This window comes from Vigna unguiculata, chromosome 4 (genome assembly GCF_037176805.1).
Source record: "Vigna unguiculata cultivar grain cowpea cultivar isolate G323 ecotype 2 chromosome 4, ASM3717680v1, whole genome shotgun sequence".
Lineage (NCBI taxonomy): Eukaryota > Viridiplantae > Streptophyta > Magnoliopsida > Fabales > Fabaceae > Vigna > Vigna unguiculata.
The window spans coordinates 7,293,814-7,360,766 of NC_140795.1; the positions used below are offsets into that span (position 1 = coordinate 7,293,814).

Below are 66,953 nucleotides of genomic sequence, written 5' to 3' on the forward strand. Positions count from 1 at the left end.
GCTCGCATAGTTTGTTCTAGTTTTTAAAGATTAATTTTTCATTACCTATTAGGATTTCATTTGTATTTTTTTGGTTTTCATATTGTTTTTCTAGGTTTTATTGGAGCTTCATTTTATAAATAGGGTAGCTTACAATGCGTCTTACCCTTAGACTAAGATTGATCAGTTGATGAAGACCTCCAATTGCACCTTTAAAAAAAAACTGTGGTCTTTTGTAATCTTCAAACCATTAGTAAGACCAAGGAGAAATATGTAGGAATCCAGGCTTGTGTGAGCCCAACGAACTCATTTTCAAGAAGGAGGTCGATGATGTGGAGGGTAGATCTTTCTTTTTTTTATTATATGGTTTCCATAAAGCAAGGTTTGTAGTTACCGCTAGATTCTTTTGAAAATAATATGTAAAGGTCATGAACATCACACCTCCCAAACTATAACCCTATAGTTAGGTTTTTGTTCAGGCGTTCCATATATTATTCACTCACTTTGGGGTATAGTATTGACTTCCAAAATGTTTTTCTATTTCTTTGAGTTCAAAATTTCTTCTACGCAATCATGGGCATCCATAAATAGTACCGATGGATGAGGTCTTTTGTGCTTTAAAGTTCGTTTCCTAAAGATTTGAGGCCCCTCTTCTAATCCTTTTTTGTTTCAGGGTTTTTCTCTTTACTAGATTCAAAACCCTCACGTCCAAAGTGCTCAAAAAGTAGAAGAGTTGGAACTGGTTAAGTGCAACAATTGTGAGAAGTTGAACAAGTTCGAGTCTATATTTAGCACTACTAACCTTTTAAATCTCAAATATTAGGCTAGGGGTCTAAAAGTTTGTATTAGTATATGTCTCTCTGGTATAAATTTGCTTTGACTCTATTTTCTTAATTTACTAATCCTTAACCTTTCACTTGCATTGATAAGCAAATGACTATATCTCGAAAGAAAATGACGTGTCATTTTAAGGTAATGAAAGCTCTGAAAGATGCAAAGAACATTGTAAGGGTAAGCAAAATAGTTTTGGGTGTTGAAGCAACCGCATCGAATCATCATCTAAAATGAAAAATGGCTTCTACGACTAAAAAATCAATGTAATCCACCCATTTGAAGTCTAATAACCATAGGCCAAAAGTGGAGATTATAACGAGGGAGAACTAGAATCTTCAAGGGCTTGTTTCTTGAAAGAAAAAGAGTTTTTAGGATCCAAATTTAAGTCATTTCGCCTATAATCATGCTCATAATGTGTTGGGTGGAGATGTCACAATTTTGGAGATGCAAAATTTGGATTCTCTTTGCAAATGTATCCTTACAAGGTTGTTGTTGAGCGAAAACTTATAGAAGATAGGTTTAATCAAGGGTTAATTATGTTTTTTGTCCTTAAACTATAACACAATTTTGAAATTTGTCTCTATCTGAAACTTCAATCATTTTTTGTCCCTATATTTTAGAAATGAATGGATGGAGTTATCATCCCCTAATGATGTTAACTTTTTTTTACGTGATAAATGGTGTTGCTCTTCTCTCTCTTCTCTCCCCTCCTCTTCCTTGTTGTTTCTCTCCTTCCCCCATTTTTCTTGGTTGCTTACCCCCACCCTCCTTGGTCTCTCCTCCCCTCCCTTCATCCTCTCTCGTTGCTCCTACCCTTTCCTCACCTTTTCTCGTTGCTCCTCCTCTTCCAATCCATATTATACCTCTTAGTAACAAAAATAGTACAACACACCAGTGAGAACCATAACTATATAGAGAGGAATAAAAAGTTGTCTCCAATGGTAATATCCATTACAAGTTTGGTCAGTTGAAAGGAAAAAATCATAGCACAGTGTAAAGATATGAGGAAAGAAAAGGAAATGGTACCATAGAGACAACTTTGCACTTTAATGACTAGATGTCAAAATGAGTTAAAACATGTGAGCTAACTTGGTCCAACATGGGTTCAAGCCGAGTTGAGTTAAAAAAATTTACAAATTTCAATACGAACCAAAAGTAAACCCAGCCTATTAAAAATTCAACTCACTCAGGTTGAACTTGTGCTAAGAAAGGTTGGCTCATCAACCCAGACATAAAAAAAAGAAAAAAGAAACTCACCCCACTCTCAACTTAACAATTCAGCCAAAAACACAAACAAACTTTATTTGGTTTACACATTTACTAAAATTTCATATTTAATCATATGTTTATACAAAGAGAAGAAATCATTTGCATAAAAAGAAAAGGTTGCATGATTTTGTTGATGTGATGTATAACTTAAAGTCAATAATTATCACATTAAGAAAATTGTTGTTCTTCTGTTTGATGATATTGAGTCAGATGATGAATAAATAACTAGAGAGGGAGATGGAGATATTGTTGAGATTGAGCAAGCTCAAAGTGAAAATGATGATAAAAATGTTCACTTAGATGGAGCAAGAAGAGATCCCAACTTTGGATGCACTAATAACATAAATCTTTATACCAATGTGGATGCACAATTTTCATTTGGAGAAGAAATGGATGAAAATAATTAGGGATGCCAATGAGGCAGCGCAAGGATGGGTTTTGTTATCTCATACCCATCTCCAGAGAAAAAAATCATCTTGGTCCCCATCCCAAAACGCAACGGGTATCAAATTTTTATTTCATCCACATTCCCACTGGAAAACGGGTATATACTTGTACTCGTACCCATTTTCTTACTATTTTAATATCAATTAATTAATTTGTACAAAATAAAAAAAATTACGATAAAGAAAACATATTATTATCAAATATTTAATACTAAAAGAAGGATATTTTTAGTTCTTAGATATCAAATATTTAGAAAAAAAAAATTATAATTTTATACATTTCAAATTAAAATACCAAATAAAATTTCATGCGTGCTAAAACGTTTATTAAATTTGCATATGTTAATATTACCCTAGTTGATAAAATTTTAAAAATTTAAAAAATATATAAAAGGAAACAGATATTTAAATTAAAAAAATAATTTAAATGATGTTTACTTCATTTTTTAAATTATAGTCAAATCTATTTTTGTGTACACTAATAAACATTACAATATATTACTTGATCAAAATCACAAAAAAAAAAAACAAAGATTAAACTAATAATAATTAAAATTTAACATAGATATTTCATCTTTTGAACTTTAATATATGTTGAGATGGTGATAAAAAAATCATAATAATTACATTAAATTATTATATTATAGTAAATAAAATTTATTTATGTAGTTATAGTGATAAAATTACATGTATGATAATGTGTTAGAAAATAAAAATAATTATATAAAAATATAAAATTTGTTCTACATGATAAAATAAACAAAACTAAAATATTAAAAAAAATATCAAATGGAAACAATTTGATAAACATTTGAATGAAATCACACAAAGTAAAAGAAATGTATAGTTAAGGGTATGATAAGATGAAAAATAATGTTACAGATATAAGAAAACTTCTCAAATATCAACCTAGTTGAACGGTCGATAGATAATAAAAAATGTTTTAGCGAAACAAAAAAGTTTTTCAAATGAAACAAAAATTAATAATAACAGAACAAAGAAAATAAGTTTTTTATATTACTTAGTCAATGAAAGATTTATGTTATTGAACACTTAAATTGACAATGTTAAACATTTTCATGTGAAAAAAATACAATAAATATAAATAAAAATATTAAAAGATAGTAGAAATATTCAAATGTGAGAAATAAAAAACATTTAAGGATTAAATATGTTTTTGGTCCCTTAACTTTAAGTGAATTTTGGAATTAGTCCATTTTGAAACTTTGGACCAATTTAATCCTTCATCTTTCAAAATACGTAAATTTAGTCCTTTTAATCAATTTTTTTTAAGTTTATTTGGTATTTCAAGCACGTTTCATAATAGTATTTGACTTAACATTAAAGTAAAAATGTGTCAATCAGTATAAACAAGTCAAATACAATCTTGAAATGCGTACGAAACATCAAATAAACCTAACAAAATTTGATTAAAAGAATTAAATCCACGTATTTCAAAAGATGAAGGACTAAATTAGTTCAAAGTTTCGAAATGGATTAATTCCAAAATTCATTGAAAGTTAAGGGACCAAAATCATATTTAACCTAATATTTAATTGGCATACATATTTGAACATAATTGCATAAAAGTTCTGATAACAACACTCGACATCCTAAAGGCATGGTCTAATCAAAAGAAAATGGTGCTATCAAATCCGTATTAGCACAAATCCGATATTTTTGGATTCGAACAATCGGGGTATCGTTACAGCTAAATTAATATGATCCCTACCTAAAGGATGAAAAAGCTGTAACTTTATTATATATAGGGATAGTCCAACCAAGGTTTTCTTTCAATGGTATACTTGGCTCAAGAAATGCCTGAACTTCACTAAGTTTCTTCCTTCATTTTATAGTGTACCGATAGAGTGTGATTTCGTTGGGCCACTTCCCTCCGGGCTTTTCCCTCTGGTTTTTCCCAACAGGGCTAGTAGCACTACGATCTATCACTATCAACTCAATTTGGTAATCTCGTTCAATCCATAAACACGTGCAATCCCATCTCCAACAGAGACCACTCGACCTATCTTATCCACTTGAAAATTTGTATAAAAGTTGGTAATTCTACTTTCTAATAGAGTGGTTAATTCCACACTCTTACAAAGAATTCCATAATCTCTCATTTTACCTTATATAATAGGAAGAATGCCTTGAACTTAAAGGGAGGAAAATATAAGCCATTTTTTCTCGCCATAAAGCTAGCGTGAAAAATATCTTGAAGATTCGAATGAATTTTATGACAAACCAAATAATTTGAAGAAATAAAAAATAGAATGTGTGTAGTATGCATATATATTGTCAGGTGGGTCACCAATTTATTGGGTCCACACTGATTTAATTAAGAAAAATAAAATGAGGTATTTTTTATGGGTTCTTAGCCATCAGAGACAGAGAGAAAGAAGTTGTGAGTGCCTTTAGTGAGAAGCCATTAGAGAGAGTGAAGAAAAAGAAAAGAGCAACCAGTTTATCTTGTGGAAGTCTGTACAGAAAAGCTACTTTGGAGAAAAGATTTTATTCATCTTCTTATATATTGGGGTGGTTCACTCCAGTGGCGGATCTTGACCAAGAGTTTTGGAGGGGCCAGAATAATATAATATTTTGATCATTTGATTGGACCATTAGTATAACACTTTAAAATATGACTCTTCTATAAAACAATTCGATCGTTAGATTGGATTATTAGTATAATGCTTTAAATACTTTAAAAGATGTGAAGAAATATAATTTAACTTGTTTTCATCTTCACGTGTAGCTTCCCTTTTACTACTTCTACAAAATAAATTCATTATTTTATTCTTCATCGATATGCTTTTTTTAAAATATATTAAAAAATAATTTTTCATAATCTAATAAAATATTGAGAGACATAAGTATTAGAAGAAAAATATATTATAATCAAGTCACAATTAAAAATCGGTTATAAAAGAGCACATAATACATGATTTTTTTCTTCTATAATCATAAAAAGTAAGTATACAAAAGGCTCATGAGATAAAAAATAATTTTAATAACTATTAAAGTAATATTTCATCATTAAGTAAGATAAGAGAGAGTTACATTTTTTTTCTTCGAGTAACGAAAGAAACAGATGAGAAATGAGAGCAAACATAATGAGTATGTGTCTAACTTCATTTTTCTTCAAAAAAAAAAAACATATGATAGTGAGAGATGAGTACAATTTTGTTAAAATTTTAAAAGGCAATGACAGAAGAAAATAAAAAATATTTTAATAAATGTTTGATTTAATTACTCTTTTGGTTATTGTTTTCAAAAATGTAAGTTGATCTTCCAATTCTTTTAGTTTCAATTTAGTGACAATTTGATATTTTTAGACGAAAACAGATACTAGAAGACTAATTAAACCTAAATATATTTTTTATTTTTTATTTTTATTAACATTAACTATTGTATTTTATAAAATAAATAAAGAGACACAATTTAATTATCATCAATTTCTAAAATATACTATTTATAATTTTAAAATTTTCAAAATTTTTAAAAATTAAAATTATGGATATATAATTTTGAAAAAAATCAAAAATATTTGGGGGGCCTAGGCCCCTCCCTGCTCCTATGAGGCTCCGCCTCTGGTTCACTCTATTGTTAATTTAAAGTACCAATTGGAGTTTGTTATCCATCTTGTTGGTGAAGAGAATAATGCTTTGTTGATCCTTGGAATCTCCAATAGAACTTGTGGTGTACCCATTAATTATTATTAGCGGAAGTTTTTACTGGACTAGGTCCCATGGGTTTTTCCTCCATATTGAGGTTTTCCCACTTTAAAAGTTGTAGTGTTTGTTGATTCCTCCCTTCTCTCTTTTATGCATTTTATTATTTTGGATATTATTTATTTAGGGAAGATTTGATCTGGTTTTGCTTCCACTTGGTTATCTATTATTTTTTTTAGATCTTACTAACGCGTATATATATATATATATATATATATATATATATATATATATATATATATATATATATATATATATATATATATATATATATATATATATATATATATATATATATAAAACATTATTTAATAAACTAAGTATTTTAATAACTTAACCGGGAACATAAATAGGAAAGGTATGAAAACATGGACGGAACAAATATGTTTATCCTCATTCTCATATCCAATTAAAAGAGTCAAGTATTCTTCATATTCATATTCATACCCTTACTTAGTCAATATGAAAATTCTCCATAATAAATAAAAATAGATTCTGACAACATCCACGGAAGATACTTAAATGTCATCCCTAACCATAATAAAAATGACCATAGATATAATAATTAAACTTATATATAGTTCAACACATATTTCACACTAAGCCATATATATCTCGTATTTGAGATTAGATATTTATAAATAATTCAATAAACAATGACTATATAAATTTTACAAATCTCATTATAGTAAATTTAATATTGTATTGAAAAATAAATTTAACTATAATTACTGTAAATTCACATTTTTGTTGAACATACAAACATTTATAACACTAATTAAGAGTAACAATTATAAAAAAGTTAATGGTATACAGATATTCCATTTTTTGTTTTACACCTACTTAACACTAATGAAATTATATTTTAGAAAAAAATTAAATAAAGATAGATTTTCTTAGATGTTAAATAAGTATACAAAAATTAAAAGCTATTCACATACCATTTTCCTTATAGAATGGCGTGCTTATGAGTTACTCTCTCGTACGTCATCTATTCATTACGTTGACTTCATGGAAAAAACGTGAGTCACTTTGGATTGTAACCATTTACCACTCCAAAGAAGGTCAATGCATGCGTTTAGTCACAGTCATGGGACGTAGCAATGGGTTTGTGGAAGGTTAAATAAATTTATTTTTATAAGTGAAAATTAATTTATATATCCAAAATGAATTCTAACATCAGTATAATCCTTCCACACACAAAAAATGTTAACGAATAAGAAATATGTAAGAAAAATATTTCCTCGAACATTTCTATTTCATTTTTAATTACACCAACATTTCTTTATTTAATATTAATTTTACAAATACTTTAAAACATAAAATATATTAAAAAATAAGATAATATTTTAATTAAAAAAATCGAAAAAACAAACACGAAATTTGTAATTTTATTGAACACACATGGAACAAACAATATAAAACTTCTAGTGTAGTTGATTACTTATGTAATAAGAAATGTCTAAACGTGAAAGTGACATGCACTTCGGGAACGCTCTTCCCTGAGAGTCCGAACCCCGTTGCTAACTTATTTGAACAAGAATTTCTTAGACGCAAGTAATCGCTTTTCGCATAAAGCCATTTTTGAAAAGCACTTTCACATTTGTTATTTACTATTAAAAAGAAAGTTAAAATTTCCCTTCCGACCGTTATTTCGCAAACAATGTTATCAGTTTAAAAGTTCTGTCACCATTTTGTATTAAAAACATGTTTATAAAACCTTTTAATGAATCTAACAAATTTTATGGTTTATTTCATTTTGTTGTAAATTTTTATTTTATTTTATTTTTAACTACTGGTACTGTAATTATATTCTGGCCCACTTTTATTACATAATTTAATTAATTTTTAATGTTTTAAAAAATACAGAACTGAAAGTGCTTTTTTCTCTTGTTTTGAATAAATTAACTTAGCTGGCGGCTGTGTGCGCGTTCCATTCCTAGCTTTGTGAATCTTAAGAAGGAAGATTTTGGTAGAAAAAGAAAAGCAAATGTTTTTATGATAACATTTTTTAGTATAATGGTTTTTAAAGAAATAAATTAATAAACTGTTACCTAACCTTCTAACTGTTTTATTTATTTTTCACATAATCTAATCCTATAAGAATTTAAAACATTTACACAATCGTAAGTTTCTACAGTTTTTTTTTTCTTTTTCAAAAGCTCCTTAATTTGGAATGCGAGACTTTAAGATTGTAAATTATTTGTCATGGTTTTCGTGCTCTCAAAATTTTTAAATATTTTTCAGTTTTTTAAGGGTTAAATATGTTTTTGGTCTTTCAGCGAAATTTGGAATTAGTCCTTCATCAAAACTTTTGACTAATTTAGTCCTTCATCTTTCAAAATGCGTGAATTTAGTCCTTTTAACCAAATTTTGTTAAGTTTATCTGACGTTTCAAACGCATTTCATGATAGTATTTAAAAAATAATTTAAATACTATCATGAAATGCGTTTGAAACGTCAGATAAACTTAACAAAATTTGGTTAAAAGGACTAAATTTATGCATTTTGAAAGATGAAGGACTAAATTGGTATAAAGTTTTGATGAGGGATTAATTCCAAAATTCACTGAAACTTGAGGGACCAAAAACATATTTAACCCGTTTTTTAAACATATATATAGCATACACTCCCACTAAATTATTTTACATTATTCTCTAATTATAGGTTATAAATTTTTATGTATAATGAGATTATTGTTTATTGTAAAACATTCAAAGTTATAGGTTTAAAATGTTTTTAATTTGTTGATAGTGTAAACAAATATTAATAATTTAATTTAAAAGGTTAAGAGTATAATTTTTTAATTTGAATATTGTGGACACTTGTTGAAATTTATGGACATGGTATATAATCCTCTGCCTTTTTAATATTTATAACAACTTTTTTACACGCTTATATTGTTTTTAATCAATTTAAAAGTATTATTGTAATGTTTTTGTTTAGATAATTAAGAAAAAGTTAACATGAGTAAAAAATAAAATATCAAATTTTTTTTTTCACAAAACCTCAAGGATTGGTATGGTATTATTGACTAAATTATACTTGTACTTCTTAAAAAAAATTAAATTGCATCTATATTTTAGTTTTCTTATTAAATTTTACATGAATTTCTTTTTTATTTTTCAAAATATTGTCATGATTACTACTATTATTTCGCGTGCATCCTTTATTTTTTTAAAATATCACAGTTATGTGTTGATAAAAGAAAGTTTTGTGATAATGAAAAAGATAATTTTAATGTGCTTTCCTAGTTTACTCTTTAACTTTTTAGTTTTATAAATTTAATTTTCTTATTTTTTATCAAATTTAGAATTTAAAGTATACAGTATACAAATCACCCTTTATTTATTTTTAATCTAAGTACTCATTGATTGAATCTAAACCACGGCTTTAGAACACAGGAAAAGGGAGAGTAAAGTTTGAAATTTAAATTAAAAAATGAAATGAAAAAACATTCAAAAACTAAATAATTGATCAAGTATAATATATATTTATGTATAATATATATATATATATATATATATATATATAATTTATTGACTTACTAATAATTACCTTAAAGTTACTTAACATAATATTAAAAAGGTAGAAACTAAACATAAATTTAAAATTCATATGTTAAAATTAATTATTTTCTTCTTTCATTTATTACTTAATAAAAACAATAAATTGTGATTTATTTATTTCCATTTCCTTCCAAAATGATAAATAGGAATAATTTCCTTCCAAAATGATAAATAGGAATAATGATAATGAAACTTCTTTTTTCATTTCTTTCCAAAATATTAACTATTCATCCATCTGGCTTTTTAAGTATTATTATGAAATATATATATATATATATATATATATATATATATATATATATATATATCATAAAACCATTTAAACCAAAAACATAAAAAATGAAAAAAAAAAATAGAAAAGTGTAAAGTGGGCTGAATTTTCTAGAAGTTTTGACAGTGCTTACAAGTTACAGTGGGATTCCTCAGCCCACGATCTCTTGCTCTGACAAACACTCGCCAACTGGACACAACAAAATAGTCAGTTTCCGCCGCGTAATTTTTTTCCACACAGACTTTCTCGCTCTCTTCCTCTGTTCCTTATTGCTCACTCTGTTCTCTTTCCCTCTCACACCAACAAAAAAAAATCTGAACGCCTCAACATTCCCTTTGTTCCTTTGTTCAAAGGAAAATGTTTTTCCCTTTCACCTTCACACCCATGATCCGATCCTTCTTCAAACCCTGTCCATGCATTCTGCTTTTGCTTCTCTTCTCTTGCACGTGCTTCACTTCATCAGGTTCCTGCACTCATGCTAGCCTTTTCTTTATTTGTCGTTAAGGTTTTGGAAATTTCGTTTGTCCTGGGCTTTTGATTGATGGGGTGTCGTGTTTTTTCTATTGGGTACGAGATTGCTTGTGTTTTTTTGTTTGTTCCGTTTTGCGTTTTGCATGACGTGGTCCTCACGGCGTGTTGAATTGGAATGAATGTTTGATATTGGTGGCGCGCTGTGTTGGGTGATGAATGGTGATGAACTTTGTCCAGGTTTTGGAAATGGGTTGATAGCTATTTAGTTTCTGAGAAATGGGTCGTCTCTTTGAGATTAGTTTCTGATACTTTAAACCTTGAAATTTCATCTCTGTAATTTGAAGTTCCAAAATTTAGTCGTGAAATCGCAGGTTTTGTCCTTGAAGTGTACTTTTTCCTTAATGACCAAGGTTTGGGTATTTCAAAAGTGCAAAGAGGAAAACTTCTAAGAATGGGGCACGAAAAACAAAGATGGCGTGATTTTCAGGAACTTGCAGAACATGGGAACTAAAAACACTGTTGATACTCTTGAAAGTTTTGATCTTTTATGGGCTTGTGGTGGCTTTTCATGTTGATGATGCCTACTGTTGTAGTGGAAAATATGGTTTTTGAATTCCTTGGAAATTCTTTCACTTGCTTTTTTTTTTTTCTCTTTTCTTTTTTTAAATTTTGATACCGAGCAATGGATAAAAAAATTAAAAAATTACGATTATCTTTGTAAATGTTTTCATGAAATAGTTATTTGCTTGTATAAATGTTGGCATGTTTATTCTAGTCATTTGCTTTATCAAGTCTAGAAAATTTTTTATCGCACCTTTCATAAGTATCATCTCTGTCTTTTTTGTTTAGTGTGCTTGAGGATCTAGGAAAATGTAAAAGTTCACTGTTATGTAAAAGTTCACTGTTTACTTTGTCCATCCTTTCATCAATTAATTTAAATTTTTAGTTTTACTGTTTATCTTTCAGAAGCTTATGATCCACTTGATCCAAATGGAAATATCACAATCAAATGGGATATTATAAGTTGGACACCTGATGGTTATGTTGTAAGTACATTCTTCTTCAGTGTCACCTATTCATATCAGAAACAAACAATCTAGTTACACTTAGACAAGGTCATAAATGTTTTTGTCCCTTTTTCTCTCTACTAGTTGGGTTCATATTTCATATTTTGTTGTGAATCTGCATGTTCGCATTAGTTCCATCTCATGTAATATTTCAGTTCTGTTCTTACTTGGATTAATATCTTGCTTAAAAGGTCGAGAATCAAAATCATTTTGTTCACCGTGAAATGAAAACAATATGTTCTCTGTCACCCTTCACACTGTTGATTGAAATCCATTTGCATCCATTAAAATCGTGTGATCCCAGTTTGTATTTATTGGGTCCCATATGAATTTCAATTAGCAAAGAGTGTATTTGTACTTTCTACCATTCCACTTGTTCCAATTATGACTATGACAGGATTTGAATTTCAAATTACACTCCTAGCCAGTTTTCACAGAAAATTTAAGATTGTGTTCATCTCTTACTATTGAAGTTATAAAATTACTATAAACATGTGTTTGTTTATATTATTGGATAGATCCATTTAGAATAGATTTGGCTTATTTTTTCATGTAGTTATGTCTAAAAAACAATTGAATGGACAGGCTGTTGTTACAATGAACAACTACCAAAAATACCGTCATATCTCAACACCTGGGTGGTCACTAGGATGGACATGGGCAAAGAAGGAGGTGATATGGAGCATGGTGGGAGGTCAGACCACTGAACAAGGGGATTGCTCAAGATTTAAGGGAAACATTCCACATTGCTGTAAAAAGAACCCCATAGTTGTAGATTTACTTCCTGGAACACCTTACAATCAACAAATTGCAAACTGCTGCAAAGGTGGTGTACTCAGCTCATGGGCACAGGATCAATCCAAAGCAGTTGCAGCCTTTCAAATCAGTGTAGGTAGTGCTGGCACCACCAACAAAACTGTCAAACTGCCACAAAGCTTCACCTTGAAAGCACCAGGCCCCGGTTACACATGTAGCCCGGCGAAAATTGTGAAACCAACTCAATTTATACAACCAGACAAAAGAAGAGTGACCCAAGCTCTCAGTAAGTTATTGGACTTTTGCTTTCATTGCCACACTTTTCAGTTAATTATGTATATGTTGTGGTTATTGTTAGTGCTAAAATCAGGTACTCTTGTAATATTTTAGAACTGGTTTAAGGTCATGTTTAGATAAAGTTTTCCATAAACACTGTAGGAGAATAAACAAGGAAGGTAAACTAAATTGGCTTTTTCCTATAAGCTAAACTCAACATGTACACACTTACGTTCATGGAAGCTCTCTCATTTAACTTTTTCAAAAGTTGAGGTTCATAAATTGATTTTTTCTCATGAGGGAAACTCAATGAATTCTTATTTTCTTCTCCTATAAGTTTTTACTGTGAAACTTTTCAAATAGAACCTAAGTTAACAGTTGTTCGGAGTTTTTACTTCACATTAGCAAGATCCATCAATATAGTTTGAACTTAACATTGCTCTGATTTATCACAGTGACATGGAATGTGACATGCACATATTCACAGTTTCTTGCTCAGAGAACACCCACTTGCTGCGTCTCGCTCTCGTCTTTCTATAATGATACTGTTGTTCCCTGCTCTACATGTGCATGTGGCTGCCAGGGCAACTCATCACTAACAGGGGACTGTGTAAAGTAGGTTTTAATGCTTGGTGCACTGATTGATTTTTTTTTTCTTAACAGAAATAAAAATTGTATAAAAACATCACATATGCTTTTTTCATGTCATTACAGTCCAGATTCACCACATCTAGCATCAGTTGTTTCCAACTCTGGACATGATAAAAGTAGTATTACACCTTTGGTTCGGTGTACTCGACATATGTGTCCTATCCGAGTTCACTGGCATGTTAAGCTTAACTACAAGGAGTACTGGCGTGTGAAGGTCACTGTTACTAATTTTAATTACAGGATGAACTATTCTGATTGGAACTTGGTTATTCAACATCCAAACTTTGAGAATCTGACCCAGCTTTTCAGTTTCAACTACCAGTCAATAACTCCCTACGGATCAATAAGTAAGTGTTATCTTTCAAGGACTTGCAACTTTAGATACGTAAAATACTCATAACTAATTAACTTAATTGAATGCTGTGTCTTATAGTGTCTCAAACAGGATTGTCTCTTAGTATACATGTGGTAAAGCAAAACAAAAATTGAATGTAGTGTACACTAGGTACAATTGTTGGTAGACAGACAACCACTCTAGGATTCTGAGGAGCTGTCAAATTTCTTGGTAGTAAATTTATTTATCCTTCCTATTAATTTATCAAGATTCCAACTTCTTAAGTGTTAGATTATCTTCTGTTGTATTCTGAATTTGTTCTTCTTCTAGACATGGTAGCCTCACCGTTTCTTAACACTTCTATTTGCATATTTTCTAAAATGCTTAATTTATCAATTGCCACCCCTTTTACTTTTTATGTTAAAATTTTTGCTTTCAAATCTCAATTGCATATGCTCTCAAAGCAATTAATTGATTGTAATTTTCTGTTAATTATTTTCTTCTCAAAAAACTACTCTGTTTTTTTAATATTTTCATTAAAATATACATTTTCTTCTCGAAATCCAGGCTTATCCACTCTCATATATTAGAGTACATTATTTTTAAGTGACTCAATTTTTTCCATGCTCCACCTTAAGAATGACATATATCATTCTTGTTTATAATTTCAGATTTTTCTAAAGAATTCTACCAGTGCTTTCATTCATTACAGTTTTAAACATTTTTCTTTCAAATATATTTTTCTTTTAATATGTATTTTTTGAAAATTTGGCCCACCTTTGGAATGCACACATAAGTGACTTTCTAAACATTCTGGTGATAATTACTGCAAGAGCAACATATTCTTGTTTTCACCATAGAGCATGTATTTTTTGTGGAGGCACAGAAGTGATTGATATGTGTTGCTTTCAACAGATGATACAGCAATGTTGTGGGGAGTTAAGTTCTACAATGATTTTCTCATGCAAGCTGGTTCTCTTGGTAATGTACAGTCAGAGCTACTATTCAGAAAAGATAAATCAACTTTCACTTTTGACAAGGGTTGGGCCTTCCCTCGGAGAGTCTATTTCAATGGTGACGTTTGTGTGATGCCACCACCTGATGCCTATCCATGGTTGCCTAATGCTGGTTCCAGGCAAGAGGTTCCCCTGGCTGTTTTGATGATGACATCTTTGGTGGCCTTAGTATTATTGCATGCATACGCTTAAAGTTCCTATGCATGCCACACTCAAATCTCTCATGAACAATCTTCGATGTGACAAGTTGACTCAATTTTGGGATACCAATTTGGGATTTGAACCAAGCTGGAGTAAAACATCCAGAGAAAATTTCATTAGTAGCTTTGTGCCCCCTGATTTGTTTCTAAGTTTCAGCATATGGGGCGATTGAATTGGCTACTGCATTGTTATGTCTATTTGTTTTAGTGTAATGATGTTTATTCATTTTAGATCCATAGTTGATTCTGTAAGTATAAGAAATATTTAAAGGTACACAGGAAATGGAATAATTCATAAACGCAAGTCTGTACTTGAAATGATCATTGTTTATTCTTTGCAGCCACCTTGGAATCATCATTGTATGTTTTGGGAGGTGATGATTCATTTAGTTTGTCTTTGGTACATGTATTTGTTTTTTATGCATTTTCCTGCGTGTTTCCGTTGAGGTAAGATCGTTCAAACATAATAGTAAACATGGTTGTAAATGTTCATACTTCTTTCCATCTCAAATATAACTATAAATTATTTTTTGTAGGTTTATTAGTATAATTAAATTTTAACTACATTTGAATTATTTAATGAGAGTATTTTCATGCTTGGTTCCGAAATGACTGTTGTTTTAGTGATGAAGTTCTAAACATGAATTGTATTTCTTTGAAATTCATTTTAACTAAAACTCAAAGCGCTCATCCAAATATGCAGTCAATGTAGTCCAAAGAAACAGACTAGAAAGCGTATGAATTATTCATTATGGCATTGCTGTAACAGCATCAGGAATCTATGATTAAGACAAAATAACTGTTGAGATTTACATTCAGCATCCCTGGTGCTTATGTCAGAAAAACACAGCCATGAGATTGGCTTGGTGTTTCCAAAGAATTTGAGTATTCATGCCTATTGTCACGTAATCATGGAGAAGGTATACAAGGTTTCAAAATTTTCACAAAATTCTGACACTATGCACTAGTTCACCAAACTGCTAAAAAGAAAAACAGTAAGAAAATAGATAGTGGGAAGGTAATTAGGCGTGGAGGTGCTGAGTTAGGTAGAAATGGGTAGGTGTCAGGTGGAGGCATCATGCATTCATCGCCATTAAAGTAGATCTTGCGAGGAAAAGCCCACCCCTGCTTGAATGTGAATGCATCCTTGTCCTTCTGAAGAAGCAACTCTGATTGAACATTCCCTGTTGGTCCAGCTTCCATTAGAAGATCATTGAAGTATTTCATGCCATAGAACATTCCAGTGTCATCTGCAAGCACAATAACAACATGCTTGAAAACTCTTTCTTAAAGTTATTGAATTATAATAGAAGCTTAAAAAGATCGATTTGCTTGCACTCACTTATGGAACCGTAGGGAAGAAGAGGCTTGTAATTGAAACTGAAAACTTGGGTGAGATTGTTAAGATTTGGATGCTGAACAGCAAGAGACCACAGGGAGTGATTCATCCTGTAATTGAAGTTTGTAATGGCAATCTTGACTCTCCAATATTCCTTATAGTTAACCTTGACATGCCAGTGAACCCTGATTGGACACATGTGATGTGTGCACCGCAGCAATGGTTCATTGTCTTTCTTGGGAGTGTGAAGACCCACCATGCTGAGAATTTTGGAGTCACTCCTGCATACCACACCAACAGTGATAAGAAGTTATTGGAAATTCTGAAACTTCTAATACACCCATATACATCTCAAGCGTGAGATTAGTCATTAACGAGTGATCCGATAGTGGATAGAATAATAAACTTAATAAACAACAAACTTTGTTAGGATAGACTCTAACTCATGACTATGATACCATATTAAGGGGTAGATTTCAAGTCTAAATCAACTCTACCAAATTAACTTGTAAAATAGGGTTTGCACTTCCGTGCATAAGTTAAATTGGCTTTAGTCGATGTAGGACTCCCAACATAATGATTCCTCACAACAATTTGGGAATATTTGTCTTGGGATAAAATAATGAAAGGAATACTTTTGTGTAACATCATCTCATGCCAATGTAAATTGCTTTTAAGATGATATAAATGTAAGTTTCTCTAGAATATTTCTTAAGATCATCACATATCCAAAACTTACTTGACACAATTCTTCTTGTTGTGGCAGCCACAGGCACAAGAGGGACAAGGGGTGATAGTTTCATTATAGAAGGAGGACAAAGATACACAACAACTTGGATTCTTTCTTGCCAGGAACTGTGAGTATGTGCAGGTAACGTTCCAAGTCACTGCATAAGAAAAAGAAAACGAGATTTTTGAGAGTTATGTTAATGGTAAAGTTGGTGATCAAACTGAAATTGTGAGATTAGAGATCATACTTAGTGCTTGAGTCTTGCGGCGTTTGTCAGGTGTAAGGAAAGTTGTGGAAGGAACAACCTTGGCAGGGCCACAGGAATAGCCTGGTCCAGGAGCCAAGAGGGTGAAGTTCTTGGGAAGTTTCACTGTCCTGTTTGTGGTACCAGCTTGGCCTACACTCACTTGGAAGGATGAGATAGCCTGTGAAGGATCTTGGCCCCATGCAGCCACCACTCCACCCTTGCAGCAGTTTGAGAATTGCTGGTTGTAAGGAACACCAGGGAGAAGGTCTACAACTGTTGGAGTTTTCTTACAGCAATGAGGTATGTTGCCTTTGAACTTAGAACAATCTCCTTGCTCTGTGGCTTGAGCTCCTACCATGGACCAAATCACTTCTCTCTTGGCCCATGTCCATCCCAAGGTCCACCCAGGATTCATGATGTGCCGAAACATTTGGAAATTGTGAACTGTTACAGTAGCCTGATGGAAAATGCAATAGCCACAAGTCAGGTGAATTCATTACATGACTCAAGCATTTGATCAAACAACTAATAGTTACATATTTTATGCTGCCACTTTTCTGCATTTTACTGCAGCAAATGGAAATCCATTTTGCAAACAATCACACAAATATAAAACAAGTAGCAATGCAGATTGTGTTACCACATAGCCATCTGGTGTCCAAGACATGATATCCCATTTGATTGTTATGTTTCCGTTTGGATCCAAAGGATCATAAGCAACTGAGACAACAAAAAGTTAGAACATTAGTTGAATATTCATGTGCTAGTGAAACAAAATCAACATATAGTGAAACTTGTGTCTCACCTGCACATGAGAATAACACAAGAACACAGAAAGCTGAGATGACAAGCCTCATTTTCTGAATATGTGTTTGATGCTATCAACTTTTCAATGAGAAAAGTTTTATAGATCAAGAGTTGTTGAGAGGAAAAATGCTAACGCATTGCATGTATAATATTATAGAAGAACCTTCCAGGGAATTCTCTTGTGGTTCCAGTTATGTCTCACCTAATGGTTGTTATGAACCTGCACATTTTTGTTGCTATATATCACTATCTTACACTTGGTGTTTCTGTTTAAGTTTCCCTTTCTTAAAGCTACCGCTACAGATCAGAACAACATGCTGTAAGAGTGAACATAACACTTCAACCGTTGTGTTTGAAAGGGAAAGGAAATTCCTTAATCAAGAAACTTTGTTCTCTTTTTTCTTTTGTCATACTTCAAATCAAGAAACTTGACACAGTGAGAATGGAAACAAGATTTTTCAAAAGAAAAGAAGGACTTTTTTCAATGCCCCTCTTTTTCCTTTCTAGTTTGCAAGTGCCATTTTCTCTCATTCTTTTGAAAATTCTCCAATAATGATGGTTGATTCACTTGATAGGAACGTACAAATGGTTTTTGGATAAATTTGGCAGAGACCAAATACAATGGTGTTCTTGTACATTTGGTAGATATGTCGGTCTCATAAATTCTTCAAATAAAATAGTAATGTATATAATTTCAAAACATCATATTAAATATTAGGATTACTTATTTTTGTTGTTGTTATAACTGTACAAAATTTATCTTTAATCTTTATACTTAAAATCATTTAATTTAGAGTTAAAATGCGTGTGTGTTACCCCCTTCTAAATAATAATCAAAACTTATTATTTCTCACACATCTCACTTATTCTTCTTCTCTCGGTATGACTTCTCTTTCATTTTAGATTTAATTATTCTCAATAATATCTCAAATTTAAACAAAATAACATAAACATAATTAAATATATATAAATACATATACATTAAAAGAGACATTAAATATAAAATCAATATACCCCATTTGTTTTCACTAGTATTATTAAAAATAATAAAATATATCAATTATTTTATTTTATTGTTCTATTATCTAAATGTATTTTTTTAAATATTAAATATTTTTTTCTGTTTTTAAAAAATATATTCTTAAAAATAAAATAAAAAATTAATTACAAATTTTAATAATAAACTCTAAATCTATAACTCCATTACTGGTTCAACGTCATAGAAAATAGATTGCATTGGATTGAATGTAGTAAAAAAATAAAAAATAAAAAAATCATTTTTATGTTTATTAGGTCAAGTGATGCATTACCTATGAGAAATATTTAGTTTATGATCTTGCTTTCTTTTTGTCTATGGTGAGTCAGAGATGAGTTTGAAGGAAGTAACCAATGTTGGGACCGTTAGTGAATCCCTGTCCAATAAAAAAAGGACACCCTAACCAAAACTTCTGAATGCTTCAATGCTGAATTTTCTCAAGTACCACTAACTTCATTTATATTTTAATATTTTTTCTACTTTTTCTAAAAAATTTAACTTCAATATTATATTATTTTCAACATAGACTAACTATAAGAATACAAGATAATCATAATAAATTAAACTAAACAATTAAGCATACGAAAAACAGGAAAAAGAAAAAACTAACCAAACATCACCAAAATTAGATATTAACGTTTTACAATTAGTAATCTTAACAACATATCTTAAATTGTGTGTATTGTATGACCCACCGGTCCATCGGCGCAGGGGATCTCTTCCTGTATAGCCCATCAGTCGATCGGCACAGGGAATCTTTTCTTGTATAGCCCACTAGTCCATTGGCACAAGGAATCTCTTCCTGTATGGCTCACTGGTCTATCGGCATAGGAATCTCTTCCTGTATGGCCCACCGGTCCATCGGCACAGGGAATCTCCCTGAAAACCTTCTCGTTTCACCTTCGTCATCGTTCAAGGCTGGGAGGGCTTGTGTACCGTACAACCCATCGGTGCATCGGTTTACCGGACAAAACTCGAGCGGAAACAGGCTGCTAGCAACAGATATATCGTATGGCAAAGCTAAGGACGATCGGCCCATCGGCCACACGGGTGAAACACATTTTTTTGTTAAAGGCTACTCACCCATAAAAGATAATTCGCCTAACCAAGCGACCATCGGTCGATCGGCCAAATGAAAAACCTGGATCAATCAGCTGAGTTAATTAAAATTAAACAAGTCAGTAATCATAATTAAGGGATCATTGGGCCGTGATTAAGGAGCCCTAATTATAGGCCCACACTGAAAACTATAAATAAGGCCCAAAGGTAGGTTGGTGAGAATCTCTTTAATTTGCATTTATTACAGCAGTTACAATTAGACAGGTACACCGATCGCCTGTTCAACCGATCGGACGAGAAAGAAGATTACGTAGAGTGGAAGTTTCAGCAGATTACTTGGGAAGGAAGCATCGAGGAGAAAGGAGTATAATTTGAAGTGGTATTAGTAGGTGTTTGGTCCTACACCCGAAACAAATTGCATCATTTATAATATATTTTTATACTTATAAATAAATTTTATATTATAATTAAATTACTCAATTTTAAAAAATTTCTGAACTTTAAATTATGTTTTGGATTTTCAAATTGTATAATATAAAATACATTTTATTTTATAATATAACAAACTATTCTAAATTATACAATATCGATTCTTTTTTCGAATTATATATTACAGAAACAGATTTGTATTATACGATTTAAAATATATTATGTTTATGAAATTATATAATTTATAATATAATTTTAAATTCTAAATAGTAGGTTTAAAAAAAATTTAATTACAAAATCTGAGATGTTTACGAAAAGTGAAAATTTGAGATTTTTGTGACCTATGTCAAAATATAGAAAGATAGCGAACACAGGGACAAAGGATAAAAATATGTCCTATTAATAAAAATTGTATGTTTTTGAACATAAAAACTTAAAAACTTCCTTCTCGTATTTTTTATTGATGTGACGTTCATCCAATATAATTTGAAGTCCAACTCATTCAAAAAAAAATTATTTTAAAATAATTTTCTAACACGTATACAAATAAGTCAAATATCGCATTGGTCTTTGAAGTATACAAAATGAAAGAGATCAGTCATGATCACAATTAAGTATGCATCCAGAGAACAACCAAAAATTGTCTCAATCGAAATTTTATCAAATGTATGCATAAACATCAATATACACATTATAGCCGATTATGAAAAATATTTTTTTCAAACTGTCTCATCAGTCAATTCAAGATTTAATATAAACGATTAAAAATTTAATCATTTGTACTAAATCTCAAACGGGAACTAAGGTTCACTCAATATTGTGAACTAAAATTATAATAAATCTTCACAAATAAAATAACAATGCAATAATAATATTAAAAAATAATAAAAAAATTACAATTATTTTAACATGCAACACATCTAATAATAAATATAAATTTTATTACAAATTTATCAACTATCATAAAATTTCAAATAAAAAAATAATCCAAAAAAATGAACAAAACACATTAAAATTATTTTAACATGCAACCCATCTAATAACAAATATAAATTTTATTCCAAATTTATCAAAAATCATAAATTTTCAAATAAAAAGAATATGCCAAAAAAATCAACAAAATACACACATACATGAACAAGAGCAAGGTGTGAACGAAAGAAAATGAAAAACTAACATCTTGCAGAAAAAACAAGGACGCAGATGAAGGAGGGTGGACTGCCAACAAACAAAAACTTAACATGGAATGAAGAAGAAAATTATGCATTTATGTGAAATGGAGACCAAAACGAAATTCAATCAGTTCAAATGCTTAAATCAATGCTAAAATGAAAACTCAACAAGTTTTATGGTGGAAAACTCACATGTGGATGTTGTGGTGGTCCGCGGAACGAAGAGAAGGTCTCACGAAGAAGAGGAACAATGGTTGTTCGCGTTGCAGCACTATAATTGAAAGAAGGTGGGACGTCGATTTTGTGCCTAGTCGACGTTGAGTGACATTGGATTAGTGAAGTAGCCGACATTGAGTGATGTCAGGGTATCTGAAGACTGGCGTTCAGCTTCGGTGACGTCAGGATTTGAAAAAACTGACGTTATGTGACGTTGGGGATGTGTTGGACAGACGTCAAATTTGTAACTTTATTTACAAAAATGTCACTGATCATTCTTTATGTTGATTTCCTTGAGCAAACGTTAACTGGATGACGTAATAAGTACTTTTTGTGTTAGTGGAGGTAATGGGGTGCACCTCCATAATTTCTTGCTATGCCTTTATATACTTGAAAAAAATAATTTTACTTTCTTTCTATTTTGAACTTTGAAATACACAATTTGAAAATTTCTAGAAATAGATAACTGAGAATGAAAAAATTATATTTTGAATTATATATTTTAAAATAAAATTATATTTTAAAATATATAATCTAAAATATAGAAATTATAGTTCAAGATGTAAAATTTGAAATACAAATTTTGAATTTTGAATTGTATATTAGAGAATGTAAAATAAAAAGTACATTAATTTCAAAAATTATGAATTCAAAATACATTTTTTGTTTTACATTCGAAATTATACAATTGTAATTTCTTTTTAAAGAAGAAGATATAGAGTTGGGGGAGTGGTCGGTGAATGAGGGCTTCCATAAAATTGAAGGAAGGAGGGAGCATCGGCAGAGGAGGAAGAAGAAGAAACACTAGTAAAGTTGGTAAAGTGTATCAAACAATAATAATAAAAATAATAATAATAATAATAATAATAATAATAAGTATTATAATAATTATACTTCTTATTATTAATGATAATAGTATAATTTATAACAATATATAAAGGGAATTCTTTTTTTATCCACTTTTTATTTTCTAATTTTATCCTTAATTATTATTTTAAAAATTAATTATTTTATAATTATTTTTTCTGCGACCATTTTTTTAATTTTTTATTTATTTTGACCGTTATTCTAAAATCCTTTTTTAAACAGTTATTTTATTTAACAACTATTTTAAAATTTATTATATATGTTTTAAAAATAAATATTATTGATTTTATAAAAATTAAAAAATGCAGATACACAGACGCGACAACGCCTGTGTGTTCGCTAGTAATAATAATAGAAATAATTATAATTAATAATAATGATAATAATAATGATCAGAATAATTATAATTGATAATAATAACGATAATAATAATTATAGTATTATAATTATAGTTAGAGTTGATAATGTGATAATAATTATAGTTATAATTAATAATAATAATTATAATATAAAAATAATAATAATAATAATTATGGATAATATTAATAATAACAATAATTATAATGGTTAATAATAAAATATTTTTGGAATGTTAATTTTTTTAAAATAGATAAAATAGTAATTATAATAAAAACAATAATTATAGTACCTAATTATAATTCTTAATAATGATAATAATAATAATAATAATAATAATAATAATAATAATAATAATAATAATAATAATAATTATTATTATTATTATTATTATTATTATTATTAATAACAGTGATAATAAAAATAATACTAATAATAATAATGTTTTAGTACTTCTTTTCTCATTTCAATAGTATATAATAATAAAATTAATATATTACATTTATTAATAACAACAATTATTTTACTATTAATTATGTTAATATTACTAATAGCAATAATATATCACAATAACATAATATAATAATAATAATAATAATTATTATTATTATAATCAACTGCGAACCATCACTATGACTACGGCACCATGGTCCTCCAAAATTTTTAAAATTTTTATAATTAGTATATATTTTTTAATATATTTTTTAAAAATTTAATATTTTTAATATATTTTTTAAAAATTTAATATTTTTAATATATTTGATATATTTGATATTCTAAAAATATTTATACATTTATATCTATATATAAAAGACAAGTCTTCGTTTTATTGTCCACATTTATTTTTTAATTTTATCTTTTAAATATTTTTTAAATTAAAATAATTATTTTATTAATATTATGTAATTATTTGTATAATTTAACATTTTTTATTTATTTTTTTAATTAATATTATAAATGAAAATTAGTTATAATAAATATAAAAATTATTATATTTATTTTATAATTATAATTATAATAATAATTTTATTATTTTTTATTGTCATAAAAAAAGTAAATACAATATTTTTACTAGTTTATATAAAAGTTTTGGATTATTCTATTGGTTCCTATTTTTCTCAAGTTCTTTTAAATCTCAATTTGATTTCGATTTTTGAAAAAATGATACAATTTGGTCCTTTCTTGTTAAATCTCTTGTATTAGATCAAGTTTTTTTCATCAAATTTGAAGTAATGAGTAAGGATGATTTGATTTATCGGTGTAATGAACATAATCCTAGTGTCAATTTTAATAAAAAATCTAAGCTTCCTTTCAAGAAGTTTAACGAAAAAAAATCTAAATTGCATCAATTTTTAAAGAATCAGGACTAAATTGAGACTAAAAAGAACTAGAGGACCAATTTTAACATTTTTGAACGAAAAAAATGGTCAAAAGAGTAATTCAACTAAAATTTTGATACCTCTGACATATTGGTTGAAGATCTGTGGCTGTTGGGATCATTGAATTGATGCATTACGAGGCTTGTGAGAGAGGTTTGAGGTGACATTATGATGAGATAGTAAGAATAAGGTTTTGAAGGTGTGAAGAAGAATTTGAAGAACAATAATGATGAATTTGAAGGACACACCCTTGCATATTGTCGTACACAACCTACACTTAAGGCCCACACCACCTCCATCCTTACCCTTGAAAAGAGGACCTGAGAACTCCAAATACAGTGGGGGAGAGATAGAGTGTGTGTGTGTGTGTGTGAGAGAGAGAGAGAGAGAGAGAGAGAGAGAGAAAGAGAAAGAAAGAAAGAATTGCATCAAGGAGAGAGAGTTGCAAAAAGGAGAGAGACTTCAATGTTTTTTCCTGCTAAAGACATTTTACATTTCTTTTTATAAAGGAAAATGATTAGTTGACTACTTTTCCTTACCACTTCTCTTACCACCTAACGTGGATTGAACTTTTGCATTTTTATTTTAACTTTTAATTTACTTTTAAGCTGTAAAAGTGTCAGAGGAAATAAAAAAAGTCCATTCTGCGCGTCATAATCTTTTGGGCAGAAAATCTCCATTCTCTTAGGCATTCTAGAAGTTGCCATTTTTGGGACCTCATTTTTTAACACCCACCAAGTCTCATAGAACCCATTTTTTCCATTATTCGCTGAACATTGTCAACCATAAGGTAAGAAAACGAAGCCCATTCCCTACTCTGCACACTGCAACCTATAAAGCTAGTGAATGAAGCCCCTCCCATTTTTGAACGAAGGAGATTTTGCACATAATAAAGTTGACAAATTTTGGAAGTTATGAGAACACACAATTCTCTCCCTTACAAAAAGGGTGAACCTTAGTTGTGCACACTAATACCAAACCTAATCCCACTTCTTCTAAACCAGGTGTAAGTTCATTTGGAAAAAAACTAACCTGCAACATTTTTAAACTTATCTTGCAACCCAAGCACAATTATGATGTAACCCATGAAGGAGTTTTTGCATAAAAAAAGTTGACAAATATTGGAAGTGCATAAGAACACATAAATCTCTCCTCTACTAAAAGGATGGACTTCAATTGTGCACACAAATACCAGACCCCATCCCACTTATTATAAACCAAGTGTAAGTTCCTTTGGGAAAAAAATAGTTTGCAACATTCTTAAATTTATCTATAACCCAAAAGCAATTAAGGTGTAACCCACGAAGGAGTTTTTGCATAAAGTAAAATTGACAGATTTTGGAAGTGTATGAGAACACACAATTTTCTCCCTTACTAAAAGGGTGGACACCAGTTGTGCACACCAATACTAGACTCCATCCCACTTCTTCTAAACATATGTAAGTTCATTTAGAAAAAAACTAGCCTGCAACCTTTTGAAACTTATGTTGCAACCCAAGAATAAATAAGGTGTAACCTACGAATGAGTGTTTGCACAAAATAAAATTGACAGATTTTGAAAGTGCATTAGAACACACAATTTGTTTCCCTTAGTAAAAAGGTGGACCCCAATTGTGCATACCAATACTAGACCCCATTCCACTTCTTCTAAACCAAGTGTAAGTTCATTTAAGGAAAAACTAGTCTGCAACATTTTTAAACTCATCTTGCAACCCAAGAGCAATAAAGGTGTAACCCACAAAGGCGTTTTTTCACACAGTAAAATTGACAGATTTTGGAAGTGCATAAGAACACACAATTTTCTCCCTTACTAAAAGGGTGGACACCAGCTATGCACACCAATACCAGACTCCATCCCACTTCTTCTAAACTAGGTGTAAGTTCATTTAGGGAAAAAAACTAGTTTGCAACATTTTTAAACTTATGTTGCAACCCAAAAGCAATTTAGGTGTAACCTACAAAAGATTTTTTGCACAAAATAAAATTGACAAATTCTGGAAGTGCATGAGAACACACAATCCTCTCTCTTACTAAAAGGGTGGACCCGAGCTGTGCACACAAATACCAGACCCCATCCCATTTCTTCAAAACTGGGTGTAAGTTCATTTAGGGAAAAACTAGCCTACAAAATTTGTAAATTTATCTTGCAACCCAAGAGCAATTAAGGTGTAACCCACAATAGAGCTTTTGCACAAATTAAAATTGACAGATTTTGGAATTGCATAAGAACACACAATTCTCCCCCTTACTAAAAGGTTGGACCCCAACTATGCACACCAATATCATACCCCATCCCACTTCTTCTAAACCAGGTGTAAGTTCATTTGAGGAAAATTTAGCTTGCAACATTTTTAAATTTATCTTGTAACCCAAAAGCAATTAAGTTGTAACCCACGAGAGCTTTTGCACAAATTAAAATTGACAGATTTTGGAATTGCATAAGAACACACAATTCTCTCCCTTACTAAAAGGTTGGACCCCAACTATGCACACCAATACCAGACCCCATCCCATTTCTTCTAAACCAGGTGTAAGTTCATTTGGGGAAAATGTAGCTTGCAACATTTTTAAATTTATCTTGCAACCCAAGAGCAATTAAGTTGTAACCCACGAGAGAGCTTTTGCACAAATTAAAATTGACAGATTTTGGAATTGCATAAGAACACACAATTCTCTCCCTTACTAAAAGGTTGGACCACAACTATGCACATCAATACCAAACCCCATCCCACATCTTCTAAACCAAGTGTAAGTTCATTTGGGGAAAATTTAGCTTGCAACATTTTTAAATTTATCTTGCAACCCAAGAGCAATAAAGTTGTAACCCACGAGAGAGCTTTTGCACAAATTAAAATTGACAAATTTTGGAATTGCATAAGAACACACAATTCTCCCCCTTACTAAAAGGTTGGACCCCAACTATGCACACCAATACCAGACCCCATCCCATTTCTTCTAAACCAGGTGTAAGTTCATTTGGGGAAAATGTAGCTTGCAACATTTTTAAATTTATCTTGCAACCCAAGAGCAATTAAGTTGTAACCCACGAGAGAGCTTTTGCACAAATTAAAATTGACAGATTTTGGAATTGCATAAGAACACACAATTCTCTCCCTTACTAAAAGGTTGGACCACAACTATGCACATCAATACCAAACCCCATCCCACATCTTCTAAACCAAGTGTAAGTTCATTTGGGGAAAATTTAGCTTGCAACATTTTTAAATTTATCTTGCAACCCAAGAGCAATAAAGTTGTAACCCACGAGAGAGCTTTTGCACAAATTAAAATTGACAAATTTTGGAATTGCATAAGAACACACAATTCTCCCCCTTACTAAAAGGTTGGATGCCAACTACGCACACCAATACCAGACCCCATCTCAGTTCTTCTAAATCAGGTGTAAGTTCATTTGGGAAAAATTTAGCTTGTAACATTTTTAAATTTATCTTGCAACCCAAGAGCAATTAAGGTGTAACCCACGAGAGAGCTTTTGCACAAATTAAAATTGACAGATTTGGAAATTGGATAAGAACACACAATTCTCCCCCTTACTAAAAGGTTGGACCCCAACTATGTACACCAATACCAGACCCCATCATGTAAGACCCGGGAAAATTAATTAATTAAATAAATAAATAATTAATAAATGCGGGTAGAAGACGCCTTTATGGCATTAATTGTTGTTTAATGTGACGTGGAAAAGTGCTAGCTCAAATGGTTGAGATTACTTGGTTGTGTGAGAGGACTTGGGTTCGAGTCCTAAGTATGCAAATTATGTGTGATTGTTTTGTTATTGATTTTTAAGGATATGTATGAGTATGTGATTGGTATTGTAAACTATTCTTGATTCGTGAGTATCACCAAATGGGATTTGGCATAGCAGAATGGGGCAGCCAAGGGGGCTGGGAAATTACCAAATAAGTAACATGGAAGAGGAATTAAAAGCCCAAACTCGTTTTAGTTTTAAAACCTATTTTAAAGGCACCTATAAAAGCCAAAATTTAAGAAAAAGGAAGGGTTTTGGTAATTGTGGGAGCTGTTATAAAGAGAGCACGAAATTGAGACTGGGAGAGGAGGTTTTGAGTGTGCAAAGGGCTGAAGAAAAAGGGAAGTCGTGAATCAAGGGGTCTTGTCTTCATAAATTTGATCACACATTCCAGGTTAGGGGAGCTTTCTTTTGTGCGTGTGAATTTCATAATTTGTGTATGATTCTATATCATGGCTTTCTCAATTGATTTCTGTTTGGCATGAAATTCGTGTATCATGTGTAGTGATTGAGAGTTTGATTGGTTTGAGATAGGGTGCATAACCACGTGATGCAAAAAATTTGTGATTAGAGGGAGGGTTTTGGTATGGAATGGGCAGAGGTGATTTAATCTCGAGTTGGGTAATATGAATGGATGATATAAGACCTGTTCTGATGTTTGTGGTCCTTATTTGTGCTTGGTAATACTTTAATCGTGTTTTGGTATCGTTGGTGGTGCAAATTGGGCAAAGTTAGGTGATTTTTGTGTCTGTACAGAGGCTAAACCCTGCAAGTCTCGCCCAAGCGAGTCCATCTCGCCTAAGCGAGAATTGCAGAGCTACTCTTCTGATTTAAAGGTCTTGTAGCTCATCTAGGCGAGCTGTGTTATTGTTGAGCGAGTGACACTCTCGCTTAGGCGAGAGTGGCTCGCCTAAGCGAGATAGCAAGGAAGTGTGCTCATGTTGAGCGCAATTTCTCGTCCAGGCGAGGTTTTTGTGGGTTTTGAGCGAACTAGGGTCTCGCTCAGGCGAGATGGCCTCGCCTAAGCGAGATGTTGTGGCCATGTGTGGTGCTTTGGTTGTAGTTTAGCCCAGGCGAGTCTAAAATTGGTGTTTGGGCGAGAGATGGTCTCGCCTAGGCGAGATGACGTGATTTTGTGGCTGATTTAAGCTCGCCTAAGTGAGGTGAACTAGCCTAAGCGAAGCAGAGGGCTTAGCTTGGGCGAGAGGCTCTGGCTTGGGCGAGATTATGTGGATTTCTCATGTTGAATGATCTTGTGTGTGTGGAATGACTACTTTACTTAAGTATATGAAGTATATGCATGTGTTGTGGTGTGTGGGCTTGAAGGACTAAGTCCGTTAGGGGTCTGGGATGTGCTCGGTGGTTGGACACATGATGGGCATGGAACTGGTTGAGTTCCCGTCGGCTACTAATGGGCGAGGAGTCCTTAGTATGGTGATTGCATGTGTCGGGCGCACGATGGGCAAGGAACTGTGATGTTCCCGTCAGCTACTATTAGGCGAGGAGTCCATAGTATGGTGATTGCGTGCGTGCCAGGGTCTAAGTGTGAGACTTGGATGTTTTACTACATACGAGGAGTTTGTAGGGCAGGACTATGAGCGGGATAGGCTCATAGGGTTGGACCATGAATGAGTTAGTTTCGTGGGAGCACAGGGAAGTCCTAATACCTAGTTCATGCATATGACTCATGAAGGACTATGAGGTCATGGTTGGGTGATTTGGAAATTATGAAATTAGTTATGTTATTTCGGGATGGGTCGCATATTTATTTCATATATCTGTTTATATTTTTCTTGTGCATAGCTCACCCTTTTTGTGTGTGTGTGGCGATGATCGGATAACTTGTTATCCGGGAGCAGATGATTTGACAGGTGGGCCAGGAGATGCTTAGACTCGGAGCGAGGGCTAGCATGGGATATTTTGTAGATACATATGTATTATGTTTATTATTTTATCCTTGAGAACATTATGTAAACTTGGCATGAGCCATTGACTTTTATTTCAGTTTTATGAATTATGGACTCCTAGTTTTATGACTCATATATTTAAGGTTTTAAATTTCCCGTATTTTGGGAAATAGTTCATATTAAATGTGACACTTATTATATTTCGAATTTTATTTATTTTATATCAGTAATATTTCGTAGGGATGTTACACATCCCACTTCTTCTAAACCAGGTGTAAGTTCATTTGAGGAAAAACTAGCCTGCAACATTTTCAAAATTTATCTTGCAACCCAATAGCAATTAAGGTGTAACCCACGAAAGAGCTTTTGCACAAATTAAAATTGACAGATTTTGGAATTACATAAGAACACACAATTCTCCCCCTTACTAAAAGGTTGGACCCCAACTATGCACACCAATACCAGACCCCATCCCACTTCTTATAAACTAGGTGTAAGTTCATTTTGGGAAAATTTAGCCTACAACATTTTTAAATTTATCTTGCAACCCAAGAATAATTAAGGTGTAACCCACGAAGGCGTTTTTACACAAAATAAAGTTGATAAATTTTGGAAAAGCATGAGAACACACAATTCTCTCCCTTATTAAAAGGGTGGACCCTAGTTATGCACACCAATACCAGACCACATCCCATTTCTTCTAAACAAAGTGTAAGTTCATTTCGGAAAAAATTAGCTTGTAACATTTTAAAACTTATCTTACCACCTAAGTTTAGGTGACGAAGTAAATCAATAACAACATTTATCTCCGCAAAACCCCCAATGTCCTGTGCATTGGACGGACAAAAATTATGACCAAAACCCTTCGTTTAGGGCTTGTAAAATCCAGTCTAAAGAAAAGAAAGGGAGAAGGGGCTAGAAGGGTTATGGTTTGCAATGTAACGAGTACAACAAATGGGGTTTCGTTCGCTAGCTTTATGGGTTGCAATGTGCAGATTAGAAGGGAAGGGGCTTTGTTTTCTTACCTTATGGGTGACAATGTTCAAAGAAGAAAGGGAAAAATGGGTTTTGTGTGAAGCTTTTAGGAAACTTGGTGGGTGCAAAGAAATGGGGTGTGAAAATGGCAGCTTCTAGAAAGCCAAATAGAATTGGGATTTTCTGTCCAAAAGATCACCCACGCGCGGAATGCACTTTTTTATTTCCTCTGACACTTCTACAGCTTAAAAGTATATTAAAAGTTAAAATTAAAATGCACAAGGTGAATCCACATTAGGTGGTAAGAAAAAGTAGTTAACTAATCATTTTCCTTTTATAAAATATAAGAACAAAATTGATACATACTTTGAAACAATGATAAAATATAATTTTCTCCAAAAATTTTAGAAAAAAAATATATATTTAACATTTTTTGAATTATGTAAATAAAAAATATATAATGAATTGTACATTCTATAAGATGTTTTTAAATATTAATTATACAATTTAAAATAAATTTTGAGATAATAAATTAGGAATGTTTCTAAACCTTTAAACTTTTCTCATTCCTACTAAAGTATAAATAGAAAATATAGACATCCATAAAATTGTCAATATAGAGTTGGACTGAAACTTTTACAGTGTAATTGTTATTTACATCTCTTAAATTTATTTATATATTTTTGTTTAATATATAGGTCGTATTCTTACGTAAATATATCACATAAAAATATTGCTTTATATTACAATAAAACCATATATCAGGGAAGAGAATAAACCATATTCTACCAAAATATATATTGGTTTATCACTCTTGTATTTGTATTGTGTTCACGTCATTTATTAATAAAAGATAGATAACGATATTTTAATTCACTTTTTTTACTCATTTTTAACTCATCATTTTAATCACCATTAGATTATCACATCACATCACTAAAAAGAATCAAAATTAGAGGTGTCAATTTGGCCCTTAGCCCATGGGCCAACCCTGACCCACTCTTCATAAAGCCCCCTTTTAGGGGGGCCCCAAATGAGGGGGCCAAAGTCCCAGCCCCCAAAGCCCCCTCTCTAGTGGGTTAGGACTAGGACTAAGGTGGGTTAGGCCCCCCAAATAACTACATTAAGTCAGAGTCAAAGATCAAGCCAAACGACCCAGATGGGCCGAACGATACAGACAGGTTCGACGACCCGGATGGGTCCGACAATCCAGACGGACCTGGCGATCCAGACGGACCCGACGTAGTGGGTTAAAAGTGGGTCAAAAAATGTGGATTAAAATATCATTGTCCATAAAAGGTACATCAATTATCCTTTTCTTCTCATTTGCCTTTGGAATTATTATTTCTTTTCTTTTTTTTTGCGAAAGTAGATCTTGGATTAAGAAGTTGCCAATAAGATGTTAGGCTTCACTACTAATAATTGACATTATTATATTTTTATTATGTCTATTCTTTTATCTTTTATTTGTATTTTTATTATTATCTTTTTAAATAATTAAGGGTTTATTAATAATTTATAAAAGATAAATATTTTATCTTTTATTAGATAATTCAAGTTTTATTTAATAAATTGGAAAAAATAAGTATTTGGTTTATATTTTAACAGATAAGTGGAAATATCATATATTTAAGAAGTTGTCAACATAATCAATTATCAATAGAGTTAGGTTACTTTAATTACAAATTCAAGTACATATTTCATGCCTAGTCAAGTTCTAAAAGTCTTTAAATAGAAGGCTCCATACAATTAAAAATTAACCCTCCTTTTGGGAGAATAGGCAACCTCCCCCATGTGGGAGAGATAGGGAATTTGATCTTTTGAGGTGGAGACACATTTTGGAGGATAGAAACATTCATTATTATTCTTTCTCCTAAAATGTATAGGAGTAACCATTGGCGGAACTACTTAGGGACGTAGGGGAGCCACGGCTCCCCCAAAATTTTTGAAAATTATTTTTTTATATATATTTATTTATTAAAATTATATTTATATATTATTTATATTAATTTTATGTTATGAAAAATTATAATAAAAGATAAAATAAAAAGTTTAATGAAGAGATTGATTTTAAAAGACATTAGAGTTTTTTTTTTGGCTATAAGAACTTTTCATCATGTAAATTATCATAAAAGTGTGTGAAGAGAAATAAATACAAAGAGATAAACAAAGGTTGGGGAATACATAGATTGAGATTGAAGTATACATTCTCGGACGATCTCTCACATATCAATGTTAGTATCTTATTATAATTTATATATGTTAAATTTATTATTCTTTGTAGGATGTTTCTTCCAAATTAAGTTTATCCCAAATTAGTATAAACCCTAATTATGATTTTAGGAATTTTTCTATGAAATTTGTATGAACCTTAATTATAATTTTTCCCAAAATTATTATAACCCTTAATTATAAAATTTAGGGATTTTATGTTGTCTGCTGCCTATGGTACATTTTTTAAAAGTTTTGAATTTATACAGTGTTGCTTATTTAATTAAATTTGTATGGGTTTTGTTATGTTTTGCATTGTGATAATTGTGATTTGTGAATATAAATTTTATCTTTTTCTCTAAATAGGTGGGAGGTGATAAATTTATATTAGAAAGATTATGATAAAGAGTAAAAGAATTGATTCTTTTTTGGAGAGAAAAAGGTTTGTGATAAAGATGAAAAAAATGCATCGACATTAACTAAACTTAAGAAATTTCATGAGCATCAAAAATTCATGACAATGAAAAACAAATCTCTAAAGTTTATAGAGTTACATATAATGAATTTAAAAATTCATTAGAATGCGATCCGGGAAAAACGTCCTTAAATTTGACCATACCCAACAAATCAAATTGATGAGGTACGAAGGGCTTATCAAAATGGTATTCATGGTTTGGTATCATGATATAATAACGAAGGATAGTGATATTTTTTTGAATTCTACTATAATGTGTGCTTGTTTTAAGCAGAGGAAATGAAGAGAAAAAATAAAAGTTTTTTTTCTAATTAAAAAAAATTATATCTAACAATAATTTAATTTGGCGCCCCTAAATTTTTTGTCCAAGTTTCGCCACTGGGAGTAACTAACTCCCATATTTATGGGGGGTTGAATATAATGTATCTTCAATCTTTGTAATTTCTACTATTCAATATATATTTCTTTTCCATATGTACTCTTGTATTTTATTCTCGTTCTTAACTGCATGAATTGATTGATTGCATACTTGTGGGTATCTTACCATTAGACACGATGTTAGAACCTGGATTAGAATAGAACAATTAATTGATTGTGCATCTAGATATAGAGTACATCATTGGTCATTCCTAACATCTAAATTTAAAGTTTAATGTGAAATTTTAATAAGAAAAGGTCTAAGACATTAAGGTTCTTAGTAATAAGTTTAGGCTTGTCGCAAATACATTATGACTTGTTACATAGTGGTGTGAATGCTAGAGTCGAAATTATAGGTATATTGTTTGGTGTTTTTCATATTGGTTTGATGCATGAAATTTAACCCTAGTGAAGTCTTTGTCATATAAGTACTTCTATCAATTTCACTACTTTCTATATTTTAGAATTTTGCTAAACATTCAATACATTGCATTATAATACAAAACTTATTTTCACCTTAACTAGTGAATAAACATAATGTTTTTGAACAATGTGAGTCTCCATGGGAAATGATATTTGGACTTATCCACTATATTACTTGTACGATTTAATATACTTGCCAACATTGTAATAATTGCCATACATAAATTTTTTATTAAAAAATAAAAAGAAAAAAGAAAAAGGAAAGACAAACATAGGAAGACTACACCAAACCATGATAAAATTACATCGCAAACATCGAAAAAAAAAAACCTATTATGAAAAAAAATCATGATTTCCTTAATAAAAATCATTCCATACTTTGAACTCCATATACCAGGAAAAAGACAAAATTATCTGCATATTAAAAAATTTATCATTAGCCAATAATATCATGTTCCAAAAAAAGACCTATAATTTTTAGAAGTTTTTGCTTTGAAGGGTTTAGTATTAACTTTCTTTGGCCTACCCCTACTAGGTTTCCTTGTAGTTTAACTTGGCTCATAATCCTCTTCAATATTAGTATCTTCCCTATTTTCAATTAGCCCATTTAGAATTGTCGCTGAACTACTATGAATTTGAATCTAATTATTGTAAAGCCTACAAACTATTGACAATGGGAGTGACATCCTCCAAAGAAGGCATATCAGCCAAGGAATCATGTTCCACTAGCACACCACCATCAAAATTTTTAATATGAGAAGATCCATTCATAACACAAATTTATCATGATTAATTACCATTGGCTCAGACTGTACCACCATAGGTTGCACAATAAAAGACTTTACTATAAGCTCCACTACAGGCTCCACCAAAGGCTCTACCGATTGAGCTAAAGAGCCCATAGTCTCATCTTGTGCACCAACCACCTTAGAACGATAATATTGTTATATTTTTGTAGCAATTGTTTTCTCCTTGCTAGAAATAATAGTCGCATCATGTTGTAACCGTCTACAATTAGATAGATCATGACCAATTATTTTACAATTTGAACAAAATAGTGACAATTTATCATACTCCACATTAATAATAAATGCAAATGTTGGCCTTTTACCAAAATTTGGTTAGGTAAATTAGATAAAAAATCAACATCGACCAAGACACATGCAAAGAAACCTTGAGACTTATTCTTGATATAATCCTCTAAAGAGAAAGGTTTACCAATTCCATATGCTATTGAAAAAATTGTTTTCGGTTGCCATACTTTAAAGGAAGGTCATGAGTGTGAACCTAACATTGAGTTTCCATGAGTTTAATAGAACCCACACCCTTTCGGACCATAACCTTAATCTAACGCCTTACACCAACTCAACCATCTCAACCTTATTTATTAAAATATTTGATAACTATTCTTAAGAAGACATAAACTTAATCTAAAAGTTGATCACAATGTAATATATTTAGGTTAAATTATTGCAATACATGCAATATAGTCTATTTGTCAAAAAAAAAAAGATAAATAAAGTAGTCATCAATGTACATTTGCCTAATAATAGTATGCTTCTCTAAGTAAACTAAAATTGAAATTGGCACAATTAAAATCTAAAATCTAACTACACAATTTGGTTTAAAATAATTCTAGCTAAAACTATTAATTGTTTTCACATAAAAAACATGGGTAGATAAGCAACTATTAATTATTTTCACATAAAAAAGCATTGGTAGATAAGTTGCTTTATCATTTTGTTTTTCCAACTCATGCACATTTTAATCAAATTTTCTACCAATCTTATATTATCACAACATATGCATAAACATAACCAAGTTAACAACCCATCACATGTCCTCACAACCAAACATGAAATCCTCAACATATTACCACCTAGTAATATCAATGGTATGGCATGCACTCATAACCAACCACCCAACTTATTCTTGAACGCAACTTACTAAAGATGTCACTTCCAATTACTCTCATAACGAGCCTCGACGAAATGGACAACTTCCCTCTCAAAACAACCACCTAACCTATTCTCGTATGTAACTTACCAAAGATGTCCATTCCCATTACTCTCATCGCAAGCCCCGACGAAGTATACAACTTCTCATTATTACTCTTATTGAGCCCCGACGAAGTGCACAACTTCTCATTACTCTTATCAAGAGCCTCGACGAAGTGCATATCCAGTATAATTAAGTAGAGATACTTTTCATTACATTTGTATCCAAGTATACATTGTCTTATCATGATCATACATCAATCAACAATCACATGATTATCCATATTCATGATCAATGAACACATAGGCACATCAAGGCCTCATTATCACATGTATCACAACACATTGACATCATGCAATCATCGTCATTATATTTAACATACATCATTTATCATGCTCAACATTTAAGATACTGCAAACAGAGCATATCACAATTTATTACAACAAAATATCAACGAAATACAACCACGAAAAACTAGCAATTATGTGTAACATATATCTCCAACTACAAACTTCCAAACTAAGATCACATTGTTAAAACTGAAGAACAACATGTTATGGACAAGTTGTCAAAATTTCAGCCAAATCAGACAGTTAAAAACCGAGAAACTCAGTTTTTAAATTGTGCAGACTAGAAAAATAATGACGCTGGGGGTGCCCAGAACTTGGCGCCCAAAAACTCGAGAGCTGGCGCCTTACAGGGAAACTAATCTTGGCGCGCATCACCCAAAAACTCATGCGCAAGTACACACCATTGTTGAGAGTGGGATTTGAACCTACACCCTTTCGGACCAGAACCTTAATCTGGCGCCTTAAACCAACTCGGCCATCTCAACCTCATTTATTAAAATATTTGATAACTATTCTTAAGAATATATTAGCTTAATCTAAAAGTTGAACGCAACATAGTATATTTAGGTTAAATTATTGCAATACATGCAATATAGTCTATTTGTCAAGAAAAAGATAAATAAAGTGATCATCAATGTACATTTGCCTAATAATAGTATGCTCTTTTATGTAAACTAAAATTGAAATTGATACAATTAAAATCTAAAATCTAGCTAAAACTATTAATTATTTTCACATAGAAAAGCATTTGTAGTTAAGCTCCTTTATCATTCTGTTTTTCCAACTCATGCATATCTTAATAAAAAAATTTACAACCCTTTGCTATTTTATGAAAACTCACAAAACTAAAGAAAAATCTTATGTTGTTATGTGTTAATTAAATCTAGAGTTTGATCTTACAATATATTTAAGACTTGATTGGTAATTTAGTCTTTATACTTAGACTTTTGATTTATTTTGGTCTCTAGATTTTTTCCTCAATTGAGTCTCTATTAAAAAAATCACCCGAGTGTATTTTTTGTGAAAAACAAGACTCAATGTGGCCCCTTCCGTTAAATTGGTGTTAATGCATTCGGGAAGTACCACATGTTAAAATCGAGGTCTATCGTGTGTAAGGTGCTAGTGTCATAAATTAGGTCATTTTCTACTTGTAAAGTGCTAGTATCAAAATCAGAGGGGTTCCCAGATAGAAGATCACCCATATTTTGATACAAGGTAGCCTTAGATTTTGATACGTAGCTTTTTCAAATGGTATTAACGCAAAATAAATCCCATTAAATCTTTTTAAGAGACTTGAGAGTTATTTGAGTTAAAAATAAATATAAATACCAAAAAAAAATAAAAAATAAAAAATCTAAATATAGTAACAAAATTTATTTTAACCATACGTGTAATAAATATACTTTCTCTAAGTGAAACTTCAAATTTAAGTAAACGACAACTCTAATTATATACTTAAAATACAATACTTTTTTTTCTTCATAAAACAATAGAGCTCTATAAATGCTAGAATTAAACAAGCACTACAAGAATGTGCGCTATTAGCTTCCTAGTTATGGTGTCAGATGGGTGTAGGACGCAAATAATATCGGCCAGACCCACACAACACCAACATTAATATAAATAATTAATTAGAAACAAAAGTTATATATTCACGCAAAGGAAGAAATTATTAATTAAAGATTTTCGTCAGTTTGGCCGACGCAAAAGAACCAAATTGCTAGCGTCAGATGGCCTACGCATAACAAATTAAATTGCTCCATCAGTTAGCCCACACAAACACTCCTGAGGTAAAAAAAAAAAGTTAATGTAAAGGGGGGGAATCAAATTTCACTTTTCTCCCTTCTGTTTTCACCCTCACCTTCGACTTTTTCCTCGTTCCCTGACATGCCTTTTATTCCACGAGTGGGCGACGACGAGCTATGACATGATCTTCTTCAACGACAGCGCCTGTTGGGATGACGCAAGCTACGACATGAGAGGATTGTTGTGACGAGTGTGGAGGCTTGAGCGAGAAAGGGCACAACGACGACGATGAGCTTCTCGTAAGCAACACAGAGCACCAACTCCAACTCTCTACATGACACCTATGATCAATCCCTTTAGTGAATCAATCCCTCTAAACTCAAGCATTGCATTCAATTGTATCTCCATTATCTTTTAAAAACATTTTCCTCTTAGTAAAAAATATCATTTCAAATAAACAAATCATTCATGTCTATTAACTACTTTAGAATTTATTCATTCATTACTTGCATTTATTGAGTAAAGATTCGTATATCATTCAATTATTAATCATTCATAATCGGTATTGAATTCATCTCACATTAATATCAATCATTTTTTTTACAATTATTTATCTAATAACAAAAAGTTAACATTTTACATTATTTTAATTATAATTTAAATTTATTCAATGAACATTAATTATAATAAAATATGTACAAATCTATCAAAACAATAAAATTTAAATATACAAAATTCTTTATATTTTAATTTATAATAAAAATACACTCAATAAATAATCCAATTATTATGATTAACTAAATAAATTAGGCTCCTACCCTTGCACCGTATCTTTCTCTCTTCTTGCACTTTCTTAACTTTTTAAAATCTCCATTCTATTCTTTTAGTTAATAATGACAATGGTAATTGTTTTTTTTCTCTCCTGTGTTTGTTCAACGTTAACTAGAGATGACAAATAAATTCTTCCCCATGGGTATTGCACGAACCCATCCCCATTTTGACAAGGAATCCTTGCATTGACTGGGTATGGATATGGGTATGGGAAATCCCCGACTTTTCCAATTGGGTATGGGGATGTACATATCTCCGTCATATCTCCGTCCTCATTTAAATTATTAAAATATTCACAATTAATTAAGTAACCCTATATATATATATATATATATATATATATATACACTTTTTATTTCTTCTAATTATTTGGTTTTTCATGAAATTCATTCACATCTCTAATATATTTTTCGTCTTATCATAACCTTTAAGTAATTATGTTAAAATTATGTATGTCAATTAAAAAAATTATGTCTCACATTTGAATATTTATATTATTTTTTAATATTTTTATTTATTGTACATTTTCCTTTCACATGAGGATGTTTAATACTCTCAATTTAAGTGTTTAATAGCATAAACCTTTCATTTACTAGGTAATATCAAAAAAAATTATTTACTTATTATTATTAATTTTTGTTTCATTTGAAGAACTCTTTTATTTTGCTAAAACAATTTTTGTTATTTCTCAACCATTGAGTATATATGTTGATATTTGAAAAGTTTTCTTAGATCTCTAAGGTATTTTTCTTTTTATCATACCCTTAATTATACATTTGTTTTCATTTGTGCGATTTCTTTCAATAGTCTCTCAAATTATTTCTAAGAGACACATTTGTTAATTTTTTAACATTTTTATTTGTTATTTATTTTCATCATGCAGAATACTATTTCGATATATTTTATCTAAATATTTTTTATTTTCTAACTCACTATCAATGATACTGTAATTTTTCACTATAATTGTATAAATAACTTTTATTTACTACAATATAAAAATTTAATATAATTGCCATGAATATATTTTTTTATCACCATCCAACATATATTGGAGTTCAAAAGATACAAGATCTATGTCAAAATTTTATTATTATGTTTAATATTTGTTCTTTGCATCATTTTGATCAAGTGATGTATTATAATTTTTATTAGTGTATAAAAAATAGATTCATTAGAATTTAAAAAATTGAAGTAAACAAACAGTTAAACTAGTTTTTAATTTGAATATTTGTTTTCCTTTTATATATTTTTTTTAAAATATTTTCAAATTTAATAAATGTTTTGGTTCTCATGAAATTTTATTTGGTATTCTAATCTAAAATGTAAACAATTATAATTTATTTCAAAGCATTTGATATCAAAGAAACAACCATCCTCCTAATATTGGATATTTGATAATATTATGTTTCCTTTACTCTAATTTTTTATTATTTTATAAAAATTAATTAAAATTAATATTGAAGTAGTAAGAAAACGGGTACGGGTATGAGTACGAGATTATATCTGTTACTCGGTGGGGATAGGGATGAGACAAAAGTTTGATACTCGTTAGGTTTGGATATGGATAGGGATGAATATTTTCTTTGGGGATGAGTATGAGATAGCGAAACTCATCCCCGCCCCGTTGCTATCCCTACCGTCATTTCTAAACTCTTCTCCTCTGCTTTGTTTATTCTTTTATCAAAAAATGTTGTCTTCGTTTATTCATTCGAAGCATTAAGGTTATTCAGTCGGAGTTGCAAAGTGGTTCATTGTTCATATGTTTAGGTAGTGTTTATTTTACTTTTGTGATGTGAGTGCATCGTTGGTGTGTAAGTTTTTCTTAAGATTTTTTTAATGTTTTAGGAATGAAGAATCTCGAAGTTATAAATATGTTTTCTGGAATATGTAATCCGGTTTAATACTCCACATCCGGGAAATGAGTTTCGGTTTATGTTTTCCAAAGGTAGGGGTTATATTTGAAAGGCAAATTTGAAATGAATTGTTCGGATTAAGTGATTTGTAAGGGTTGTCAATTTGGCCTAGTGCACAAGGCTTGGCCCTTGGCTCACGTGGGCTAGGACAAAAAAAATCCAAGGGTCAAAAAGTCACATTAAAGAAACTCACGGGGCCAAAAACCCTACAAAAGTGTTGTGGGACAAGGCTAACTTGTGGACTTTATTTTTTAAACATGAAAAATGTATTATTTTTTAAAATATATTCTTAATTGACGTTGTATGGGGTCATCTCCATCGTTAGCCCGACCTACCTCAAGCATTAGCCTAGGTCGAGTTGTCTCCGCTATGGGCATGGGTCTAGGTCTTCTGTTGGGGTTGACCTGTTTGGTCATGTTAGGTCGTCCCGTCTAATCGTCAGGCTCGTCTTGGTTGTCGGCCCTACCTGACCTGGCAGGTTTGTCGAGCTGGGTCGGTTGGTCTGGGTCGTTTGGTCAGGTCAGGCCGTCTAGGTTCTACGGCCGACCTAAGTTGTATGGTTCATCGACCCAGCTTGACTTGTCTGGGCCGTCAAGATCGTTTGGGTAGTCAGACTCGCTCGACCCATTTGGGACGTTCAGCCTGCTTGATTTGTCTTGGTCGTCGGGCCTATTTGGTCTGTTTGATTTTTCGGGCCTGCTTGGCCTGTCATGTTTGTTGGGCCTACTTGGCTCGTTTAGTCGGTCCGACCCATTTGGGTCGTCAGGCTGGGTTGGTTCGTTTGAGCTGTTTGCCCACGATGACTTACCTAAGATGGCTCAACTTAATCTTTTACTCTAACTCAAAGTAGTATTTTTACGAGGCCTAACCCACTTTAGCCTTGACCCTAACCTACTTGAGAGGGGACTTTGGAGATTAATGAGTTCATATTTTTTTCCCTCATTTAATGTTTAATTATGGATTTTTTTTATTGAATTTTATTCTAAGAAGATTGATTTAATTAGTATTTCTTATAATTTGGTTTATTGAGCATGAAATACAAAACAAGTTAAAAATAGTTTTTTAGTTGCATAAATGTTGTTTGGATATTTTGAGGTGTGTTAGTGTGGCTGCAACTAAGTTGAGTTCATGGAGGTATGGAAATAAATTGATTAAACCTTCATGACACCTTAAAGATAAATCCAAGAATAGGAAATTATCAAATTTACAAAAATCTAAGCCAAATAGAAGATGGAACGAACAACAAAAATTGGACCTTGCGATTTTCTCTATCTTTTTTCACAAAAAGGGACTTTGATAATTAATAAATATTTATGATAAAAGATAATTTGGAAAAATATATCTTTAGATATTTTATTTGATATTTTTAAATAATTATATTATTTAATTATATCATAAGATATCAAAAGATAATAACTACCAAATTATTTAAATATGACGAGATCTTCTTAAATCTTTTTAGATCTCCATAACAACAAATATACCTTGAAGATATTAAATTATCTAGAAGATAATTTAAGGAGATTGTAAAGGGATAATTTGGAAATTTAATGCAAATATTAGTTGGTGATAATTTATCATATATTTTTAAATAATTAATTTATTTAATTATATTAGATATTGATATTATCAACGAGCTATATATATTTGTCAAATAGTTTATATATCTCTATATATTTTTAAATATTCATAATCACTATAAAGATAAATAATATTTATCTTTATTTTTATTTTAAAAGATATTTGAGAGATTTTAACAACAGAAAAGTTCAGTTCAAGTCCTATCTAATGTGAGGGCAAAACTATGAACTTATCCGAGACCGAAACTTGTTTTTATCCCCTCTTTTGAAGCTCCTTAAAAGAAGTTTAATGAAGAGTGGGTCATAGTCAAATTAACATCTCTAAAATAATAGAAGTGTCTTTTCTTGAAAAGAAGAATCTGAAATGTTTCTAGACCCTTGAATTATTTAGTCCAAAAAATGTTAAAGTACTATGAAGTGTGTACTTTTAAATATGAAAACATATTCAGGATATCTCTTTCCAAACATATTCCGGATGTGTCTTTCCAAAAAAGTATTTTATGTCACGGATTACCCAATCCGGTGTATGTTGCAGAGTATCTGTTCTGGAATATATATTATGCAGACAACCGTGCGCATCCAGCAGAATTATATATTTTGTTCTAACAATGCTTTTTTAGACATTTTTCGATGTTCAATATTTGATGTTATACATTTACCTTGATATAAAAACGAAAGGGGGAACTTCTAGAGGTGCAGTTCTTCTCAAGGTCTACCTTCTCCCAATAAACACCTTTGGCCAACCTCAAACCAGCCACCAACACAAAAAGAATGGAACACTGCAAAATAATGGATGCCATAGACCCATTAGAACAGGTATATTTGGATGCCCGAAGAAAAAAAAATTGATTATGCAATCAATTAAATTTTTCTATAAAAAAAATAATCAACAACAAAATTAGTGATTCCTTATCATTTACTATTTCGATAATCATTTTATTACAATTAATAACAATTAATAAATTTTAAAATATTTTTAAACGATTAGATAACTAATATAGAAAAAATTGAACTGTATAAATGAATGTTATTTGTTTCGAAATCCAGATTTTTTAGCTTCAGCTATCCTACAAGGCTTCTCCCACACTCCTCATTTTTGTTAGTATTATGGTGCTTGATTTAGTCCCACATCGCTTAGAATAGTGAGATGTGGTTCTCTATTTTACTATATAAGAGACTCTATGTAAAGCTTTAAGATACACCAAAAATACAAATACTTCCTAGTGTAGTCGTGGACGTAGGCATACACATTGTACGCCGAACCACGTTAAATTCTTTGTGTCTATTTTTCTCTCCTTTTATTGCCTTGTTCCTAACAATTGGTATCAAGAGCCATTTTTCTTAGTATGCTCTGTGGTTGCAGCATTGTCTGATCTTCCATATCAGAAAAAATTTGGTTTCTATTTTTTCTTCTTGGGGATCTCAGTTTAGAGAAGTAATGGGAGCTTTGGTCAAAAGCCGTAGCAGGAGCTTTGGTCAAAGGCAGTAGGAGTTTTGGTCAAAAGCCGCAGCAGGAGCTTTGGTCAAAGGCAGGAGGAGCTTTCGTCAAAAGCAGGAGGAGCTTTCGTCAAAGTAGCAAGAGCAATGGTATTGGAAGAAGGGAAGGTGAGGATTGAGAAGTTTGATGGCAGTGACTTCGGGTTTTTGAAGATGCAGATAGAGGACTACCTGTATCAGAAGAAGTTGTATCTACCCTTAACAGGGCAGAAGCCAACTAACATGGAGCAGGCGGAATGGGATTTGTTAGATCGGCAGACACTCGGTGTGATCCGATTGACATTAGCCAAGAATGTTGCGTTCAACATCATGAACGAGAACACAACCGTAGATTTGATGAAGGCATTGTCAAATATGTATGAGAAGTCATCTACAGCCAATAAAGTGTATTTGATTCGCAGACTAGTCAACTTAAAAATGGGTGAAGGTAACTCGATTACTAATCATATTAGTGAATTCAATACAATTATTGCGCAGTTGACATCAGTGCATATAACATTTGATGATGAGGTGAAAGCATTAATTTTATTATCATCTCTTCCGAAAAGTTGGAGTGCAACTGTTACTGCAGTTAGTAATTCTGCAAGTAATAGTAAGTTGAAGCTTGATAACATTTGTGACTTAATCTTAAGCGAAGATGTTCGTAGGAAAAGTTCAGGGGAATCTTTCAGTTCTAGTTCCGGTTCAGCATTGAGTACTGAAACTAGAGGAAGAAGTAGCCAGAAAGGTCATTATCAAGGCCGAGGCAGATCAAAGTCTAGAGGGAAATCAAAACCAAAATTCCGGAATGATATCACTTGTTGGAATTGTCAGAAAAGGGGTCATTTTACAAATCAATGTAAGGCTCCAAGGAAGAACAACAACAACAAGAGGCAAGATAGTGATCAATCAGCAAATGCAGCAACTGATGAAACTGAAGATGCACTATTATGTAGTCTAGATAGCTCTATTGACTCATGGATTATAGACTCAGGTGCGTCATTTCATACTACACCTTCCTTAGAACTATTATCTAACTATGTTCCAGGAAAGTTTGGAAAGGTCTACCTTGCAGATGGGAAATCTCTTGATATTATAGGAAGAAGTGATATCAATATCAGAACCTCTAATGGAAGTGTGTGGACTTTGAACAATGTCAGACATATTTCTGCCTTAAAGAGAAACTTAATATCTATAGGGCAGTTGGATGATGAAGGTAATCTTGTTGTTGCTCGTGGAAAGAAACGAGGATCTCTTTACATGATTGCAGATGAGGATATGATATCAGTTGCAGAAGTTGGCAACAATTCCTCTTTGTGGCATCAGAGGCTTGGGCATATGAGTGAGAAAGGAATGAAGCTCATGGTCTCGAAAGGTAAAATACCTAACTTGAAGCATGTTGACGTTGGACCTTGCGAACATTGTATCTTTGGAAAGCAGAAAAAGGTTAGCTTCTCCAAAACAAGTAAGTCGTCTAAAGTTGAAAGACTAGCACTAGTGCATACAGATGTTTGGGGGCTAGCTCCAGTGAAATCTCTTGGAGGTTCACAATATTACGTAACCTTCATTGATGACTCTACAAGAAAGGTATGGGTTTATTTTCTTAAAAATAAATCTGATGTGTTTTCTGTGTTTAAAAGGTGGAAACAGGAGGTTGAGACTCAAACAGGTTTAAAGATTAAATATTTGAAGTCTGATAATGGTGGAGAATATGACAGTAATCAATTCAAGGAGTTTTGTTTAGAGAATGGGATCAGAATGATCAAGACGGTTCCAGGAACACCAGAACAAAACGGTGTGGCAGAAAGAATGAACAGAACCTTGAATGAAAGAGCAAGATGTATGAGAATCCAGACAAGATTACCCAAGGTATTTTGGGCAGATGCAATAAGCACAGTAGCCTATCTCATAAACAGAGGACCATCAGTTCCTTTAGGCTATCAATTACCTGAAGAAGTATGGTCTGGAAATGAGGTAAACCTTTCACATCTGAAAGTTTTTGGTTGTGCTTCATATATTTTGTTGAACTCTAATAGTAGAGATAAATTGGACTCTAAGGCAAAGCGATGTTATTTCATTGGCTATGGATCTGACATGTATGGCTACAGGTTTTGGGATGACCAAAACAAGAAAATTATCAGAAGTAGAAATCTTACTTTTAATGAAAACATGTTCTATAAGGACAGGACTGCAGAATTTGCAAATGCAAATAAAAATCCAGAGCAGGTATCATTAGAAGAAGTTTTAGAAAGTGATGTAGCCAACAGAAGGCAGAATACAGAAGTAGAGCCTGAGTCAAAGCCCGAGTCAGAGTTTGGGTCAGAACCTGAACAGATAGTAGAGTCAGTAACTCCTGAATTACCGACTAGAAGGTCTAGTAGAACAATTGTAGCACCACAAAGGTACTCCCCTTCATTGCATTACTTGTTGTTGACTGATGCTGGTGAGCCAGAGCATTTTGTTGAGGCTATGCAGGGAGGTGAATCTATTAAGTGGGAGCTAGCAATGGAAGATGAGATAAAGTCTCTTCAGAAGAATAAGACATGGTCTTTAACCAAGCTTCTAGAAGGAAAGAAGGTTTTGCAAAACAGGTGGGTCTATCGGTTAAAAGAAGAACTAGATGGCAGCAAACGATATAAGGCCAGACTCGTAGTGAAAGGGTTCCAACAGAGACAAGGAATTGACTTCACAGAAATTTTCTCTCCTATTGTCAAGATGACTACCATCAGAGTTATCTTGAGTATAGTAGCTGCAGAAAATCTTCATCTGGAGCAGTTAGATGTGAAAACTGCATTCCTACATGGAGATCTTGAGGAAGAAATCTTTATGGCACAACCAAAAGGTTTTGAAGTACAAGGCAAAGAGAATCTTGTATGCAAGCTTCATAAAAGTTTGTATGGGTTGAAACAAGCGCCGTGACAATGGTATAAGAAGTTTAATGAGTTTATGAGAAACTCAGGATTTCACAGATGTGAAGAAGATCATTGTTGTTACGTGAAGAAATATGTTGATAGTTATATCATTCTTGCCTTGTATGTTGATGACATGTTGATTGTCGGTGCTAATATGACAGAAATTGACAGGTTGAAGAAACAATTGTCAGAAAATTTTGAAATGAAGGATCTTGGTCCAGCCAAGCAAATTCTTGGTATGAGAATTTCCAGGGATAGATCTAAAGGTATTCTAAATTTATCTCAGGAAAAATATATAGAAAAATTGCTTAGCAGGTTCAATTTTGGAAATGCTAAAACCAGGAATACACCTTTGGGAACTCAGTTAAAGTTCTCAAAAAGGCAATCTTCTCATACAGAGGAAGAAGAAAATCACATGTCTAAAGTGCCATATGCATCTGCAGTAGGGAGCTTGATGTATGCTATGGTTTGCACCAGACCTGATATAGCACATGCAGTGGGAGTTGTGAGCAGGTTTCTATCCAATCCCAGAAAGGAGCATTGGGAAGGCGTGAAGTGGATATTGAGATATTTGAAGGGCACTTCAAAGATGCATTTGTCCTTTAAAAGAAGTAATCTCACTTTACAGGGATTTTCTTATGCAGATTTGGGAGGTGATTTGGATAGTAGAAAGAGCACAACAGGTTATATTTTTACGTTGGGTGGCACAGCTATCAGTTGGAAGTCCAAACTTCAAGGAAGAGTTTCCCTTTCAACCACTGAAGTTGAATATATAGCTATCTCAGAAACAACAAAAGAGATGATATGGTTGAAGAATCTTATAAAAGAATTAGGAAAAGGGCAAGATGAACCTTCATTGTTCAGTAATAGTCAAAGTGTCATTTGTCTTGCTAAAAATCCAATTCTTCACTCCAGATGCAAACACATTGAATTGAAGTATCATTTTATCAAAAACTTGATAAATGATGGAGATTTGATTTTGTTGAAGATTCCAGGTGCAGAGAATCCAGCTGATATGTTGACCAAGACTGTCACAACAACTAAGTTGAGGCTTTGCATTGCCTCAACTCGCCTTCGAGAAAATTGATGATGAAGGCACTACACTAGGTGGTAATGTAAATCAAACCCCAAGTGGGAGAATTGTTAGTATTTTAGTGCTTGATTTAGTCCCATATCGCTTAGAATAGTGAGATGTGGTTCTCTATTTTACTATATAAGAGACTCTATGTAAAGCTTTAAGATACACCAAAAATACAAATACTTCCTAGTGTAGTCGTGGACGTAGGCATACACATTGTACGCTGAACCACGTTAAATTCTCTGTGTCTATTTTTCTCTCCTTTATTCTTTCCTTTAATGCCTTGTTCCTAACAATTTTCTCCCAAACCCTGTTCAACTTTAAATTCTCAATTCAATTTCTTTTGCAATCTTAACCACGTTTTTCTCCACATAATAATTTTAAATGCACCAATTCCATGTAATAATACCATTAATTGTGTGGGAGTGTTGTACGCTATGAAGCCCAGACATAGACACGGATACAACACGGACACAGAAAACGTCTAAATTGAAAAAATGCAGGACACGGACACGATGATATATATATATATATATATATATATATATATATATATATATATATATATATACTACAAGAAATTAGCTATAACCTATTTGCTAAGGATTAGCTAGGGATTAGCTACAATACCTTTACTAGGGATTAGCTAGGGATTAGCTACAATTATTTTGCTAAGGATTAGTTAGGGATTAGCTACAACTAGTTTGCTAGGGATTAACTAAGGATTAGCTAGGAATTAGCGACAAAGTGGTTCTCTAGCTACTTAGCTACCTATATTTTAGCTACGCCACAATGTCTTTGCTAATTTCTCGCTAATCCTTCGCTAAATCGTTTTGCGAGGGATTCGTTAGGGATTATTCCCTCGCTAATACGTAACTTTCTTGTAGTGATTATATATATAACAATTACAGTTAAAAAAGTTGAAAATTAATATTTATATAAAAAATAATCTACCAATTACACTTCATGATCTAATAGAAATCAAGATAAACAATTATAAAAGAAACAAAGTATAGCAAAAGAAAAAAAAACAAAAAACGTATGTAAATCATAATGTTTAGCTCTTATATTTGTTCATCTTCATTGAAAAATACTTCTTCTAATTATGGTTTATGAAGAGATAGGCTAGCAATCTGAAGAATTTCGTTGTCTTCCAATGAAAAGTCATCTCCTCCAATATTCCACAATTTAGTTTCCTCTTCTTTGTACTTTGAGGAGTTTCTTGAGAGAAGACGAATATTACTATAGACAAATACTAAATCTTCTGCCCTTTTGGGAGTCATCTTATTTCTTTTCAAAGAATGCATAAAAGACTAGGTACTCCAATTCCTTTCACAACAAGAAGAAGAACAAGGTTGTCCAAGTAGCTTAAGAGCTATCTGTTGAAGTGTTGGTGCCTGAGATCCATGAACAATCCACCATGATTTTGCTTCCATTTTAGTTTTATCCCTTGTAGCGTCGACATGTGCAAAATTTTCTCTTTCATTTGAAAAGTTTACAAACTCTAAATTTGCTTGTCTCCTTACATCCACATCATCAAAGTACTTCATAAAACATTTTTTCCTTTCATGAGTAAGTTCTGCATCTTCATGTGGGGCAAGTCTTTGTGAATCTTCACTTAACCATTCATCACTATAATATCTACAGTATTAAAGAACATAAGCATAAATTAACATAATATTATATATTATAGATAAGACATATACAAAAAATATATATAATAATAAAATAATTTAATAGTATAATTACCTTGAATTTAAAGAATGAGCAAGACAATGAAGAGATGTGTTACTCTTAGTCCAATGATCAATTAATACTGAGTGTACTACCTCCAAAAAGGATGAATGTTCAACTTGTGCCTTTCTTTCATGTTGGTATATGATCTTCCTCCCATCTTCAATCACTGAATCCCACATTTCATACACTAAATGAAGAGTAGCCATATCTGTATTTGTTTTTCTGAGAACATCATAAATAGGGGCAGTAAAAGCAAGTATATAGTCAACCTTCATCCACCAATTATCATTCAATAAAGTTTCTTTGATTGTTCGTGCATTATCAACATTATCCTCTTTGTAATCAGACTATTCATTACTAATTACCATCTCTTGGAGTCCTGTTTTCAAACTTCTAAAACTTTTAAGCATGATAATGGTTGAAGCAAATCTGGTTGGAGCAACAGAAAGCAACTTCAATGAATTGAAGTTATTAAACATTGATAATCTCATTGAGTGCCCCATAATGAAGTTTTTAATAAATGTAGCATCAACGACAATTTGTGAGATCCAATAAAATTCTTCATAAAGATCACTATTTCTTTTTGTATTTTTTGCCGCATAAATATTTTTCAATGCAAGATTCAAGGTGTGCACTACACAAGGAGTCCAATAGATTGAAGAAAATTATGATTCTATGATCATACTTGCTGCCTTACATACTGCTGCATTGTCCGTAATTACATACTGCTACATGATAATTTGTACCACATTTTTTGGTCTAACTTCCATAATTACATCTCTCATGTGTTTGGCAATAAAATCCTTGTCTTTTGTCTCACCAAATCCATGTGTTTGGCAATGAAAATTAATTATAATAAAATTATAAAAATTATTATATTTAATTTTATAATTATAATAATAATATTATTATTATTTATTGCCATAAAAAAAGTAATACAATATTTTTACTAGTTTATATAAATGTTTTGGGATTATTCTATTGGTCCCTATTTTCCTCAAGTTCTTTTACATCTCAATTTGATCCCGATTTTTGAAAAAATGATGCAATTTGGTCCTTTCTTGTTAAATCTATTGTATTGCATCAATGTTTTTTCATCAAATTTGAAGTAATGAGTAAGGATGATTTGCTTTATTGGTGTAATAAACATAATCCTAGTGTCAATTTTAATAAAAAATATGAGCTGCATTTCAAGAAGTTTAACGAAAAAAATCTAAATTGCATCAATTTTTAAAGAATCAGGATTACATTGAGACTAAAAAAAATTAGAGGATCAATTTTAACATTTTTGAACGAAAAAAATGGTCAAAAGAGTAATTCAACTAAAATTTTGACACCTCCAACATATTGGTTGAAGATCCACCACTGATACTAATATTGGTTATACTTTTACTACTATCATTGCAAATAATATTTATAATAATATTATTATTAATAATTACAAATAATAATATTACTTATAATTAATATTATAGTTGAAATCATAAATAAATGAAAAAATAAAAACAAATTGACTTTTGTAAGATTTAAATTCAAGTCCTTTTGTACCAGAATTTTAAAATGATAAAAAAATTAATTTTGATGACACTTGTCAATAAAAGAAATGGGTAATGTAGTAATTTTGGTAGTATCTTCTTTTCTTAATATGTAATAATTAATATTATAGTTGAAATCATAAATAAATGAAAAAATCAAAACAAATTGATTTTTGTAGGATTTGAACCTGGGTCCTTTTGTACCAGAGTTTAAAAATGATGAAAAAACTAATTTTTATTACACTTATCAATAAAAAAAATGTGTAATGTAATAATTTTGATAGTATCTTATTTTTTTAATATGTAATTAAATATATATATATATATATATATATATATATAAGTAAATGCCAAATGCCTATATTAATACTATAAATTATAAGGCCTTTTATTTACATTATTCTAACCTCAAATTAGTATATGTGTATATATAATTAGCATGAGAGCCTTTATCTTTTAAAACTAATTTGATTATGAATTAATTGCATTCCTTTTGAAAGCTTGTGAGTATATGGACATTAATAATTAATAAGTTTGAATGTGCATATTGAATTTCTTTGATAACATATTATTAAGTGACTGTATCATTTGATGAGGTGCATTCTTGTTCCCTTTAGACAACTGTGTAACTCTATGACATTGTATTTTTTTTTTCAAACTATTAATTTTTCTATTTAGGATACTAATGGATATAGAAGTGTTGCATGACTCTAGCCCTATTTCAGTGTGCAAATAGATTAAGGTGATAGCTAATAAAAAGATAAACATGATGCAGTATCTTGATATGCAAACAAATTAAGGTAGAAATCGACGTAGATTGAACTTACTCATCACAAAAAAGCAAATAATTGTATACAATAAAAAAACAAAGAAGCAACTTCGATGCTTACTCGAATTTTGTTGTCTCTACTTTCTGTCAAAATAAGAAAGGGAGAGAGATGAAATTATTTGAGAGTGTGATATTAGATAGCAACCCAGAAAAGCTATATGTCAATTCAGATAGCTTACCTCAAATAAGAAAAGAAGAATGCTTACCTAGATTTTTGTTCTCTGCTATCTGAATTGACAGTGTTAAAGAAGGTAGATTAATCGGAAAAGGTTTAAAAAAAACCATTTTTTTTGGATTTGGCAGTTGACACTTTGTGGTCCATAAGTTACGTGGGTATGGGTATTTGGTTGTTAAGCAATTCTATTATTAAGCAATAGTGATAATAATAATAGTGATAATAGTTATGGTTCTTAATTATAATTCTTAATAATCTTATTATTATTAATTATATATAATAATAGTGATAATAATAATAATAATAATAATAATAATATAAAACTATATATAAAGAGGATTTTCTCTTTTGTGTCCATATTTCATAATGCCAATTTTATCCTTTACAATATAATTATTTATTAAATTTTTTAAAATTAACGGTTATTTTTACCTATTTTCTATAAAATTGTTTATCTTTTTTTCTTCTTTTTATTTATCAACAATTAATTTTTCTATTTATTTTAATTTATAAATATAAATTTATTTTATATATTAAGTTAATAACATTACACTATTTACTAACATATTATTATTCATATTTAAAAAAGCGTACATACTATTATATAAAGAGGATTCCCTCTTTTGTATCCACATTTTATAATGCCAATTTTATCTTTTACAATATAATTATTTATTAAATTTTTTAAAATTAACGTTTATTTTTACCTATTTTCTATAAAACTGTTTTTCTTTTTTTTATTTATCAACAATTAACTTTTCTATTTATTTTAATTTATAAATATAAATTTATTTTATATATTAAGTTAATAACATTACACAATTATTTACTAACATATTATTATTTATATTTAAAAAAATATATATACATACATTATTGTGTCTGTATGTACACTAGAAATTAAGAAAATAGTCTGTGTGAAGAGCATAAAATGATTGGTTGACTCAAAATTATTTGTAGAGGTAATAATGGAAATCGTTGTTCATCGAGTTCCATTTTTACCAATCATTTCCTTCCATGATTACGTCTACTTTCGTATTGTAATAGTTGACCAATCATTTAACCAACATTCTTGCCAATTCTTCATTTGATTGGATGTGCGCTGTTCGTGGAGAAAAGGTGATTCAAAGATAAGCAGTGCTGTTAGAATAAACAAGCCGCTGCAGAATAAACTATTAGGATTAAATACAAATTTACTTATCAAAAATATATTACTTCTGTTTAAATTTAATTTTGCAGAAATATATTTACTCAATAATTCATAATAATTACAGTTCCTTCTTTTATCCACATTTCATAATTTCAATTTTATCCTTTACAATGTAATTATTTATTAAATTTTTAAAAATTAATAGTTACTTACTTCTACATGTTTTTATAAAATTATTTATTTATCTTCTTTTTCTTTTTTTCTCTTATTCATTAACAATTATTTTCTTATTTTCTCCATACATTTCACTTTATTTTTTATAAATATAATTTTTTTTATTAACTTAATAACATTACAATATCATCTATTAATAATATAATATCATGCATATTCAACAAATGCGTACACACGCGCCTGTGTTGTGTTTACGCTAGTAATAATAATAATTTTTCTAGTACTTCTTTTCTCATATCAATAATATATAATAATAAAATCAATTATTTATAATAATATCCCGTAGTGATAATAATATTATTATAATTATTTTTATTATAATAATATTAAATACTGTTTATAATTTTACTACTATCACTACAAATAATATTTATAATAATATTATTAAAAATTACAAATAATAATACTTATAAAAATATTAAAAATGATAATATTACTTATAATTAATATTATAGTTAAAATCATAAATAAATGAAAAAATAAAAATGAATTGACTTTTTTAGAATTTGAACCCGAGTCTTTTTGTACTAGAGTTTTAAAATGACAAAAAAAAATTAACTTTTATGACACTTGTCAATAAAGAGAATGGGTAATGTAGTAATTTTGGTGGTATATTTTTTTCTTAATATGTATAAGATGTAATAGATTATAAACATTACACTATAATTACTATTTTAAAAAATGTTAGGTGTATATGTTTTTGTTCTTCACTAGTGCTAGACATGTTAAAGTCCTAGCTCACATGGATTGGCTCATCATAAGCCGGGTTTAAAATGAGTGAGCCCAACCCAACTCATTTTATGGTGAGCCAAAAGTTTTGCAATCCGACTCAATCCACTACGAGTTGGTGTTGGCCAACCAACATAAAAAAAGAAAAAAAAATATTTATTTATTTGTAAGTATTCAAATATTTGAATAATTTTTTAAGCAACCCATGAGATGACAATCACATTAAAATCAAGAACTAATGTTTTCATCATACTCACCACCAATATATAATGACTAGTTTCTAAGAAAGTATCCATATAGTCCAAGAAAACATGACTAATATTACAAAGTTTTTGTTATGCTATTCAACAAAATATAAATGAAAAAACTACACATTTTTTTCATGCTAATTTAGAAAATTTTGTTTATAAAACAGTTTTTTGAGTAATTTATTATAGAGATAATAATTAAAGATTAAAGTATCAACGTATATAACTTGACAATCGAATAATTAAACAATCAAATTATTCAAATATTATTGAGCAACAATGTAGCATTTAAAAACATTCGAACTAGTGATGAATCAGGTTGGCTCACAAGTTGAAACTCATTTTGACATCTCTAACTAGTGAATAAAATTTAAAATTCATTTATAATCTATTTTGGGAATTAAGGATTTTTAAAATATGAAAGATGAAAGATATAAGATATAAGATAATATTTTATAGAAAAACTTATTATTTTATTTATTTATGTGATATATATATATATATATATATTAAATATTAAATATTTATAATAGGTCAATCTTGATTTCCTAAATCTAAACAATAGCTAATTTCTAAGATTAAGTAATATTTTTTTAAAATTAATTTAAGTTAAATAAATATTAAATAAATATTCTCAAATGTATAATACCTGTAACTTGTAATTATATATTGCATATAAAAAGTTAATTTGTTGAGTTTCATGTTATTTAGAATATTTAGATGCATGTCTAATGATACTCCTTATTTTATTTTAAATCTTAAAAGTAAAATATCTTGTTTTTTAAATGAATAATCCTATGAAATGAAATGAGAATATTATTTCAAATAATTTAGTTTCATTGTTAGAAGTTTTCTTAATTTTAATGCAAGAGGTATATCGTCTAATTGAAATTAAAAAAATTAAACAAAAATATCGTTTGAGTCGCTTAAGTGAAAGTATTATCTGGTACTTTTACTTAGCAAAAATCATAAGCACTTAAGTTGGAGGTACCATTTAAGTTGTTTAGGCGAGAGTATCATTTGACACCCTTGCTGAAAGCAAGAAGTGCTTAAATGGAGATAATGTTTAAGTCATCTTAAAAAAACACATAATAAATCATTAAGTTGTATGCTTGAATGATTTATTGTTTTATTTAAATGTATACATGTAATGTTGATATAAATAACATGTTATGTATGATGATTAAAATTGAAATCACAAATGTGGAATATAAGTGATCTATTATTTGATAGTGTGAATTAAGTATTCAAAATTATGAAAAAAACCTTTGATTTTACAAGTTGTCTAAATCATATACATTAAGACATGATGAAAAGCCGAGAGAAAGTGTTTTTCACATCTAACACACTATTATTCATGTGTTATATATGTCTTAAACTTTACCTTGTATCTATGGAGTAGAAGTGTGAGAGATGTTGGTACGAGAAAAATATCAGTCTCTAATAGAATTTGCTTAATATGAATATATGAGAAAATATTAATAGATATTTCTTAATAAATATTGTAACATCTCATTTAAATAATTATTTTAATTAAATGACATGTCACACAGATAATATAAGAGATGGGTCCTGGAGTATAACCACGACTCCTTACAATATCCAAAAATACTTAGAGGGATCCAAGGCACACCAAGATGCCAAGGCTAAACAAAATACAAGAACTTGACAATAGTATTAGGGTACTAAAGGACAAAAATAGTAGGTTAAAATACCTTTTTGGTCCCAATTTTCGTCAACTTTTTTCAAATAGGTCCCAATTTTCGTGGGGTGCTCAAATAGGTCCTAATTTTTGTCAATTTGATTCAATTAGGTCCTAATTGGGTAACGTCATTTAAATTGATAACGTTTCACTGTATAATTGGCTTTTCTTTGCTACGTGTCCAATTACTAATCCTAAGTGGCAGTTTTTCTTTATAATCAGGTGGTTAATTAGGGGGTTAAACACATTACATTTTTAATTAACAGGATTTAACGAAAAAAAAAGGTAAAAGAAAGGAAAACAAAAAGAAATTGCAACGCAGATTAAAAAGTAAAAGGGGTTAAACGTGTTTAGGTTTGTGCTGAGGAAATTGAGAATTTAGGTTACCTGTGCTCGAATTTGGGGGAAAGAAAGAAAAGGAAATTTGGTTCATTTTGGTTGTGCAATTGCTACGGGATCATCATCAATTCATCGCAAATATCGAATCTAGGTTAGGTTTTCTATTGCGTTTGCGCTTTCGCTTTCGTTTTTGGTTTTTTCTCGTTTGCGATTGTGTTTTTGCTCGTTTACGATTGGGTTGGTGTGATTTTCGAAAGCGGTTCTGTTTGTTTTATTGTGCGTTTGTGTTGTCATTATCTGCTATTGTATGCCATTCTAATTTTCATTAGAGTGTCCCGCTCCTTTTTCCTATTTTAGTGAACATCTTTGTCAGTGGATTGGGGTTGTGTGCATGCTTTGTCGGTGTCGGTGTCGTTTGTTTGAAAGTTGTGGTCCCTTTTATGTTCGTGGACCCTGCTTACAATTTTTTTTTTTTGTATCTGCCAGATATCACTTGTTTGAAAATTGGTGTGTAATGTGTGATGACAGTTTCGAAGTTGTGGTCCATCATGGTGGACTTTTTAAACAATATGGTCATATTAACTACATAGGTAGGGAAACCACTGTTTGGGGTTGTGACCTAGACAGGTGAAGTTATTTTGAGGTGATAGGGGAAATAAGGGAAATGGGGTATGTTAATGTTAAGGAATTATGGTATGCAATAGAGAATGTCATGTATATGTTGGAGGATGACAAAGGTGCAATAAATATGATGCACATTGCCACACACTATGGCCAAGTTCACATGTTTGTTGTGCATGGTATTTTTGAAGCAGAAGTTGTGGAAAACGATTTAGAGGATCAACAGGGTTTGCTTTGTGGGGATGAGTTAGAGAGTGGGGAGGGCAGTCACATAATTGTGGAGGTTAATGAGGAGGTACAGGAGGAGGTTAATATTAAGGTTGATGAAGAGGTTCGGGAGGAGGTACAGGAGGTTGAGGAGGAGGTTCAAAAGGAAGTTCAGGAGCAGGTTCACAAGGATGTTAAGGAGGAGGTTAATGAAGAGGTTAATGTGGAGGTTAATGTGGAGGTTAATGAGCAGGTTCATGAGGTTCGGGTTGAAGTGCAAATAGGGGGTGATGCTTTAAATGAATGTGAGGTGCAATCTCACTTGAAGGGTGAGGAAGGAGTTCAACATGAGGTTGAGGGACTTGTTGATGTCCAGATCAGTTTGGACAATGGTGATCACAATTTGTTTGAAGGGAGTGTGGAGGTGCATAATGAGCAAGAGTCTGACCAAGTGGAACATACTGAAAAAGAGAATGAAAGTGAGGAAGAGGAATACAGAGACAGTGAGGAAGATGGTAGTTATAAAATTTCGGATAGAGAGACAACATGAGATGAATGGCAATCAGATGACCTCCTTAGTCTTAACGAAAGTGATGATGAAGGTTGTGTTGATGAAAGTTCAGGTGATAAAGGGGGCAGTTGTAGTCCTTTTGGGACATTTATCATGCCAAATTCCATGGCTGACTATAGGTGGGATGTGGGCACAAATTTCATAGATAAGGAACATTTGCAACAAGCCATAATAACTTATGCAGTTCATTCTGGTAGAAATATAAGATGGGTTAAAAATGATAAAGAAAGAGTGGGGTGAAATGTATAGGGGCACAAGAAAAATGTGAATGGTCCGCATATGCTGCATATATTCCATTACGCAAGACATGGAAACTAAGAAAAGTGGTTGATAGGCATAATTGTTCTAGGGAGTTTAAACTTAAGATTATGAGTGCAAAATGGCTTAGTAAGAAGGTAGAGAAGTCTTTAATTGAAAATCCTAAATTCAAGATTAAGGATGTGCGAGAGAAGGGGTTGAGGAAGTGGAATACAAGTATTTCAGTGGCTATGGCTCGTAGAGCAAAGTCCTTAGCTTCAGACCAAGTGGAAAGGTCATTCAAAGAACATTTTTAAAGAATACATGACTATGCATATGAAATTCTGAGATGCAATCCAGGTAGCATAGTGAAAGTTAAAGTGGATGAAATGTAAGGTTAGTCGGTATTTGGTAGGTTTTACACATGTTTCAAAGCATGCAAAGATGCTTTTTGTGGTTTGTCGCCCCTTTATTGGGTTAGATGGTTGCTTCCTCAAAGGGAAATATGGGGGCGAGTTGCTAACTGCAGTGGCGAGGGATGCTAACGACCAGATGCTTCCTCTAGCATACGCCATTGTGGAGGTAGAGAACAAAGAGACTTGGAAATGGTTTTTGGAAATCCTAGTGGATGATCTAGGAGGAGCTGAAGTATGTGGGGCATGTACATTTATGTCTGATAAGTATGAAAAATACTTATTATTCTTATTTTATTGGACCTCTTAATTGTACTTAATCATGTGTTTTGTGGGAAGTTTTAGGTTGTTTTTAGGTTCTTTTAGGTTAGATATATTTTGCGTTATCTTTAAGATTATTGTATAGGAAAGTGAAGGATTGGAGAAGAAGTGAGGTTATTCTGCCAGGACCCAGTCGCCTAGCGAAATGAACCAATCGCCCAACGAGTGTGCTCTTTCGCCCAACGAATAATCACCGGTCGCCCAGCGAGTAAGTCATCTCGCCCAGCGAGAAGACGGTTTTCTGAAGTGGTTATAGTTTCGAAAAGTTACACGAAACTGAGTGCTGGAGTGTGGGAACACGAGAGAACCAGAAAAGAGACAAAAAAGCGCCATTCTAGGGCAAGGAGACTTCACAACAATTCATCCATTCCATCAAATTCATCCATCCTTTGTTCTAGATGCTTAGGAGTGACTAAACTCCTCCTTCATTGGGGTTGGATGTAATGAACCTATACTCTTTGTAATTTTCCTATGCAATGTAATCTCTTTCGTTGTTCATATAAATGTAATCTCAATTATAAATGTGCTTGATGAAAATCTTTGCTATTTGGTTGTATCTAATTATTGGAAAATGAATTGAAACTTAACCTTGGATAGAACAACCATGAGATTGGGTTCTAGGAATAGACGTAATCTCTAGGTCATTCTATACATCAAATCTTAACACAAGTCATGTGTTAAAATAGTTAAGGAATTAATATTTTGACATATTTGACTTAGAACTTACTTCTAAGGAATTAGGGGTTAGTAAGCTTATGATGAGGATGTTTGAGCACGATAGAGAAATTGTGTAGGAAAATATTGCGTTAGTATGGTTCATGAAATCCAACCTTGATGAAGTGTTTCTTAAATTCTTTTATAACTTTAGTGTTTATTAATTTTGCATGTTGTTCTTAAATTAAACCAATCTTTTATGTTTACATTATTGCTAAAATTAGTAAATAATCACACTTAGACAAACAACACAAATCCCTTGGGAAAACGATACTTGGACTTCCATTTTTACTACTTGTAACGAATTGGTACACTTGCCTAAGAGTTAACAATGTCAAATCAACAAAAGGTATGCATTTGTTCATGGAATTATTTTTATTCACATTTAGCATTTTTTAGCCATCTATTGTATCCATTTTATTGCATATTTTTGCTGTGAAACAGGGTATGTTGCCTGTAATTCAGAAGTTATTACTTGGTGCAGAGCAACGATTGTGTATGAGGCATCTGTGCTCAAATTTCAGAAAACGCTTTGCTGGTCAAAAGTTGAAGAACTTAATGTGGAAGACAGCAACTGTGACACACCCTGCTGCCATCAGGTTCTTGAACTTGAATGCAGAAGATTATATCACCCTATGTTTCAGGAAATCAAGTTTTGAAGAGATGTACAACTCCATTATCTACCCTATCAATGGACAAAACATGTGGCCCATCACTGATTTCCCAGATGTCATGCCTCCACATAAAAGGATTATGCCTGGGCAACCCAAGAAAAAGAGAAGGCTGGAATAATGGGAGTTGAGGAAAGATGACACACAATTACGAAAAGGTGGCCATAGAAAAAGATACAGAGTTTGCCGTGAACTGGGGCACAATAGAAGACATTGCCCATAACTGCCTACACAAGTACAGTCCTCACAGCCAACTGATGCTCCTCCACAACCAACCCAGCCATCTCAAGAACCACCAATTGTACAGTTTGAAAACCCAGTTTAAGCTAGCTTTTACTGTACATGTAATATGGTCTTTAAGTTTGTACTTTCATGGCTGTTATTTTGTACATTTGATTAGCCATTTTTGGATCATTTCGATCACAGACTTTTTCATTTTGTAAGTTGGATAAATCAGAATTATGGTGAAGAAGAACAACTTGTTTAATCTGAATTATGAGGATTTTGGTTATTTGTCAATTAAAATTTTATTACTATTGACATTATTATACTAGTTACAATGCCATTTGATCTATTGAGAACATTATTAAATAGGAAAAGTTTATCCAGTATAGAATCTAATTAAACATCATTTTTAAATTTTGGGACCTATTTGAACATAAATAACAAAAGTAGGGACCTAATTGAACATAACTAACAAAAGTAAGGACCTGATTGAATATAAATAACTTAATTCATTCATAATTTTGGAAAGTTCGTACATCATTAGCTTCACAATTACAACCCTTTTCTGTCAATTTTTCAACATCAACGCCAACATCACCACATTTATCAACCCAACAATACAAACCACTATTGCTAATACATTAAACCATTTCTTCAGAGCCTTAACTACATTCTTGAGATCTTCTATCTTCATGTTATGGTTCACAATAATAACTTCTTTTTCTTCATCAACGTCTTCATACCACCATTTGAAAAAATTGCAGCAAACACCACCACCTTCACTCTAGCGCTATTGATGAACAGAAAATACATAAAAGATTCATTAAATCGGACATACCCAGAACAATAGCAATTAAATCAATCTTACCTTGTAATTAGCACAACCCGAGAACTTTTTACCCACATTTCTCGGAGTTCTTGTTGTCCTTAGAACTACAGCTTCCTCACAATCACAAATGGGTCTTAAAGCTTGGGTGCGAGAAGAGGGAACACTACGCTGCACACAGTTATTACAATATGAAGAAGATGATTGGGTCCGAGACATAACTGCAACAAAGCTTCAACGTTCCAAGCATGACCAAGTTCACACATGAGATGGCTTCTTCGACTTTTTATAAACCCTAACACTTTATTTTTTAAATTTTCATTATTTGTATTTAATTAAAAACGTAATGTGTTTAACCCACTAATTAACCACCTCATTGTAAAGAAACATTGACATGTAGGATTAGTATTTGGACACATAGCAAAGAAAAGCCAACTGTACAATGAAACGTTATCAATTTAAACGGCGTTACCCAATTAGGACCTAATTGAATCAAATTGACAAAAATTAGGACCTATTTGAGCACCCCGCAAAAATTGGGACCTATTTGAAAAAAGTTGACGAAAATTAGGACCAAAAAGGTATTTTAACCAAAATAGTACATGGGCCATAGCCCTATCAGAAAGCCCAAAATAGTAGAATTCAGCCCAGGTGAGCTACGCAGCGGAACCATCACCTCCCTGTTGACCACGGGTGTTCCTCGCATCTGCTCACATCAATAAATTGATGATCATCGCAAAAAGAGAAAACCACACATTCCAAACATACAACAAACAACAGAAGGGTAAGCTAGAGCCAAAAAATAGTTTATCATGCAGTTACATACAATTTCATAGTTCAAGATACATATGTCAACCCATCATGTTATGACTTGCAAACAATACACTAAGACTCAGACAAGACTCATCCGGATATATATAATTTAGTCGGATTTAGCGGATGCTTGCACTTGTGGTGGATTTCCCTGCTCTACCGAGTTGCTCACCCCCGAGCTAAGTGTTACAATGTCTCAACCCCCACACACGAGGTTAGCCCTTAATGAATTTCAGGCCTTCTGCTACTCTCACCACAAGAGTTAGTCCCCTCTAGGTGAGACTAACTAACTCCTTAGAGTGTTAAGATGTAACCTTATCTTGAATCCTAACCAAATTATATAGATAGAGCACCACCATGAACTCCCACTAGGGATGTCAAAAAAATTCGTACCCGCGGGTATTCACGGATAAAACCCGCAACGGATAGAAAATGGATATTAAAAATGGATACCCGCTACCCGCGGGTACGGGTATTTCTGATACTCGCATGTTAACGGGGCGGGTACGGGTATCATAGTATCTGTACCCGTGGATACTCGTACCCGCTAAACTTACACCCATTGACATTCTTCTCTTTCTTTTCTTTGAAATTGGGCATATACATCAAACCTTATATAGACAATGACGTTTATGGTATGCTTGTAGTCAAATGATGGAATCAAAATAAGAATACTTGTCATGTGACAATTGAGGTTTATTATTTTCTTATTTTGTTTATTTTTCAGGAACTAATCAGAGAAAGTGAGTTTGTTGATCAAAGCACTAATTAAAGAATTTTCATTGTGTTGAACGTCATTTTATATCTACTTTTACAATTATTTGGACTTGTATCAACTTGAGTTTATTTGAACTTTATTTAAAATTTATGACAGTGATGTATTTTATTTTATTTTATTTGAATTTATGATTAAATATTTGTTTTTTAAATAATTTTATAAATATCCGCGGGTACCCGTGGATACCCGTGGATATGAAAAAAATAGGTGGATACCCGCAAAATGGATACCCAACGGATATGGATACGGGTACGGGGCAGATATTTATCCAGCGGGTAGGGTACGTGGGAGCTACTACCCGTACCCTACCCGCCCCGTTGACATCCCTAACTCCCACTAACAAGGGTCATGAAATTACGTCCCGACCAACTGAGGCACCACCATGAAGTCTCACCTAGAGGCTCATGGAATTACGTCCTAACCACATACGATTCATATTCCATAAACCAATTAATACTTGTCATGCATATAAGTCTCATGCCAACCTTTATAACCAACCCTCACTCTTATTCCATGTCAAATACATACCAACTCATCATTCTCAAACCATGGAACCAGCCATACATGTAGCATATCCAAATCATGTTAAACTCATTCATCGCAGACTATAGATTTTCTCATTCATACCAAATTCATGACCACATATATAACCAACCATTCATGTATATTCCATACCAAGATCATGCCAAACTCATCATTCACTACCCATAAACCATCTTTACTCATGCATATTCACTCATCTCATGCTTTAACATAGCAATCCAACTTAACATCACATTATGCAAACGATTTTGGGATTTTAGAAATAAAACTGCAGCTTGTGTAAAGCTCAGGAAATTTTTGTATTTATATTCAAATTAAATATGATTAAATCAAGAACCAAATGAAACAAGAACCAACTTAATTGAATAACTATAAAGAAAATTGTACACCAAACAAGCAACAAAGGTCAATGTTGTCATCAACCAAACTACAGTGATCTTGCAATAAAAACTTCTCTCCTACAGAGATCGGACCGGTCAAAGTCAAAAACTATGTGTTAAGGATCAACTGTTAAAATATTAGCTCGATCCAACGGTTAAAGAAGTAGTAACTTTTATTTTACGAAAAGTGCGCAGTGTTGTCAACAACCAAACTACAGTGACCTTGCGATAAAAACTTCTCTCACTACAGAGCTCCAATTAAAGATCCGACCGGTCAAAGTCAAGAATTTTGTGTTAAGGATAAGATGTTAAAATTTCAGCTCGATCCAACGGTTAACGCAGTAGGAATATTCATTTTACGAAAAGTGTGCAATGTAGAAAAAGAGTAGCGTCACATCAATCAAACATACTCGCACACCATACATTTTTATTCGACCTACAGCCTCATTCAAGCATCACAGCCATACAAACAGACCAAAAATCGGAAAAATAACTTTAAATACATAAACCTTAGCTTCCCTTACCTGAAAAAAGCTAGCAGAATATTCCGACACCCAAGCAAGTGAGTACTATCGACCACGGAGCAGATTCACGATTTGTAAAATAGTGGAATGGATTCAAAATGGGTTACCATGGTGAACCCTAGTTAGAATCATGATGACAAAGATGAGAATGAAAAAGGTACGGTGGAGAATCAACTTACATGGATAAGAATGGAGTTGAGTTAACGCAAAGAAGGGTAAGACCCAAACCCTAGCAGAGCTTTTGTGGAGAAAGAAGGGAAGAGTGAGAGCACTGATTTTGGTAATTGAGTGCAGAATGAGAGACCTTGGCTACTTTAGGGGCCTTGGCACCCTATGAATCAGTCTTTAGATCAAACTAATTAGGGCAACCCTTAAAAATAAGAGCAGATAATTGAGCCTTACAAATATCATTGAAATGTATATCCATGTGAGTTCTACATATATAAATATATGCATATGACGAAGCAACGATAAAGTAATTGATTTATCAATGTCATTATTAAAATGAATTTACATTGAACTGTGGCATTATGATCAAATTTCCTTTGTGGTAGTTTACCTTTCTCTGATAGAACAACATGAATGTATTTTTATACATGAGCATACACCTTTAGGATTTGGTTCTATAATGAATTAAAGATCTGCTTTATATTGTTTTCATTAAAAATATGTATATAAAGATATTTTGTTAAAACTGAACTTTATCTTAATATTGAATATTTGATAATATTATGTTTCATTTGTCATAATTTTTTATTATTTTATATTAATTAATTAATTAATATTTAAATAGTAAGAAAGTTGGTATGGATATGAGTACAAGTATATACCTGTTATCCTGTGAGCATAGAGATGAGACAAAAGTTTGATACCCGTTGGGTTGAGTATGGGATGATGATGAATTTTTTTGATGGGGATCAGTATGGCATAGTGAAACTTGTCTTTGCGGCATCGTGTTACCATCCTTATATTAAAATAATAAAATATTGAAAGTATTATGTAATTAAATATTATGAAAATTAAGTTATATTGTTGTAAATGTTGTTATTAAAGTAATTAGTAAATCTAAGTGATGCAATAATAATTTCAGTTTTAAATATAATAAATAGAATTGATATCACAATATAATATAATTAATTGATTTTACGAAATAATTATAATAGTCTATGATCTGTGCGTATATTTTTTTATTTCAATTTTTTTAAAATAATAATATAATTGTTATTATATTTATTTAACCATTAAAAATACTAATAATAATAATATTATATAAATTTTAAATTTTAAAAATTTTAAAAGATTAAAATTATATTTAGCAAAAGTATTTAGTATAACAAAGTTTTTTATAATTAAAAAAAAAATACACTTATAATAATAACACAATTATGAATAGTAATAATAATAATAAAAATAATATTTATATTATAAATATTAATATTAATGTTAACACTAAGACTTATGTCAACTATAATAATCTATAATTATATATAATGATATACATTAACAACAAAACAAATAAAAATGACAAGTAATTGAAATACGATCCCGTAGTAAATTAATTTAAAATGTGTGTCTAACTATAATAATAATAATAATAATAATAATAATAATAATATCATTATAATAATATATCGTAATGATAAAATAACAATAATACAATAACTACATATGTAAAGAGATATACATTTGTTGTGTCCTCTTTTGTTTATACAATTTTATCCTCTTAATTATTATTTGTTAAATTAAAATAATTATTCATAATAAAAATTATTTGTCCATTTTATCATTTTAATAATTTTAGCAACTATATTTTTAATTCAAATAATTACACAGATATAAAAATAAAATTAACAACAAAACAAAGA

The 66,953-nt window shown here is 31.3% G+C and overlaps 2 protein-coding genes, 1 non-coding gene and 1 pseudogene across 4 annotated transcripts; 1 reads left to right on the plus strand and 3 right to left on the minus strand.

Annotated features, from left to right (window-relative positions):
• Positions 1-10,278: 10,278 nt before the first annotated feature.
• Positions 10,279-15,252, plus strand: LOC114182465 (protein COBRA-like). Of its 2 annotated transcripts, XM_028069340.2 has the most exons (6): positions 10,279-10,559; positions 11,534-11,613; positions 12,220-12,676; positions 13,122-13,281; positions 13,381-13,664; positions 14,567-15,252. In XM_028069340.2, exons 1-6 carry the CDS (start codon positions 10,454-10,456, stop codon positions 14,857-14,859), a joined length of 1,380 nt encoding a protein of 459 aa, XP_027925141.2. In that variant the 5' UTR covers positions 10,279-10,453; the 3' UTR covers positions 14,860-15,252. The 2 variants fall into 2 exon arrangements, with proteins under 2 accessions (XP_027925141.2, XP_085528571.1); XM_085672445.1 differs by lacking the exon at positions 11,534-11,613 and having other exon boundaries at positions 10,280-10,559.
• A 342-nt stretch (positions 15,253-15,594) lies between these two features.
• LOC114181450 (COBRA-like protein 4) lies at positions 15,595-18,199 on the minus strand. Its single transcript, XM_028067914.2, has 6 exons — positions 17,989-18,199; positions 17,824-17,903; positions 17,184-17,640; positions 16,946-17,093; positions 16,210-16,487; positions 15,595-16,117 (listed from the first exon to the last, which is right to left on the minus strand). The coding sequence occupies exons 1-6, from the start codon at positions 18,038-18,040 to the stop codon at positions 15,837-15,839; spliced, it is 1,296 nt and encodes a 431-aa protein (XP_027923715.2). The 5' UTR covers positions 18,041-18,199; the 3' UTR covers positions 15,595-15,836.
• A 19,235-nt stretch (positions 18,200-37,434) lies between these two features.
• Positions 37,435-37,515, minus strand: TRNAL-AAG (transfer RNA leucine (anticodon AAG)). The gene has a single exon. It is a non-coding gene; the product is annotated as a tRNA-Leu (tRNA).
• Positions 37,516-49,630: 12,115 nt separating this feature from the next.
• Positions 49,631-50,509, minus strand: LOC146886714 (uncharacterized; annotated as a pseudogene).
• Positions 50,510-66,953: the final 16,444 nt, after the last annotated feature.

What these genes read in the sequence shown, in the direction of transcription:
- LOC114182465 (XM_028069340.2), top strand. Translation starts at nt 10,454, where the DNA reads ATGTTTTTCCCTTTCACCTTCACACCCATGATCCGATCCTTCTTCAAA. An exon ending in AAGAGTGACCCAAGCTCTCA is followed by an intron (nt 12,677 to 13,121) that starts GTAAGTTATTGG and finishes GATTTATCACAG; the next exon opens with TGACATGGAATGTGACATGC. An exon ending in AACTCCCTACGGATCAATAA is followed by an intron (nt 13,665 to 14,566) that starts GTAAGTGTTATC and finishes TGCTTTCAACAG; the next exon opens with ATGATACAGCAATGTTGTGG.
- LOC114181450 (XM_028067914.2), bottom strand. Translation starts at nt 18,040, where the DNA reads ATGAGGCTTGTCATCTCAGCTTTCTGTGTTCTTGTGTTATTCTCATGT. An exon ending in CCGCAAGACTCAAGCACTAA is followed by an intron (nt 17,094 to 17,183) that starts GTATGATCTCTA and finishes TTTCTTATGCAG; the next exon opens with TGACTTGGAACGTTACCTGC. An exon ending in AACAAGAAGAATTGTGTCAA is followed by an intron (nt 16,488 to 16,945) that starts GTAAGTTTTGGA and finishes TGTGGTATGCAG; the next exon opens with GAGTGACTCCAAAATTCTCA.